The sequence below is a fragment of the Ovis aries genome, chromosome 3 (genome assembly GCF_016772045.2).
Source record: "Ovis aries strain OAR_USU_Benz2616 breed Rambouillet chromosome 3, ARS-UI_Ramb_v3.0, whole genome shotgun sequence".
Classification (NCBI taxonomy): Eukaryota; Metazoa; Chordata; class Mammalia; order Artiodactyla; family Bovidae; genus Ovis; species Ovis aries.
The window spans coordinates 194,085,619-194,143,206 of record NC_056056.1 but is presented as its reverse complement, the minus strand read 5'-3'; the positions used below and the strand labels follow the sequence as shown (position 1 = coordinate 194,143,206).

General features: G+C 40.4%; 1 protein-coding gene across 1 annotated transcript; it reads right to left on the bottom strand.

Moving 5' to 3' along the window:
* Positions 1–9,023: 9,023 nt before the first annotated feature.
* On the bottom strand, positions 9,024–27,354 carry LDHB (lactate dehydrogenase B). Its single transcript, XM_027967824.3, has 8 exons — positions 27,266–27,354; positions 24,365–24,499; positions 16,869–16,986; positions 15,250–15,423; positions 13,350–13,523; positions 12,343–12,460; positions 10,688–10,811; positions 9,024–9,395 (listed from the first exon to the last, which is right to left on the bottom strand). The coding sequence occupies exons 2-8, from the start codon at positions 24,491–24,493 to the stop codon at positions 9,228–9,230; spliced, it is 1,005 nt and encodes a 334-aa protein (XP_027823625.1). The 5' UTR covers positions 24,494–24,499; positions 27,266–27,354; the 3' UTR covers positions 9,024–9,227.
* Positions 27,355–57,588: the final 30,234 nt, after the last annotated feature.

Below are 57,588 nucleotides of genomic sequence, written 5' to 3'. Positions count from 1 at the left end.
CATTTGCCATCTATTTTCCTTCAATGTAAGAATATCTTAAATCTCTCCTCAGACACTTCCTTCTATCATTCTCAGCTTTCATGGGCTTTGGCTCCAGAAAAACAAAGTCATTAGTCAGTGTGAGCACAGCATCTTCTAGGCCATGGAGATAGGCCCAGGGATGTGCATTTGACTCAGTGAGAGTAGGATACAATGAGATATTTCCTGATGTTTCTAGGAAGGCAGTAGGTAGTTTCCAACTAGATCTCATTGGAGATTACATGAGACTGAACTTTTACCGCCACACAGAATCTCAAAATCAAAACACATATACTAAGGAGAGAAAAGTTAGAGGGTTGGAGAAAACCTTGAATATTCTGGTAACATTTTTTTGTTTCTGAATATAATCTTGCTTAATATCAGTTCCACTTCTACGCTTTTCAGTTGGGTGCGCCAATAAATCATCCCTCTTTTCTGTTTTGTTTTAGCTAGTTTGAAAGATCAGTAACTGATCGATCAGCTCCATAAACTAGTTTGGTCACATTTAGGTAAATCAGATTAGCACACGGGTCTCAGTGGCTTCAGAAATGCTTGAGCCAAGGTCATTTCCAATGTTAACATTATATGAGACAAAATTAGCTTTTTGGGTAAATTATCAATGTCAGTCCCAAACAGTCCATGAGTTTTACATTTTGGATACTGACCTGTGGAATCAGTTTAGGTCAGTTCAGTTGCTCAGTTGTGTCCGACTCTTTGCGACCCCATGGACTGCAGCACGCCAGGCCTCCCTGTCCATCACCAACTCTTGGAGTTTACTCAAACTCATGTCCATTGAGTCGTTGATGCTACCCAACCATCTCATCCTCTGTCGTCCCCTTCTCCTCCTGCCTTCAATCTTTCCCAGCACCTGAGTCTATATATTAACTAGTCAGGGGCTCACTGGTGATCTACTCTATTCTTAAGGAATCTTAGCAATTCCATTTTTGTTTCCCCAGAGAAACAACCAGCAAAGAGCTCCGACTGCACAAGTGAAGACTCAATTATTTTCCTTGATTTCATTGCACCTTGTTTTGCTATTTATCATTCATATCTATCTCCTCCATTAGATACAAGGTTATTTTCTGGACTTTCCTGATGGTCCAGTGATTGTGGGTCCACCTGCTGATGCAGAGGACATGGGTTTGACCTCTGCTCTGGGAAGATTCCCAGTGCCTCAGGGCAGCTGGGCCCCTGCACCGCAAATACTGATGGCTGCGAGGCCTAGAGCCCATGCTCCGCAACAAGAGAAGCCACAGCGATGAGAAGGCCAAGCACTGCAGCTAGAGAGTAGTCCCTGCTCGCTGCAAGTGGAGAAAGCCCACACACAGCAATGAAGACCCAGTGCTGCCAGAAATAAATAAATAGATTTTTTAAAAGTTATTTGCTAGCAGGTGCTTTGCCTTATGGTAATTTTCCCAATAAAGTCTTACAGAATATGTTACTAAATTAAATTTGGCTGCTGAGACACACACCCAAAATAACAGCAATAGGCGTTTGTTTCCTCAGGCAAAAGCAACTTGGAAGCAGGCAATCTGTAGCCAGAAGAGCAGCAGCTCCATGAACTCCAAAGACCCAGACTTCTTCCAGCTCGTGGCTCCTCCAAAGCAAGGGTTTTGCTTTTCTGCTCATGGTGCAGGACAGCTGATAAATTTGATTGCGATGTTTTCCTTCTTTTGGCATTAAACTATTTGTTCTTCTGTAGAATGGTAAGAATACATGGTCTTTTTTCCCTCCATGTCTTTATCTGGCTATGTTGAGGCCCTGGATCTCCCTCCACACAAAGACTCATTTCTGTCCCTGACGAAGTTTAAAAATTTTTAAACTGGTCTATGAAATGCAAGCTTGGGAACCATTGGCTTGCTGTAAATTTAGTATTCACAAATAAATTGGAACAATGAATTACAAATTAAAATAAACTTTCTCCTACATCTAGCTAGATATGATTATCATCCTGATTGTCATTTTTAAAAATTGAAGTATGGTTGATTTACAGCACTGTGTTGAGCTTCATATACCATAGTAATTCAGGTATGTATTTTTCAGTTTCTTTTCTTTTATAGGTTATTGCAAAATGTTGAGTATAGCATCCTGTTCTGTTCAGCAGATTGAGTCATTTAAAAATTGAATCATTTAAAAAATGTGACCTGAGAAGTATACTTAGTACTTGGGGTTTAGACTCCCTTTCTGTAAAAATTCTGCTATGTTTCAAGGTTGGTATCTTGAGCCAGGTACAGATACATATAACCTGTTAATTTCTTCAAATATATGTAAATTACAAGTGACATTTGATGTCCCTGCATAATAAAATGTTAATGTTGAAAGTCAAAACAAACAAAAAAAAAAAACAAAAACAAAAAAAGACATTGTCAGTTGGAGTTATGCCTAGGATGCAAGAATAGTGAACACATGCAAATCGATAAATATATTATACCAAATTTTAAAAAAAAGGAACATCCTTATAGTATGTTGGAACATTAAATGAACAATGATTTTGACATTATTTTATGTTAAAGATACAAAAATGTAACAGTAAGTGTTAATATTTATAACAATAGTAGCACAGGACAGATTAAGAAGCTGTGGTGCTTAGGCTGAACCTCAACTCTGCAACTGAGACAGTCAATTACTAGGCAGGTTGATAAGAAGCCCAGGAGTCCCCAAGGAGAGAGGAGTCTGGAATTCTCAAGGAGGAGGAAAGGACAGACTTTTTTTTTCTTCTACATTCCTTAGGATTATATAACAATAATGTATCACTCTTGAGGACAGTTTCTGGAAAAAACCTGGCTAATCCTGTTATCTTAAAATGTAAATTATGGGAGTGGGTTTAGCAAGGTCTTTACAACCTCCAGACATTCTTTTGATTCACTGTAATAAGTAATTAAGAGATCATTCTGTCGTTTTTGAGATTGCATCCAAGTACTGCATTTTGGAATCTTTTGTTGACCATGATGGCTACTCCATTTCTTCTAAGGGATTCCTGCCCACAGTAGCAGATATAATGGTCATCTGAGTTAAATTCACCCATTTCAGTCCATTTTAGTTCGCTGATTCCTAGAATGTTGACATTCAGTCTGGCCATCTCCTGTTTGACCACTTCCAATTTGCCTTGATTCATGGACCTGACATTCCAGGTTCCTATGCAATATTGCTTTATATAGCATCAGACCTAGCTTCTATCACCAGTCCCATTCACAGCTGGGTATTGTTTTTGCTTTGGCTCCATCCCTTCATTCTTTCTGGAGTTATTTCTCCACTGATCTCCAGTAGCATATTGGGCACCTACTGACCTGGGGAGTTCCTCTTTCAGTATCTTATCATTTTGCCTTTTCATACTGTTTATGGGGTTCTCAAGGCAAGAATACTGAAGTGGTTTGCCATTCCCTTGTCCAGGGGACCACATTCTGTCAAACCTCTCCACCATGACCCTTCCATCTTGGGTGGCCCCACATGGCATGGCTTAGTTTCATTAAGTGAGACAGGCTGTGGTCCATGTGATCAGATTGGCTAGTTTTCTGTGATTATGGTTTCAGTCTGTCTGCCCTCTGATGCCCTCTTGCAACATCAACCAGTAATGCTGAAGAAGCTGAACGGTTCTATGAAGACCTACAAGACCTTTTAGAAATAACATACCCCCAAAATGTCCTTTTCATTATAGAGGACTGGAATGCAAAAGTAGGAAGTCAAGAAACACCTGGAAAAACAGGCAAATTTGGCCTTGGAATATGGAATGAAGTCAGACAAAAGCTAATAGAGTTTTGCCAAGAGAACGCACTAGTCATAGCAAAACCCTCTTCCAACAACACAAGAGATAACTCTACACATGGATATCATCAGATGGTCAACACTGAAATCAGATTGATTATATTCTTTGCAGCCAAAGGTGGAGAAGCTCTATACAGTCAGCAAAAACAAGACTGGGAACTGACTGTGGCTCAGATCATGAAATCCTTATTGCCAAATTCAGACTTAAATTGAAGAAAGTGGGGAAAACCACTACACCATTCAGGTATGACCTAAATCAAATCCTTTATGATTATACAGTGGAAGTGAGAAATAGATTTAAGGGACTAGATCTGATAGACAGAGTGCCTGATGAACTATGGACAGAGGTTCGTGACATTGTATAGGAGACAGGGATCAAGACCATCCCCATGGAAAAGAAATGCAAACAAGCAAAATGGCTGTCTGAGGAGGCCTTTACAAATAGCTGTGAAAAGAAGAGAAGTGAAAAGCAAAGGAGAAAAGGAAAGATATAAGCATCTGAATGCAGAGTTCCAAAGAATAGCAAGGAGAGATAAGAGAGCCTTCCGCAGCAATCAATGCAAAAAAAAAAAAAAAGGAAAACAACAGAATGGGAAAGATTAGAGATCTCTTCAAGAAAATTAGAGATATCAAGGGAAAATTTCATGCAAAGATGGGCTTGATAAAGGACAGAAATGGTATGGACCTAACAGAAGCAGAAGATATCAAGAAGAGGTGGCAAGAATACACAGAAGAACTGTACAAAAAAGAGCTTCATGACCAAGATAATCATGATGGTGTGATCACTCACCTAGAGCCAGACATCCTGGAATGTGAAGTCAAGTGGCCCATAGGAAGCATCACTACAAACAAAGCTAGTGGAGGTGATGGATTTCCAGTTGAGCTGTTTCAAATCCTGGAAGATGATGAAAGTGCTGCACTCAATATGCCAGCAAATTTGGAAAACTCAGCAGTGGTCACAGGACTGGAAAAGGTCAGTTTTCATTCCAATCCCAAAGAAAGGCAAGGCCAAAGAATGCTCAAACTACCACACAATTGCACTCATCTCACACGCTAGGAAAGTAATGCTCAAAATTCTCCAAGCCAGGCTTCAGCAATATATGAATCGTGAACTTCCAGATGTTCAAGCTGGTTTTAGAAAAGGCAGAGGAACCAGAGATCAAATTGCCGACATCCGCTGGATCATGGAAAAAGCAAGAGTTCCAGAAAAACATCTGTTTCTGCTTTATTGACTATGCCAAACCCTTTAACTGTGTGGATCACAACAAACTGTGGAAAATTCTGAAAGAGATGGGAATCCCAGACCAGCTGACCTGCCTCTTGAGAACCCTATATGCAGGTGAGGAAGCAACAGTTAGAACTGGACATGGAACAACAGACTGGTTCCAAATAGGAAAAGGAGTACGTCAAGGCTGTATATTGTCACCCTGCTTATTTAACTTCTATGCAGAGTACATCATGAGAAACGCTGGGCTAGAAGAAGCACAGCTGGAATCAAGATTGCTGGGAGAAATATCAATAACCTCAGATACGCAGATGACACCACCCTTATGGCAGAAAGTGAAGAGGAGCTAAAAGCCTCTTGATGAAAGTGAAAGAGGAGAGTGAAAAAGTTGGCTTAAAGCTCAACATTCAGAAAACAAAGATCATGGCATCCGGTCCCATCACTTCATGGGGAATAGATGGGGGAAAAGTGGAAGGAGTGTCAGACTTTATTTTTTTGGGCTCCAAAATCACTGCAGATGGTGACTGCAGCCATGAAATTAAAAGACGCTTACTCCTTGGAAGGAAAGTTATGACAAACCTACATAGCATATTGAAAAGCAGAGACATTACTTTGCTGACTAAGGTCTGTCTAGTCAAGGCTATGGTTTTTCCAGTGGTCATGTATGGATGTGAGAGTTGGACTGTGAAGAAAGCTGAGCACTGAAGAATTGATGCTTTTGAACTGTGGTGTTGGAGAAAACTCTTGAGAGTTCCTTGGACTGCAGGGAGCTCCAATCAGTCCATTCTAAAGGAGATCAGTCCTGGGTATTCATTGGAAGGACTGATGCTGAAGCTGAAACTCCAATACTTTGGCCACCTGATACGAAGGGTTGACTCATGGAAAAGACCCTGATGCTGGGAGGGATTAGGGGCAGGAAGAGAAGGGGATGCCAGAGGATGAGATGGCTGGATGATATGACCGACTCGATGGACATGAGTTTGAGTAGACTCCAGGAGTTGGTGATGGACAGGGAGGCCTGGTGTGCTGCGATTCTTGGGGTTGCAAAGAGTTAGACACGACTGAGTGACTGAACTGAACTGAACCGAATAAGTAATTAAAAAGTATGTAACTCCATTGCTAACACTAGCTAGGGGGTACTCTTTCTGCCCTTTTCTGATGTTTGTGTCAGAAGCTTTCTTTATCCCTTTTATACTTTAATAAATCTCTATTACACCAAGCTCTGAGCAATCAAGCCTCGTCTCTGGCCCCGGCTTGAATTCTTCTCCTCTGGAGACTAAGAATCCTGGTGTCTTTCTTGGTTCAGCAACAACTTTAACGACTTAGCAGCTGTGTGACCCTCTGTGTGTCTGTTTCAGTTTTATCTATAAAAGGAGGATCAAATACTTTAGAGCAGTGGTTCTCAGCCGGGGGTGATTTTGCTCCCAGGAGAAATTTGACGTCTGCAGACATTTTGGGTTGACAAAACCGGGGAGAGGGGTGTGTAACTGGCATCAAGAGGGTAGATGCCACAGATGCTAGGAAACATCCTATCATGCACTGTGTGTTAGTTGCTCATTCGTGCCCAACTCTTTATAACCCATGGACTGCAGCCCACCATGCTCTCTGTCCACGGGATCTTCCAGGCAAGGATACTGGAGTGGTTTGCCCTTTCCTTTTCCAGAGGATATTCCTGACTCAGGGATGAGAAGGAACCAGGTCTCCTGCACTGCAGGCAGATTCTTTACCGAATGAGCTATCAGGGAAGACTTTCCCACAATACAGAATATTCCAGCCCCAAATTATAGTGCCAAGGTGCAGAAACACTACCTTATGGCTCAGTTCAGCTGCTCAGTCATGTCTGACTCTGTAACCTCATGGATTGCAGCACGCCATGCATCCCTGTCCATCACCAACTCCTAGAGGTTACTCAAACTCATGTCCAGCGAGTCAGTGATGTCATCCAACCATCTCATCCTCTGTCGTCCCCTTCTCCTCTTGCCTTCAATCTTTCCTAGCATCACGGTCTTTTCAAGTGAGTCAGTTCTTCACGTCAGGTGGCCAAAGTATTCGAGCTTCAGCTTCAGCATCAGTCCTTCCAATGAGTATTCAGAACTGATTTCCTTTAGGATGGACTGGCTGGATCTCCTTTCAGTCCAAGGGACTCTCAAGAGTCTTCTCCAACACCACAGTTCAAAAGCATCAATTCTTCTCAGCTCAGCTTTATGGTCCAATTCACATCTGTACATGACTGGAAAAGCCATAGCTTTGACTAGATGGACATTTGTTGGCAAACTAAGGTCTCTGCTTTTTAGTATGCTGCCTAGGTTTGTCATAGTTTTTCTTCCAAGGAGCAAGCATCTTTTAATTTCATGGCTGTAGTGACCATCCGTAGTGATTTTGCACCAAGAAGTCTGTCACTGTTCCTATTTGTCCCCCATCTATCTGCCATGAAGTGATGGGACCTGATGCCATAATCTTCAGTTTTCAAATGTAGAGTTTTAAGCCAGCTTAGGATGACTTAAATGAGTTATTAATATATATGTAAATCATATATATTGTATATATGTTATATATATGTAAACCACTGGCCGCCTAATGCCAAGAGCTGACTCATTTGAGAAGACCCTGATGCTGGGAAAGACTGAAGGCAGAAGGGGACTACAGAGGATGAGATGGTTGGATGGCATCGACTCAATGGACATGAGTTTGGGTGAACTCTGGGAGTTGGACAGGGAGGCCTGGCGTGCTGTTCATAGGGTTGCAAAGAGCTGGACATGACCAAGTGACTGAACTGAACTGAACTCACTTATAACAGTAAGCACTGAAATACTATTAGACTCCAGCATTGTGCTTTAAGTTTTACATTTTCTCATTTAATTCATATACCATACTGAAGAGGTACCATTATTACCACTACTTCATAGGTGAGAAAATTGAGGCTTAGGGGTGGTTAAGAAGGTAACTTGCCCCAATCTGCAGTTAATCAATGAAATCCAGGTTTACGTGATAACAAATTCCATGCTTTTAACACTACAAAAAGTGACCCCTAGATATTACATGTAGACTATTTTTTAAAGGAAGTCTGCATTAAGGCTCCCTCCTGACCCCTCTATTAAGCTGTCTCCCAGTAGCCTGGATGTGAATAATTTAGCCCACTTTCATTTTTCATTATCAAATTGAACCAACTGTAACAAAGTTAATCCCAATTTTAGAAAGCCGTTTTAGAGGCTTTTCCTTTGAGAAATAAAATGGACTTCTTTGTAAATGTCATTCACTGGTTCTTTCTTCAGTGGTAAACCTAAAATCAGGGTTGTGAAAATACTGGGTACATGTCACTTTACATTTGACCAGGCCCACAGAATGCATACCAAGACTGAACCGTAATGTAAATGATGGGCTTTGGGTGTCACAGCAATGTTAGTTCATTGACTGTAACAAATACACCACTCTGAGTGATGCTGATAAGAGGGGCAGCTACAAATATGTGTTCATATACATGTATTCATAAACAGATTTCCCATAAACACAAGGGCAAGTGTTAATGGGAAATCTCTGCATCAATTTTGCTGTGAAACCAAACTCTCAAAAAAAAAAAAAAAAAAATCCTTGAGACTTCCCTGGCAGTCCAATGGTTAAGAATTTGCCTTATAATATAGGGAATGAAGGTTCAATCCCTGGTGGGGGAACTAAGATCCACATGCTACGGGGCAGTTAAACCAGTGAGCCACAACTAGAGTCTGTGTGCTGCACCAAAAGATCCCGCATGACATAATAATGACCCTGCATGTCATGGTTAAGATCTGACACAGCCAAGTAAATTTAAAATAACTGAAACAAAAAAGTGGTAACATATTCTTAGGACAACAAAATCACAGCACATGTTGTGACAAAGAATTGCAGTGCTGTTTGATGAAAGAAGTACAGGATGAAATGTAGATGACAGAATTTCAGGAAAATTTATGATATGGGGGAAGAACTATTTAAAAAAAAGAAACAGATGGAAATCTTAGAAATTAAAGAATTCGAGAGACAGGAGCACACTACGCTAGGTGGTTTATTTTATTTGTTCAAGGACTCGTCTTGCAAGTATTAAAGCAAGCATGGGCTTTGATTCTGGGAGCCCAGATTCACAGACTTAAGAAGACAAAAGCGAACTGTGCTCCATGTACATGGACGCAAACTAAAGGCTCGTGGTTAATCAAATTGTAGTTTTAAGTTTCTACAGCCTTGCAGCCAGAAGTCACAGGTCCTTTAGGTCCTTCTGGATGCCCCAGAGGGTATCTGCACTTTTCTTGAGTTGGGCAACCTCTTCATCCTTCAGCTTCTGGTTGATAACACTGGTTAACCCTCGAGCATTCAGGATACATGGAAGGCTCAGGAAGACTTCATTCTCAATGCCATACATGCCCTGCCAGAACAAGAAAAGCACTAAGATTAAGAAATGAAACCATGGGTAAGAATGACCAACTGCAGGTCCTGGGGTTGAACAGGACAACTTGCAGGAAATTTGATAAGCATAAACTCCTTCTTTAGTTTTTATCACCAACAGGCCTATCTATCTTTAATATTTGTATTTCAAATTTGATTTTATATATAGAATATACAAACAGACACTTTGAAAAAACTAGAATTTTTAAGTACTCTATCAAACTTATTGACACCTCTCTGCTTATATGTCTTCAAATTGAATCATATTCAAATGTGGTTCTTATTGAGCTTTTTTTCATGAAATTTTAAGTATCCTGAAAATTCTTTAGTTAAGTAGAAGATTTTAGGTAGTAGTTGACCTACAAGGTCCAGGAAAGTAACTGCAAGTCACACAAAGGCAAGATTCTTGGAATACTCAAGAATTGCTTGGGGGTGGGGGGGGTGGGGGAATCACACAATTCCCCAAACACTGTACTGGTTTGTATTAAGTAATTTACTCACAGGATCAATTTAATTACACAATTATTTTAGTATGTTAATCAAGGGAGTTTTATATTTTCTTAAATTAGCTCTGAAAGTTTTTGTACATACACAAAAGTGGGGGCAATAAACAAATTTTTATATATGGACTCGGCAATTATCCAATTTTGCCATACTTGCTCTTAAATTTTTTTGCTATAGTATCAAAAAGCCAAACAACAATAACAAAAAAAAACACCTGAAAACATCTGATGCCATGATTTATCCCCTAATACTTCTGTATTTTCCTCTTGTTTCTTTCAGTCTACTGCATTTTCTCCCTTACTTTTTCACTCCTGCTGTTGACTTGCAGAAAATGAGTCAGTTATCTCAGTTTTATTTAAAAATAATCAATTCCTACTTAACTGTTCCATAACTTCTGAATTAAACTAAATTTGCTAAGGTATAAGTGCTACATACATCAAAGCCAAGCTATAGTTTATAATACACCAACTTGAAATGAAATTATTAAACTTATTCAAACGATCATCTAAGAATATGCTGAATAAGACTCAGAGTTAATATTTAATTTGGCACATTATACAAAGGGGAATTATAAAAACGCATCTGATGTCTCAGCTTCTATAAACTTTTGCTCTTTTGGCCTAAGCTTCTGATAGAAAGGAGTAAAGTTTCCATAAAATTCTGAGATGAAAAATAACTGTGGACTGAGACATTATATCATCCTTCTTAAAATTAATCTACTTATGGAATACTCAATGAGAAACCACCTAATATTTTGTAACAGTTTACCTTCACCATTGTTGACACTGGGTGAATCCTGGACAGATTTTTCAACATGGATTCAATAAGGTCGGCCACACTTAATCCAATAGCCCAGTTGGTATATCCTTTTAGCTTGATGACTTCATAGGCACTAAGAAAAAAAAAATCGTAAAGGACATAATTGACCAGATGCTTTGGTGGTTTGATTCCTGCTGTCTCTTAACTCTGTCATCCTGAGAACATTATTTAGACTACCTATCTCAGGGTCCACTTCTGTAAAATAAGGGTAACAATGGTATCTGCTTCGTAAGTTTGTTAAATGAGTTAATATATATGTAAAATATTTAAAACTTTAAAACTGCATGGTTGGTACTATGTAAATGCTTTGACAAATTTAAGTAGTTTATTGTATAAATAGCCATTTTAAAAATCACAGTGGTAGCATGTACATTTTGCAACCAATCTTATTTATAAACACAAATATTTCCAAAGATATTAATAAAATCAGGGAACAGTGAAAGTAAAAGAACCTTCATATTCACATTCAAAGGACAAATTTCACCTTGATTTTCAGGTCCCTTTGAGGCCACTAATCCCTGTCACCTAAAATACTATGACCAACTAACTTATGAGCAAAGTGACGTCAAAACCTTGTAGACTACTATCTGAGCACAAATTATATACCCTCTGAACCCACAAAGGCACTTGTACTTGAGAATTAGGTAGCAGGAGTAACTGAGTACTAAAAAAATGGGACTTAATGCAATCTATCACTAATTAAAAGACCTTGGGTGAATTACACTGGGTTTATCTTAATGAAATCCTAAGAACTCTTTCAACTTTTTAAAGATCCTTTTTCTCCATATACAGGTCAAATTCTTGGGGGGAAAAAAAGTCTTTAAAATTGAACTGAATGAAACGATTCCATATTTGAGAAAACAGTTACACTTAAAAACACCTTAAGACTTTGTAGAGGAGAAAACTGAGATTCAGCTTAAAAGTTAAATGGCTTCCCAATATTATACAGTGTCAAAAGACCCATAATTTCAATCTAATCCCACAGTCTTTACTCTGGCCCCAAATGATACTTTGTTTTATGACAAATATGAGGGCCATAGAGAGAATGGTTAGTCACAAAAGGCAGTTTTAAAAAACAGGGGAAAGGGGACATCCTCGGTTGAGTATGGAGAGACACTGAATCAATGTTCGAGCTACTGATTGCTAATAGCTTGAAAACTATTGACAATCAATCAGTAATATTATTTTAGCCAATTATGACACAACAGTGCCTAGGTTTACTTTTCTAAATAAGCCACCTTTGTCATCGGTGAATTCCATGTTTCACTCCTATTACAACAGAATTTCTCTGGAAAAATATTTGTTTTCCCTAGGGGCACTAGCATAGCAAGTTTGACCAGTGTAGTCAGTCTTGCCTTTTTAAGAAGATAATAGCTGCATATTTGCTAGGCTGAGTCTATCTAAAAGAAAAAAATAATTAACAAATGAAAAAAAAAGGGAAAAAACCACTCTCCCTCAAACAAAAAAAAGAGTAAATTTTTTTTTAAAAGAGGAAAACAGAATTTTGGAAAAAGTTTATCTGAATAGGCAGCCATAGAAAGTGTTCTCGATTTTGTCCAAGATGGTATTAATTGTCTTAAATCAAGCCCCCTCGCCCCGCTTACCTCTCCACCACCATCTTATGCACTTCCTTCCAATTTTCACTGTCACTGTCTGTCCCCATTTCTGGATTCAGGTCCTGGAGAGAAACGCCTGCCACATTCACTCCACTCCACACAGCCACTATTGGGGGTGGGGGAAGGATAAGCATTTATCTCTGACATTGTTTTTAAAAAAATCTTTCCTTCTCTTGGTTCAGATTTCACCCTTGATGCAAGCTATCCACTAACTGCTCCAATGACAATTCACTCCAATACACTTCCCCCCAGAGACTAACATTTGCCTTCAAATCTGACCTTTTACCTTTCAACCATTTTGATGCAAACAGAATTGCTGTGTCAGACTTACAGGCGTTATGAAATTCTTCCCTTTCTGTGGGTTTGTGAAATCGTGAGGGATTCTAGTTCGGAACTATCCTAAACTCTGGGTTTGAGGAATTCTGAACTTTCTGCCTGCTTATATTAAAAAAAAAATAAGTAATAATTTTAAGACCCAATTCTTACTGTACCAAAGTTCAGTCTACCAGAATTACACTACTAATTTTCCAAAGAAAAATGTACACCTTAACCTTTAGGGAGAAAATAGCCCCTTGCATATTGGGCAGAAGTGGATTTAATAAAACCAATATTATCATTATGTCTTAGATTCTTACAGTTTTATATAATAAGCCTATACAATGTATAATATTCAATGTTTAAGATGAAATGATAGAATTAGAATGTTTCAAACTATCACAGTAATAATCTTTAACCATTTTTAAACCATTATTATCTAAATAATATTTAACTAAGAATCATTAGTGGATACTAAACTTATGAGGCAAAAAACTGATAAGGAATCAGATATTTACCTAGCCAGTATCAAAGTATTCTCTCACAATTACTTATCTATAATGTGATGTATGTGAGAATATAAACCACAATTAAAAACAAACAAACAAGAAATTCAGAATGGCAAGAACAGTATCCTAAGTTCACAGCAAACACTGTCTGTGTTTTGTTTTGTTTTTTACCGCTTGAGTCGCCATGTTCCCCCAAAATCCATCCGTGGCAGCTGCTGGGATGAATGCCAAGTTTTTCAGCCATAAGGTAGCGAAATCTAGCAGAATCCAGGTTACATCCACTCCCAATCACACGGTGCTTGGGTAATCCACTTAGTTTCCAGGTAACATATGTGAGAATATCCACTAAAATTTTTTAAAAATAATATATGTAAGTACATCAAAACTGATGTTAACTACTATGTCAAGCAGTGGTGCCCTGGTTTTCTCCTCTCCCCTCTGCTCCATCCCCCAAATGAGATGTGGCCAGAAAAATGTGAATATTTGACTTTTCATAATTAGGGACCATTGGGGCTAGAAAGATAATAAACACTTTTAACGTGTATAGTCAAGAGATTGTAAAACATGGAAAATGCAATATTGTGGTTTTAATTTACATTATCATTGAAAACAAGAATATATGAGTCTTGCAGATTAATTTACTATATATGGAAAGAAAGAGAAAAAGGGCTGAATTCGATCATCACTTAAGTTTCTTCCAATTCTAACATTCCAGGATTGTAACAACTGTTTTCAGAAACCAAAAGCTATAGGTTACTAAACAACCAAGGCACGCTGCTCAAAGTTACCTTTGGGAACAAGACAGTACTCAGTAAACAATTATTATAATATAGGGCATTAGCACTTTCTAGTATTTAACAGAAAGAATTTAATGACAGAGTCTTGATTCTGGTGTGGCACAGAGGTAAAATCTGCCGGGCTAGAGAAGGTCAGAGCATTTATACAGGCTAAGCTGTAAAAAGCAGGAAAATGTGCACACCAGGAAGGCAAGCCTCCACCTCCACTCTCGTATACAGACACTGGAGGAGATATTTTAAGGTCATTTTGGCCTGGATATTATAACCTCTTCCTTGGCAACACTGACTCAGTAGGAGTGACTCCCTGGAGACTTAAGACTTTGAAGCTATACCTGGAAAAGTTGTATAACCAGTTCATAGTGTCTGCCTTAAGCACAGGAAATAGCGACTTCATATGTGCCTGCTGTCTGTCACTCATGCTCTGCATCTATTTGCCACTCTCTATTTATGAGAAATTTTAGATACAAGGTTGACTAGCAAACTCCAAGCCAAGATGGTCTTGCTGGCTCCCAACTCTCAATATCCCATAAATTGTAAGGATTTTCCTGGCTCTTACAATGTTACTCTACGTGAAGTATCAGAGATAATCAGCTTTATCATTTAGCAACATATTTATCTACTGTGCTTACCCATGAAAAGTAAGTTTGGTGGCAAATTGTAGGCACAAGAAGTGTGAAACAGTGAATTTTGACTCTTTGGGCTGAAAAATATAATTCTTTCTAATCAGAAATTTTAAGTTACAACATTTGATGTTAAACATGTATTTGTCCATCAACAGGCTATTTTCCATCTTTAAACCTAATTAATGGCTTTCTTTAACTCCTTAAAAAAAAATCAGTCAACTTAATTTTCAAGAATTTTAGAAATAAGAAGACTAAAGTGCATTTTCTGGAAAACAGAAGGTCAAATATGCTAAAATATTTCTTCCAAACTGGAGCCACATTCAAATGCTTCATTTTGTATCCCAGTATAATCTTGATAGAAAACTTTAAAACCTTTTAGACTTTCCAATAGACCCAGATAGAAAAAGGAGATGAAACTGCTTTATATAAAACTTTTCTCACATTCTTCAGCATGTGGCCTGGGAACATGCCAGGGGTTTTGCAAACATCACTCTCTGTGGCCAATTAACAGAAGACACGTGAATTGCTTAGGCCAAACACCAGAAAACACTTTTTATAAGTTAAAGAAAAAAAAGAAGGAAAAGGAAAAAAAAAAAAATCCCAAAGTACTTGAATTAAACAGAACTGAACCTTAAGGCATCACAATGATACCTGGGTTGGAAACCACAATGATGATGCAATCAGGACTGTACTTGACGATCTGAGGAATGATGAACTTGAAGACATTAACGTTCCTTTGCACCAAATTCAGGCGGCTCTCCCCCTCTTGCTGGCGAACTCCTGCAGTTACCACCACGATCTTGGAATTGGCAGTGACAGAGTAATCTTGAAGGAGAGGGGAGAAAAGGAATTCACATACAACTCTGCATCAAAACATGCTGTATGAGATGCTCTAGGAACCCAAACATACGTAAGCTCATGGAACGTACGTGAGAATTACGTTTTCTGTATAACGTGTTGAGTTGTAACACCAGTGTTCCACAGCTTCTTCCTTCTTGAGTGATGTGGAACCATTCTGACCACAACACTGGCTCAGAAAATGAACCCAGGAAACAAAGACAGCCCTAAATTATGTTTCTTGCTAACAGATTCAAAATTCTATTGGCTTTAGAGAATACTGGATTGTTAGTAATAATACAAAGTATAAACAGGGAGTGCAAAGTTCAACTGGCAGTCATCCAACAAAAAAGCAGCTGGAAGGTAACTGTAGACTTGTAATGTTAATTCAATCTATGAAGGCAAAGGAAGGCACTCAAGTGTTTGTTTTTGGCTAGAATTTAATTTCTAACACTCAGTATTTTAAAGAAGCTTATTGTTTTTAGCAATGAATTTCTCTAGAGAGTATTTTATTTTTTTCCCCAAGCAAGTGAATCCTTTCGCAAATTATAGATATTTTGATTTGATGTGGTCATTAGACTCAATATTTATGGATGACTTATACAATTAAACTATGTTGCTATGTGACTTTTGACAGTTACTAATAATTTATCAGCTTCCTCTTCCATAAAACAGAGGTAATAGGACCCATTTTTCACAGGGCTGCAGTGAAGATGAGACATGCAACAAGTTTCACTACCCAGAATGCTAATAATTCAATAAGTAACAGCTATTATAAGTGGTGGACTTGTCCTGTGGCTCAGATGGTAAAGAATCTGCCCGCAACACAGGAGACCTAGGTTCGATCCCTGGGTTGGGAAGATCCCCTGGAGAATGGAATGGCAACCCACTCCAGTATTCTTGCCTGGAAAATCCCGTGGACAGAGGAGCCTGGGGGTCTACAGAGGAGTCCACGCGGTTGCAAAGAGTTGGACATGACTGAGTGATTGACATACACACTATTAGCAGTAGTACTGTTAGAAATTATTTTGGAGGCTGGACATTACTATATCTGTAGGCACAGCCATATTACTGCATAAATGCATTAATCCAGAACGAAGATGGCTATAATATGAATTTATTTAGTTTCTTTGAGGCACTCAAATTATTTTGTACAAATATTCCTTCAGATTTAAAACATCCCTGTTCTCAGGTATCTGTAAGTAAGCATTTGGATCCAATTTCCTAAAATGTTATGCACTGTGTATGTGCAAGGCATCAGGAGGAGGTTTTACAGAGATAACAATTATGATTGTCCCTGAGGATGAACTGGACCTAGAAGGAAATAAGAAACTGCTGACATTAGATTCACCAGGATGGGAAAACCTGTTTTCTCTCAGGGAGTGAGAATATCAATTTATTATTTGTTCACTTCAGGCATGAAAGGAGCCTACCTTTGTCGGCCACAATTTTCGGTGTCTGAAGGAATAAGCTCCCATGCTGCAGGTCCATCATTTCTCCCTTGAGTTTATCTTCCAAAACATCCACAAGAGCAAGCTCATCAGTCAGAGACTATAAACATAAAAAGAGCTGTTAGGACCCCAAGCCACTCAAGGACACCTCAGTTCACAGTATTTAAGTCAAATACCCTTGAAATGGAAATGCCCAATGTCTAAAAACTTAGGGAAGAATTTTTACCATGGAATTAGGTGTGCTTTCAACAATCTGATGATGAAATGTTTTGAATAATGAACTATCAATATTTGATACCTTTTTTTTCTTTTAAAGAATTTCACCTCTAGTACTCAATGGACATTCAATGAGCTTGATATAATTGTTTTAAGAATCTGTAAACGTGTAAGTATTGTGGTTCAACAGCGGCCTCAGGGTGCTCAAGTCTTCACATTAAAGGGGGGTGATAGTAAAAAAAATAGAGACTCACAAAGAGCTAGAAACAGTCTTGGGCATTGTGCCCATCCTGAAGGTCACTCTTAGTTTGGAGGGATTTAGAGAGGGCAAATTTCATTTAAAACAAGAGGCTGAGTTCACTTCAGAGCAGGCTTTGAAGGCCTGCTTGAAGCTAGGAACCCTCAGGTTGGCTCTGACCAACTTGAACGTCCTGCTGGTGAAAGATAAGAGTCAGGGGCACAGGGGTCCAGGGCTAGTGAATTCTCCATACATTTTCAAGGCAAGCTTGGCCAGTCTCAATGTTTTCTTATTTTCTATTCCAACTGTCATCTTGTGCCATCATCCCAAGTAATCCCCTCGATCATCCTGTCTGCTTTTCAGCAAGTCCTTAATCTTTTCTTCTCAGGAAAAGGGAGCTGTTGATCTGTTGTTCAGTCGCTCAGCTGTGTCTGACTCTGTGACCCCAGGACTGAAGCATGTCAGGCTTTCCTGTCCTTCACCACCTCCCGCAGTTTCCCCAGATTCATGTGCATTAAGTCAGAGGTGCTATCTAACCACCTAATTCTCTACCACCGCCTTCTCCTTTTGCCTTCAATCTTTCCCAACATTAGTCTTTCCCATTGAATTGGCTCTTCACATCAGGAGATCTAGTTATGTTTAAATAACCTTTCAGCTTTTAACATTGGTTTTAAGACTCCATGCCTCCAAGGCAGAAGGCACAGGTTTGACCCCTGGTCGGGGAACTAAGACCCTGCACGTTGTGCAACATGGCTCAAAAACTTAAAAAATAAATACATCAGTTGTCTTGTGAAAACTCGTAATTACAAACTCTATATTTTTTTTCTAAATTATATTTTCGACCATGCCCTGTAGCACATGGGATCTTAGTTCCCCAACCAGGGGTCAAACCCAGGCCTCCTACAGTGGGAGCATGGAGTCTTAACCATTCGACCACCAGGGAAGTCCCTATAAACTCTTTAAAAAAGTAATTACCCTTCCCACTGACCTATCACCCAAATCCTGGCCTTTGCTTTTCAGGCTGTTAGCAAAATAATTAATCTAATATGTGAAGGATAGTTTGATAAGTTATGTAAAGGGGAAAAAGATGAATCAACTGAGGTTCAGGAAGTGCTTTGAAGGCTAAGATAGAATAATCCATGTGGAATTGGGAGGGGTCAGGAAGGCTCTAAGCAGCAGAGAGACAGAGGAAGAGAGGTGAGGGGGCCAATAAGAAAACTTGACCCAGTTAACTTGCCAGCAAAGCAGGTCCTGCTCCAGGTAGGAGCCGAAGAATAAAGACCGTCACCTGTTTCTAGAAAACCAGTGTCGGCTGGCCTGAAGCAGCGAGCTACAACAGGCTTGCTTGGGAGGGTTTCTCTGAGACTCAAACTTCCATGTGACTGAATGCATTCTTAGTTCCAAGCAGTTGACTCACTTGCCAACTTCAAAGGACCCTTTTATGAACTGGGGGTTGCTTTGTTGCTGCTCAGTCACAGAGTCATGTTCAACTCTTTCGTGACCCCATGGACTGCAGCACGCCAGGCTTCCCTGTCAAGTATTTTCTCCTTCCATGTATGTCAAATGCAGGTATTAATGTTTACCCCTTTTCACCTACACGTTTTCAACACTTAAAATGGTTTCATTCCTCTGCAAGATCACACAAAGCCCTCGCTTGTGTTTCTGGAGCCCTAAATTCATTCCAGAGAGCTTCATAACCTTTCCTTTCAGGTGCCAAGTACTGGGGATGTCACTCTTATTTTGGGGACATCACATGTGCACTGTTGAAGTCAAGGGGCACAACAATTTGGGGCTTAAGTGGAAAAGGATGTCATAGGATCTCAGATCCTCTGTTTTGTTTCAGTGGGTAGAGAATTGGCGGAGAAGTGCATAGTCAGCTGGCAAGGAAGGAAGAGATCCAACACTTGGAGAAAATAATTACAGCGCTGAATTTAGCTGCATTTATGCAACTTGAATATCCTCCCAGTGGGAGGCAGGCAAACGAAGATGTGTGACTAAGTACTGACACTTGGGCTTAAATAAATCTTTCTGTATTCACATAGTGTATACTAGCCAATGAATTTACCACATGTATATTCCACTTAAGCTACATATTTTAAAATGATCAATATATCAAGGCTTAGATTAACTGCAAAAGCACTAACTCATTGAGGAACAAGGTCAGTTAGAAGCCAGGAACAATATTTGTTGATAGCCTATTTAACATAAGACAAAAATCGTCTCTTTGGACTTTTCCTGGTGGTTTAGTGGTTAAGACTCTGTACTTCCACTATAGTGGACCCAGGTTCAAACCCTGGTCGAGAAACTAAGATCCTGAATGCTGGATGGGTTGGCCAAAAAAAAAAAAAAAAAAAAAAAAATTATCTCTTAATCTAAGCCCTGTGTGGATCAGACATAGCCACAACCTACCTCTTGGTCCCTGAGCTAGCCAACTGTTGTTTTTGCTGCTGTTTAGTTGCTAAGTCACATCCAACTCTGCTACCAGTGCCTTAATATTTGATGGCTACATTCTGCATTTTATATTCAAGTGCTTAGTCTGTCTGCATAACATTTTGTGGGAGGAAAAGGTATAACTTTTTCCAAATAGCTAAATGGACAAGCACCGCTTATTCAATAATTTGTTTTTCTTCTCTGGCATGTCACTTTGTATTAAATATTCTTTGGTTTTGTGTCTGGGTCTTGAGTCTGTTCCATTAGCCTGTCTATTATTGTACAAACACCAAATTCTAATTAAGCTTCACTTTTAGGCCAAGTCTTACACTGCAAAAACTACTTTGCAGTATGTCTGTAATTACATTGCTCTGTACGTTGTGTTTGTAGAAGAATGTGATTACAGCTGACTGACAGACACTCAAACCAAAAACAGCTGGTCAGAGGCTAAGGGCAGAATAATCACATGGACACTCTATATGCCCTTGACAACGTGATGGGGTCTTGGCAGCCAAGGCACAGACCTTATGATTAGTAGGGGCGACAGGAGAAAACATGAAAAGGGAAAAGCTCTGATCACAATTTGACCAGACATTGTGCCATTTCTTAGTAAGAGGAATATCCATTATTTAATACATGTTCACTACTCAATGTGCCAGGCATTATTCTACTAGTGAGGAATATGCTGCTGCTGCTGCTAAGTCGCTTCAGTCGTGTCCGACTCTGTGCGACCCCATAGACGGCAGCCCGCCAGGCTCCCCTGTCCCTGAGATTCTCCAGGCAAGAATACTGGAGTGGGTTGCCATTTCCTTCTCCAAAGCATCAAAGTGAAAAGTGAAAGGGAAGTTGCTCAGTCGTGACCCCATGGACTACAGCCCACCAGGCTCCTCCGTCCATGGGATTTTCCAGGCAAGAGTACTGGAGTCGGGTGCCATTGCCTTCTCCAAAGCATCAAAGTGAAAAGTGAAAGGGAAGTTGCTCAGTCGTGTCTGACTCTTAGCGACCCCATGGACTGCAGCCCACCAGGCTCCTCCGTCCATGGGATTTTCCAGGCAAGAGTACTGGAGTGGGGTGCCACTGCCTTCTCCGAGTGAGGAATATAGTAATGAACAAATCTGACAAGGTTCCTGCTCTCATGGAATGTACCAGGAAGAGGAGAGGAGTGAAGCCAACAATTTAAGATGGTTCTGATCATGGAAATGCTATAAACAGTGCAAAGCAGAGTGAAGTTAAAAGGAAATGGAAGGAAGCTTACTTGGCATTGGATGATCAAGGAAGACCAGTACGCAAAGGCCTGATATGAATGACAGGAGGGAGTTAACTCTGATGATCCAAGGCAGTCATTCCAGAGGAAGGGAAATCAAGTTCAAAAAGGGTTTAAGGGACTTCCCTGGTAGTTAAGAATCCGTCTCCCATGCAGGGGGTGCAGGTTCAATCCCTGGTCAGGGAACTAAGATCCCACAGGCCACACAGTCATGAAGCTCAGGTACTTCAACTACTGAGCCCGTGCAATCCAGAGCCTATGTGCCCCAACTAGAGAGCCTAGGCCACAAGAAAAGACCCTGCAGGCTGCAACTAAGCCCTGACACAGCCAAATAAATAAAATAATTCTAAGAATACTTTTTAAAAATGAAAGGGTTTAAGCCATAGGGTTCCCTGGCAGCTCAGACAGTAAATAATCTGCCTGCAGTGTAGCAGACCCAGGTTCGATCCCTGGGTTGGGAAGATCCCCTGGAGAAGGAAATGGCAACCCACTCCAGTTTTCTCGCCTGGAGAATTCCATGGACAGGGGAGCCTGGTGGGCTATAGTCCTTGGGGTTGCAAAGAGTTGGACACGACTGAGTGGCTAATACTGAAGCCATGATGATCTGAGTGCTTTGAAGAGGGGAGAAGGTAAGAGACGAAGTCAGAGGTGGCAGCAGCCACCACACCGCACTGGAAGGAATCCACAACATTCTGAATGGCACCCCCTGGAGGTGCGCACCCTGCCTTGCTCTGTGAGACAGGCAGAGAAAGATCCTCCCTGTATTTCATTTGTGTGTGCAGTTCTAAGCAGGGGAGCTATTTTTATAAAAGCTCACTATGGTTTCCATGTTGGCAATTAGGATGTGGAAAATGGGCAAGAGAAGCAGAAAACATCAGCATCTTTGTCACAGTTGGACTCTGGTGCCTCCATGGGCCCAGTCAAGGTACGGACCTTCTCAACCAGTCTGATGCCCTAGCTCATCCCCTTTCTGGGCCAAAGCATTATGTATCCTCTGAAAACCACACCAGGGATGTAAGATCTCTGCGATCTTAATCAAGATCACTTCATCTTTCTGAGTTTGTGTTTTTCCACCAGTAGTATAGAGATAACAACATTCCCTAGAAATTTTGTAGAGGAATAAAGTAACATATAGATACTTACCAAAATAGAATTGGCTAGTTCCCTTTTTCTCTCTCTCTCTTTGGGTATCTTTCTTATTAAAGGAGTGGGGCTTATAATCCTTACCAAATAGTAATAACAACTTTGACTCTAATCCTTCCCCATTACAAGAAAATTTAAACTATTTTAATTAGTAAAATGGTCTTTGAACAAGGCAGTCCTTCCTTCACAGAAGCTCAGCTGAAAGATTCCTACTGTGCTAGGGGCCTGGTTGGTTCTCAAGCACTTGAATTGGGCCAAAGTATTATATAACAGCAGAGTCTCAATTACATTATTTATCAAAGAGGACTTTAGATTTACAATTAAAACTATCAGAGAGGTTCTGAGAGAATCATGATATCTCAGATATATTGCTGATTTCCTAAAAAGTCCAAGCTTTGAGTTTAGCTTAAGGAATGGAAAATCCTTAATACTCTATAATGAGAAAGAACCTGGAAAAAAATATACTTATACATATATATATATGTATAACTGAATCAGTTTGCTGCACATTTGAAACTAGCACAACATTGTAAACCAACTATACTTCAAAAAAAAAAAAAAATTGTCTTTAATTGCCCCAATACTAGCATAAAAAGAAATGGCAGAGTTACTGTGGTTAAGAGTTCAGAGTCCGGGCTCAAATACTGTATCTGGAAACAGGATATGAACAGTTTCCATTTATTGAGATTACTGTTTAAATAAAGCATTTTAAACAAAACACTTAAAATATGTTACATATATAAATATTTTAAAAGAAAAGTAAGCTGGAATATTTTTCCCATTTTTATTGGTATGAATGGTAAACATTAAATTGTGATTATTTAATTTCCCTGTAATTTGGGGAGCAGCTATTCTCCTAAATTAGGGAAACCCAGTCAATTAAACTAGCCAGAAAAAATGCAAAAGAATAAAACTTTAATTGGCGCACACTACACATTTTAGCTGATTTCTCCGATGATTTTTTCCTCAGTGAAAAAATTCTGAAGATTCAGAATTTGTTCCTTTAGAATTTAAATTTTGTAGACAGAAATACGTTCGGCTAGGAGTTATTCCAGTGGCCTTTGTATACAATACAAAAAGACAGTGTGTTCTACCGAATGCCCAGCAGCAGTTTTTGAGGCAGGGGTTCCCCCTAAAAATCATTTAAGACAGCCTTCAGAAAGTATATGGATCAGTTCAATGAATAAAAAGAGAGGAGACAAACTAAAAGTCTATGGAGGTATGTGGGGAAATATAATCTAGAGGAATGGAAGGCGTTAGAAGCACGTTATTAGTATTAAAGCTTTGGATGTTGATAACTGAACTGATTATGTGAGAATATGTCCTATTCCGAGGAAAAGTACTCAGAGGGAAATGAAGGGCACATCTGCATTTATTCTCAAAGGGTTCAGAAAAAAAGCCCCATACGCACATGTGCACACATATGCATACATCCATACACACAAGTACATACTTGTGTGCACACACAAACAGAAATACATTAAGAATTGGTAAATCTGGGTGAAGTGAATGTGGAAGTTTTACTTTTTAAAAGGTATCCTTGCAAATTTTCTGTAAATTTGAAATTACTTTAAAATTAAACAACTGAGTGAAGGTTTGAGAGGAATAATATAGGATATTTCCATGACCTCAAAAAGCAACGGTGCCGATAACGAGTCAAGATAACATTACACACCTCCTGATGTGATGCATTGTGAAGCACAGGCCATCACCTGGTCATAATGTCACCCCCAAATATAACCTGAACTCAGTTACAAACATCAGACCAACATAAATCGAGGGGTATCCTACCAAACTGATGTCTCTACAAACTTACCAGTAACGTGAGAGATGAAGAAAGGCTAAGTTCCAGGTTAAGGAAGAATAAAGAGACATGACAAGTATATGAAAATATAATCTTGGACTAGGGGAGAAAAAGTATGATTCTGATAACTGGAGAACTATAATCTGGGTACTATATAGTAGATAACAGTGTTTAATCAGTATTACTGAGTACTGTTTAAGTCTATTGTATCAGATAAGAATGTCATTCTCTCAGGAAATATTTGCTAATGTGTTTACAGATAAAGTGTTACCAGGTCTACAACTTATTTTAAAATTTTCAGGAAAAAAAACACAAACACCTTTTAAAGATACAATCAAATTCTCAAAAGCCTAAAGAGATTGCATACACATGATGAAAAGTACCTTTCCCAGAATGCTGATGGCACACGCCATACCAACTTGTCCAACGCCCACTACAGTGATCTTATTGTTTGGGATCGCTCCCTCTTCTCCGGCAACTGGTGCAATCAGTTTTTCCTTAAGAGTTGCCATTGTGCCCTGAAAGAAAATCAAAATATGATACATGTATCCACCTGAGAAACAGGAAGGAGAACTTGTAATGTTACAGTTGCAAGTTTGAACTGAAACACATTTTAAAATGAGCTTAATGGTATTCTAGAACAGAGTTTAAGAAAAAATGTGACCCACTAACAAAAACTTAGACAAAAATCTCCATGAAGCCCATTCGAGTTTGGGTTCTTCTCTTCCGCCTATGACCATCTAGCAGTATTTAACAAAGCTGTAATAACAGCCTTGTGGCTATTCATTTACTGGATAAACAACATTTATATTTAGATTAGCTGATTGGCTTCCATGCTCCCTACAAAATATTTATTTAAGTTAGGGCCCAGTATTAACCCATGTTCAATAAGCTTGGTCTAAAAGAGCTACTTATGAATATAATTTCCACTACCAATGGTTATTATCACTCTTAGAAGATAGGGACCAACTGGTTTGTCTATTTTCTTCTACTGAGGTCTCACTTAAACTTTGTCAGTGTACTGGACATACAATGTGTGCTTCAATAAATACACTGACGACAAAATAGTGACAAATAATGTTTGCATAAAATCTGTAAAAATTATTACTCTGAACTCCTTTTAGTGTGCCTTGGAAGCTTACTGGAAGGTGGGCAGATACTCAATACATTTTTCCCCCAAGGGGACCACATAAGGAAAACACCAGCCTTTGAGTCAGTTTCTTTCTAGCCATTAAAGTAAAAAAAAATAAAAATAAAAAAAATAAAGTAAAAAAAAAAAAAAAAGAACTGTTAGGAAGCATTTATACAGGTAACACCAATTGTATCTGTGTCATCATGTTATCAGGTGAGTTTTCTAGATAAATAAAACAAATGGTGAAACTTATTGTATCAACCTGCGTTCTTATAAAGGATTCAGAGGATATTTTTTAAAAAGCCCTTTCTTCAAAATTAAGTATCATTTATAATTATAACCCATTAAAATGTCTATTATTTGTGTCTGCCTTTTACTTTTGCTGCAGACAGCCACGTGGCAGGGCAAGGTCCCTCTTTCAAATTGTAGGGCGGCTTCGCAGTCTCTTTTTTTGTTTCTCATCTGCAAAGGACTAAGTAACAAAACCTGGTTGAGTAATTGTATATATTAGGCAAGAGTCAGTAAGACTCCTAGTTGGAATAAAGTTACTTGAATTTGGAGACAATTGTTTTGTTCTGTAGCTATTTTCCCCCCCAAAACGATTCCCCCCCCACACACACACAATAATTGGGGTCTATACTGGGAGATTATTTTGCCTTTCCAAAGCACATTGGCAGTTTTCTCCTGGATGCTAGAGAAAAATGAAATATACAATGGTGCGCAAATGTTTCCACAAATAGATGACCTTGTAGTGAAATTTACACGTCCTGCATTTTGAGCAGTTGAGCAGAATCCGAAGAATGAATGCTGCCTCTCCTGCCGAACTAGATACAAACGAAGTTTCTCTTCATCATGGCATTTTCACTAATTGGTTTAAGATCTTCTAGGTATAGAGAGAGGATCCAGCAAAGCAGTGTAAAATAAAAATCCAGAAAGACTGCTCTAGAAATACAGATTGGTTGATCAGACAGACCTTTTAAACTATCTGGGGAATTTCAGAAATGACACTGTAGAGGCTTAAGCCAGTACAGATTTTCTTTCAGATCTTTCTACAGAAATGTGATTTAACTTTTTTTTTCTATAACAGGGGTTCTTTAATAGGGTTGTAAGACATGACAAGAAAATGTTTTATATCATACACAGGCCTGTCTCAAGATCAGTGGAGGCGTTTAAGGGCAAAGAATGAAAAACAGGGTAAAAATGATCGATATTTGGTATTTTTCATCCCCATGCTCCTGCCCCTTCTGTGGATATAAAGCACTAGAAAAGAACCCGCGCCTTAAGTTCAGAACAAAGCTCCGCTTTGCAGACTATCTCGATTCTAACCTTTTAAACAGCCAATTTTTGCCCTGCAATTCCTCCATTGAGAGCCGGCTCTCCCCTCCCCCGCTCCATCCCTCCAGCCCGCAGTGCCTGCCGGCCGCCCACGGGCCACCTCTTCCTCTTCGCGCCGCAGCGCTGAGCTCAGGTCACCAGGAGAGGCAGCCACCACGCATCTCCCCAGAGAAGGTCTCCAGCGGGGAAAAGTCTAGGCCTTTCTAAACTCTCAACACCCAAAGCCGGTAAATAAACAGCATCCGAAGCATCAAGGGAAAAAAAGGCCAGAAACGAGCCGGCCCATCGCTCTAGGAAGGGCTGGGGAGAGGCCAAGGGCAGAGCCAAGATCATCCTTCACTCTCATCCCCGAAAAGCCGGGCATTTCTCCAGGCCCGAGGTGGTGGGCGCCAACAACCACCCCAGCCCCAGCTTCACGGGTCGCCTGGCCCCTTCTCCCTCCCGCGGCTCCTCCGGCACGTGTTCGGGCGCCCGCCAGCAGGCACCGAGGGTGATGCGGCCGCCATGAACCCATCAAGGACACGTAGAACCGGGATGTAGCCGCAAGTGCAACGAATCCGTCCCCCAGGAGCGCACAGGCTGGCCGGGAGCTGCGATGAGCGGCCGACACAGCCGAGAGATCGGGCGCAGGCCCTCGGCTCCGTCGGGTCCCCCAGCCCCGGGGCAGGGCCCCCGCCCCAACCCGATCCGGATGCTCAGGGCTCCAGGCCCGCGAGCTCAGATGTCCTTCCTGGTCCTTCCCCCCCTGAGTCTTGCTGCACCAGCCCCACCAGGTCTTTTCGGAGAGCCAGGATGCAGGGTCCCAGCTGAAACCTACCAGGGGAGAGAAAGTTCTCCAGAGAGTGGTAAGGGCTGCACGAAGACAAAGTCAGCAGCGTGCGTCTCCTCCGGCGCAGGATCCGCAAGGAGGGAGGAAGAGCAGGAGGGACCCGCCCCTTGGCCGCCTCCGAGCTTCCTCTATTGTGATTGGAAACCCGAGCACCGCCCACCCCTCCCCTCGGCTCGCTCAATCCTCTTCAAGGACAAGGGCTAGGGTGCGCCCACGCCCTCCCTCGGCCTAATTGAGGAGGTCACCTTCTGGCCGCTAAGGCGGCCGCGATCACTGCTAGCCTCCGGGCTTAAAGACTCTTGCACAGAGAGGCTGCGTTATTTCTGAAACCTGGCCGTCTTCAACCCTTTGGACTCTCACGCTCTTGATTGGATAAATTTAGTCCCGGTGGAAGTAAATTTCTCTTTGGCATTCCAGGTCAACTTTAGAGGACCACTCTTCTAAGCTGAGATGCTGCTGGTGTGTGTGGTTCCTTTGGAATAATACTCCTGCTTCTGGATGTTTTTAAAAATAAAGCTACATTTTCATTTCTTCTCATCTCTGATATAAAGTTCTTTTGATGTAAGGGTTTTTCCCACCTGAACTCAGCAAATACGCAATAACTACCTACTGGTGGCTCAGCGGTAAAGAATTCTCCTGCTAATACAGGAGATGCAAGAGAAGCAGGTTTGATCTCTGGGTTGGAAAGGTGCCTTGCAGGAGGAAATGGAAATAGCAACCCACTCCAGTATTCTTCCCTGGAAAATTCCTTGGACAGAGAAACCTGGCAGGCTACAGTCCTCGGAGTCACAAGGAGACACAACTGAGCATGTGTGTGTGTGTGTGTGTGTGTGTGCACGCACACACACACACACACACACACACACACACTTGCCTGTGAAGTCAGTGAGGCCTAGTGCCTGCATTTTAAAGTTCTCTACCAATCTCTATAGTCTCAAGGGCATATAATTGGGCCACTAGTGAGTGAAATGCAGTTTCTCTTAGTCCCTGAGCGACTCCAAGGCTTCATGTGTTCATTCACTCTGTGTCTCCAACACCCAGCCCCGTGCCTGGCACCTCAGTACAGTGTTGGTGAATGAGTGAGTGAATGAATGATTAAGCAGGTGAAAGTTTCCTAGAGATTTGGATTCAGTTGTGTGTGTTTATTAACATGTTTTCAGGTACAGCTATCTCAGAAACCTCTTGCATTTGAAAGGGAGGTTTTTTTTTCTTTTTTTGCTAGTGTTATTTATTCATTTTTGGTAGATGGCCATTAATCCTATTCTTTAATTTCATCTCAGTGGCAAGTGTGGAAAGTACAAAGACGAGTGTAACACTGTGCTCACTGAGATGCTCCCAGTTCCAAGGAGATAGGTAGGCAAATTCTTCCAATTACAATTCAATGTGATAAGTGGTAATAGAGATTTGGCTAAAATACAATAAAAAAATGCAAAGAAAAGAGCCCTTAAGAAAGAGTGTGTCTAGAAAAAATGATAAACCTCAAACTCCAGGATTACAGAGGCCAGTTAGTGAGGACCTTGATGCCCATGAAGACACGGTTTACACTGAAACATGATGATCAGGGATAGAAAGGATTTGGTGAAGAAAGTGAAAGTGTTAGCTGCTTAGTCATGTCTGACTCTGCCACCCCATGGACTATATTCCTTCAGGCTTCTCTGTCCATGGGATTTTCCAGGCAAGAATATTGGAATGGAGTGCCATTTCCTAACCTTCTCCAAAAGATCTTCCCAATCCAGGGATCAAACCTGGGTCTCCAGTATTGCAGGCCGGTTCTTTACTTTCTGAGCCACTGTAACCTCAAAAGTAGTATTATGTTCATCTTGAATTCAAGTTTGAAGCAAGACCAGCGACTCACTCTGACAAGAAATCTAGAAGCCACCATAGATCCTTCTCATCTGTCTTCCAAAACCGTCAATCTACATCGCTATAGATTTCTAGGTATCTTCCTAGTTTTCCCCCTTCTTGCCAGCCCTGCTACTGCATTTCTTTGGGAAGGAGATGGAACAAGGAAAAATAAGAGGTGGTAGCTCTTCCTCTACCACATCTCCATCCCCTCCCTCCACAATCAGTTACTAATCTGATTGATCAAACTGAGTTCTCCATCTGTAGCTCTGAGTGCCAGGAGGGGACACACCACCTGCCTCGATTTTTGAGAATTGCATAACCAGACCAGTGATCTTTTTATGTATGTAGTGTGAAAGACAATTTTATATACAACGATTCATACAATAAGATCCTTTGGTATGGTTCAGGGCACACCACCCTCATAATATGGTACCTTGGCATCTTGAATGTCTTGAACTGAAGGGGTTGAGGAAACAGTAGGATCAAGAAGTTTTCTCTGACCTCCCCTCCCCCTATATCACCCTTCTTCCCTGAGAGCAGGTGACAAATCTCCCCTGTGATAGGTGCCCTTCCTTTACCAGGAGGAAGGGAAATGTGTATAAACAAACTTCTGTTAAGCTAACCTTTCGCTTTCTAACCACGTTTTCACTATCCGCTACTCCTAGCCCAAATACCTGTCTTGTCAAATTCTTCACAAATTTATTGTTCCTTGGTCCAAAAGTTATAAAACTTCTCTCCTCTGGTCAATTCTTTGGAGCTTTTTGTGAGGGTTCCCATGTATGTGTAAAAGTTTAATCAAATTTAATTAAATGCTTTTAACAAAATTCTAATGATTCAATAAATGCTTTTCTCTTGTTAACCTGTCTTTGTCAGTTTACTTTTCAGACCCAGCCAGGGAGCCTTAAGAGGGTGGAGGAAAAGTTATTTCTCCCATATGTGCGTGTATGCTAAGGGCTTCCCTGGTGGTAAGGAATCTGCCTGCAATGTGGGAGACCCAGGTTCGATACCTGGGTCAGGAAGATCCCCTGGAGGAGGAAATGGCAACCCACTCCAGTGTTCTTGCCTGGAGAATCCCATGGACCGAGGAGCCTGGTGGGCTACAGTCCACGGGGTCACAAAGAGTCAGACATGATTGAGCGACTAACTCTTACCCCTTTTGTGCATGTGCGCTAAGTTGCTTTAATTGTGTCCTGCTCTGCAACCCTAGGGACTGTAGCCTGCCAGGCTTCTCTGTCCATGGGATTCTCTGGATAAGAATACTGTAGTACGTTGCCATTTTTTTTCTCCAGGGGATCTTCCCAACCCAGGGATTGAACCTGAGTCCTTGCATCTCCTGCATAGGCAGGCGGATTCTTTACCACTGAGCCACCTAGGAAGCTCTGTCACCAGATTATCAACTGTTTCTAAAACCAAATTCATAGAATTTTAAAATGGAACAGAAACCTTAACATCATGTCATCCAAATGAATACCCAGAGTCTGAGTGACTGGCCTCAGGTTACTCTGTGAGTTAAGAATAGAACCAGAAAGAGCTTTGGTCTTGCCACTGTCTGTGTGCCTGCCTGTGGGAATACTTTCAATTCTTTTTTTTTTTTTTTCTGGTTTTGTTCTTCTGTGGTTATGAAACCAGATTAATCTTATTAGAATTATAAATTACTTGAGTTTTTTTCATCTTTTTGTATACAGATAACATAGTATTTGAAAGATACCTGTGTCTCTCATAGCTAGATACTTATTAAACTTGAAGTACAATATGAGCAAGGATTTAAGATTCAGACTTGATTCAGACCCTTTTACACACACACAAACACACACATACATTATCTGTGTGTGTGTGTGTGTATATATATATATATATATGTATATATATACACATACATAGAGAGACAGTCATTTTTTTTTAATTTCCCATCTCTTAGGCATGTTTCCAGTACTTAAACTTGAAGCTGAGTTTCTAGTGGGTGGGTTGTCACTCAAGTTGAAGCTGTACTAGCAGCATCTGTTTATAAAATGAAGAACTGATATTGCTGGTTATCTCTAACTACAAGAAACAGATGTGGCCAGGGAGAGAAATCAATGCCTGTGGGGAAAGAAGAGAAATGAAAGTTTCATTGTCTGACCATTTATTGGATAATTGTAACTTGGAGTGACTTTTCTGTGTACATATTAGCTTTTCCTTTCTAAAGAAAGGTAATGATATTCTAAGTTATACTAGTAGTCTTGAAATGACCTATTTTGGAACCTAGTTGGGTATGAACTGGTTAGTTCTAACCAGCATAAGGTCCCTTGGTGCATCTGAGTGTTAGGCGTTTAGAAGTAGTGTCGTTGGTGACAAGTTCCTGGACTCAACCAAAAATCAGGCACGCATTTTTACTTCCCTTGCCCTTGGAGGATGTTTTCTCTGGGTGTCTGAAAAACGTCAGTGATACCTTTCTGACTAACCATGTCCCACTCATGGAAAAATGTCTTTTTGACCTTCTGCTGGGGGAAGGGGATAAATCTCTGAAAGGCGCCTCTGGTGAGTCTTGCCTTGGTAAGGGTTCACTCCGGTTAACTTGGTACTGAGAAAAAAATACTCACACAGACTGAATTATACACCAGATAAGAGCTCACAACTTTTGCCTGAAGGTGAACTTTCAGGCCGGCCAGCTCCAGCACAGCCAATCAAAAAGCAGAACGTTCCTACAGCACAGCCAATCAGAAAGCAGAGCGTTCCTACTGCTTACAAGGAGATGCCCTTGAATTTGCCTGGGTGCTGCTTCTGCATGCCCTTAAGAGCATTGCCAAGGTCTTCATTGTGTGAAAGTCCTCCATCCATGTTTCCCATTCCTGGAATCACGGCCTCTTACTGTTTGTGCTGCCACGGGTTTTCCTGATAGCTTCTTTTCTTATTTTAGAGACCCTGAAGAAGATGAGTAGTTTTTCTGCATTCTGGCCATTTTTTGTTTTCGTTCACTCTCTAAGTCCTGTCCAACTCTTTGTGACCCAATGAACTGCAGCATGCCAGGCATCCTCTCCTCTACTATCTCCTGGAATTTGCTCAGACTCATATCCATTGAGTCAATGATACCATCCAACCATCTCATCCTCGGTTGACCCCTTCTCTTCCTGCCTTTAATCTTTCCCAGCATCAGAGTCTTTTCCAATGAGTCGGCTCTTCACATCAGGTGGCCAAAGTACTGGAGCTTCAGCTTCAGCATCAGTCCTTCCAATGAATATTCAAGGTTGATTTCCATTTGAATTGACAGGTTTGATCTCCTTGCTGTCCAAGGGAGTCTCAAGAGTCTTCAGCACCATAGTTCAAAAGCATTATTCTTTGGTGCTCAGCCTTCTTTATGGTCCAACCCTCACATCTATATATGACTACTGGAAAAAACACAGGTTTGACTGTATGGACTTTTGTTGGGAAAGTGATGTCTCTGCTTTTTAATACACTGTCTAGGTTTGTCATAGCTTTCCTTTCAAGGAGCAAGTTTTTGTTAATTTCATGGCTGCAGTCACTGTGTGCAGGATTTTAGAGCCCAAGAAAATAAAAGCTGTCACTGTTTCCACTTTTCCCCCATCAATTTGCCATGAAGTGATGGTACTGGATATCATTATCTTTTAGCAAATAAAAGATAAATAATTAAATGGAATGATAATGCTTGTACTAACAATGAAATAAATGGTCTCCTGCCCCTTCTTGTCATGCCCAGTCCAGATGCAACTGTGTCGTCTTCCTAAATTCTTGAATTCTTCTGAAGCCTACCTGCTCCTTCCCTTCTTTCTTTGTACTCATTAAAATATGAACAACGATATGCTTCTTTAAAGCACATCCATTTGTAAGGTGCAAAGTGTTATCAGGCTTCCCTGGTGGCTTAGAAGGTAAAAGAATCTGCCTGCAGGAGACCTGGGTTTGATTCCTAGGTTGGGAAGATCCCCTGGAGAAGGGAATGGCAACCCACTCCAGTATTCTTGCCTGTAGAATTTCATGGACAGAGGAGCCTAGTGGGCTACAGTCCATGGGGTCGCAAAGAATTGCATACAACTGAGTGACTAATACACATGCAGGAAGTGAGATATTTACCTGGGAAACCCTGGAGCCCCCGAATGTTTTCTTAGAGTTCTATAAATCAATATTCACCAAGGAGTTTGTTTTATATAATTAAAAAAACTTTCATTTATTGTAAAAGTACTATGTGCCAGACATGTGATACATCAAAGAAGCATGTAATACATGCAATTACACAGATTAACAACAATTTAATACTTATTTTGCTAGCAGTAACAAATTTAATCCTCATTTCAAGCTTGTATTGTACTCTTATTATCCTCATTCTATAGATGAGATAACTTGAGACACAGAGGGGTTAATATTCTGACCAAGATCAAACAGATAGAAAGAAAACTGTTTTAAAATTTGAAGATCATTCTTAAATTTATAAATCTACAGATTTATATGTACTTGTTTCTTATAAAATATATTACTTTAAATATTACAAGAAATCTGGAAGTTTACAAATATTCAGTCATTCAGAAATATCAAGTTCTTATTCACCTATCCCCATATTTTGAGGCATATGTTTTTTACTATGAGAGAAAAATCTTGCATAGATACCTCTTGTACATAGTCATTACGCAGATTTTTAGTTCCTTCCTCACAATCACTGAAAATGAAATTAGCACAGCTTATGAATGTACTGATTTCTAGAAGGCTTGTGCCCTTTTCTGCTTCCCAGCCCTTGTACATCTTAATGTTTTTTTTTTTTCCAGTTTGCTGTATGAAAATAGAATATGTTGTAAGGTTACATAATTTTGATTATTGTTTAAGATATATCTTTTGAATATTTGTGGAGGATGTGCTTTTGAGGGAGTTGTTTGTTTAACTTTCTGTATCTCTGCTCATCTACTGGAGCGGACATTTGCTTTTTTCCACTTAGCAACTATTTACCTTGTAAAACCAGCCTGGAGTTCTCTGTCCTGTTCTCACCCCATCCTCTCCTAGGATCCATTTCCTGCTCAAGAGAAGAGTCTGTCTGAAACTAGAACCAACCAAGAGAAATAAAAACTGGGGGAAGATGGGCAAGACAAAAAACCAGATGATAGCATTTGAACACCTCATCTGGAATTTTTCAGGTAAACAAATCACTGAGCAAAGAAAGGGTCCGTACTGACACTTTCTTTTGTTCTCTTTTTTGACCACACTGACCTTATATTTGTTTCAACACCAAAATATCAAAAGTATAGCTGATTTTTTAAACCTTCTTATTTTGAAATAATTTTAGACTCACAAAATGTTGCAGAATCACTTGGAAAGCTCCCACGTCTTCATCACTCAGCTTCCTCTGATTAACATCTGATTTAACCTTTGTACATTGTTAAAACCTTTGTACATTGTTAAGACACTGAGATTGGTACAGTTCTATAAATGAAATTACAAAAATTAAACTATTCATTCAGGTTTCACTAGATTTTATATGCATTTCACTGTTTTTAAAATATATACATTTCATTACATTGAACAATTTGTGCAATGTCCACAGATAATTTCTTCAACTAGAAAATAAACATAATACATACTCTATATATACTTTAAATATATCAAGCTCTACCAAGGTTTCTAGGCAATGTTGATAGACTTGAACAATGCCTTTCTCTTAGAGTAGAAATGTTGCCAAGAGTATGTGCTTCAGGCATTTTGGCATGGAATGTGCATTTAAGTTAGTTATTATGTGTTGTTGCTTATCTAGGGCAGGTTAAAATGCAACTTTCTGCAGTCCTCTTGTGTACCACAAAAGACTTTATCTCTACTGCTCATCCATCTGGCTATAATCGGTTCTCTTAATGGGTTTTTGAAAGCAGTTTTCCTGCAGCTGTGTTTACCTTTCACTCTAAAGCAAAAATAGGGTAAGAAATACGTTTCTCATCTGCATTTAAAATTTTAAAAGCCTTTAAAAAATATCTCATTTTGTTTTCTCTGATACTGGCTTATAGAGAAAAAAAAGAAAGAAAAATAAAAAACAAAACTGAAAAAACAAATTGCAGAAAAACAGGTACAGAGACTTGCCTGGCTGTCCAGTGATTAAGACTGCATGCTTCCAATGCAGAGGACAAGGGTTCAGTCCCTGGTTGGGGAATTAAGATCCCGCATGGTGTGCCCAACAAACAAACAAAAACATCTATTTAACAAAAACAGGTGCATTAAAAGCAACACCTAAAATCCAGAAACTTGACATTGCTCATTAAATGAAAAAAAAAAAAAAAAGTAGGGAGGGGAGGGGTGCTATTTGGGAGTATAGCATAAGGGAACTAGTATTTATTAAGACTTGTGTATGTTAGATACCACGCTGATTGCTTTCAATGGCCCAACATAATCTTGGCAATATCATCAATAGTGAACTGATGCTATTGACCTTGAGACAATCATCTAATAGTATTTAATGAAGAAGGGTGATGATCTAAGGAGGCAACAGAATCAGTAAAGTCAGAGGTGGAAGAAAACATCAAGCAGTTTATGGCTAATCGATAATATACTGTCAAGTCATCTTATTTCACTTGTCTTACTTTTTTATATAAATGGTGAGTAATACTAGAAAGACCTTCTAGAACTAACACTCAAAAAAGGTGTCCTTTTCATCAAAGGAGACTGGAATGCAAAAGTAGAAAGTCGAGATACCTGGACTAATAGGCAAATTTGGCTTGGAGTACAAAATAAAACAGGGCAAAGGCAAACAGAGTTTTTCCAAGAGAACTCACTGGTCATAGCAAACACTCTCTTCCAAAAGCACAAGAGACAACTCAACACATGGACATCTTTAGGTGGTCAATACTGAAATCAGTTTGATTATATTCTTTGCAGCCAAAGATGGAGAAGCTCTATACAGTCAGCAAAAACAAGACTGGGAGCTGACTGTGGCTCAGATCATGAACTCCTTATTGCCAAATTATACTTAAATTGAAGAAAGTAGGGAAAACCACTAGACCATTCAGGTATAACCTAAATAAAATCTCTTATGATTTATACAGTGAAAGTGACAAAGAGATTCAAGGGATTAGATCTGATAGAGTACCTGAGAACTACGGACGGAGGTTCGTGACATTGTACAGGAGGCACTAGACCATCCCCAAGAAAAAGAAATGCAAAAAGGCAAAATGGTTGTCTGAGGAGGCCTTACAAATAGCTGAGAAAAGAAGAGAAGCTAAAGGCAAAGGAAAGATATACCCATTTGAATGCAGAGTTCCAAAGAATGGCAAGGAGAGATAAGAAAGCCTTTCTCAGTGATCAGTGCAAAGAAATAAGAGGAAAACAACAGAATGGGAAAGACTAGCGATCTCTTCAAGAAAATTAGAGATACCAAGGGAACATTTCATGCAAAGATGGGCACAATAAAGGACAGAAATGGTATGGACCTAACAGAAGCAGAAGATATTAAGAAGAGATGGCAAGAATACACAGAACTATACAAAAAAGATCTTCATGACCCAGATGATCATGATGGTGTGATCACTCATCTAGAGCCAGACATCCTGGAATGCAAAGTCAAGTGGGCCTTAGGAAACATCATTATGAACAAAGCTAGTGGAGGTGATGGAATTCCAGATGAGGTATTTCAACTCTTAAAAGATGACGCTGTGCAAGTGCTACACTCAATATGCCAGCAAATTTGGAAAACTCAGCGGTGGCCATTCCAATCCCAAAGAAAGGCAATGCCAAAGAATGTTCAAACTACCACACAATTGCACTAATCTCACGTGCTAGCAAAGTAATGCTCAAAAGTCTCCAAGCCAGGCCTCAACTGTACATGAACTGAGAACTTCCAGATGTTCAAGCTGGTTTTAGAAAAGGCAGCAGAACCAGATCTCAAACTGCCAATATCCGTTGGATCATAGAAAAAGCAAGAGAGTTCCAGTAAAAACATCTGCTTCATTGACTATGTTAAAGCCTTTGACTATGTGAATCATAACAAATTGTGGAGAATTCTTAAAGAGATGGAAACACCAGACCACCTTACCTGCCTCCTGAGAAATCTACATCCAGGTCAAGAAGCAACAGTTAGAACTGGGCATGGAACAACAGACTGGTTCCAAATCAGGAAAGGAGTATGCCAAAGCTGTGTATTTTCACCCTGTTTATTTAACTTATTTAATTTATATACAGAGTACATCATGTGAAATGCCAGGCTGGAAGAAGCACAAGCTGGAATCAAGATTGCTGGGAGAAATAGCAATAACCTCAGATATGCAGATGACACCACCCTTATGGCAGAAAGCAAAAACTAAACAGTCTCTTGATGAAAGTGAAAAAGGAGAGGGAAAAAGTTGGCTTAAAACTCAACATTCAACAAGCTAAGATCATGGCATCTGGTCCCATCACTTCATGGCAAATAGATGGGGCAACAGTGGAAACAGTGTCAGACTTTATTTTTGTGGATTCCAAAATCACTGCAGATGGTGACTGCAGCCATGAAATTGAAAGATGCTTGCTCCTTAGAAGAAAAGCAATGACCAACCTAAATAGCATACTAAAAAGCAGAGGCATTACTTTACCAACAAAGGTCCATCTAGCCAAAGCTATGGTTTTCCCAATAGGCATGTATGGATGTGAAAGTTGGATTGTAAAGAAAGCTGAGCACCGAAGAATTGATGCTTTTGAACTGTGGTGTTGGAGAAGACTCTTGAGAGTCCCTTGGACTGCAAGGAGATCCAACTCATCAATCCTAAAGGAAACCAGTCCTGAATATTTGTTGGAAGGACTGATGTTGAAGTGGAAACTCCAGTACTTTGGCCACCTTATGTGAAGAACTGACTCATTGGAAAAGACCCTGATGCTGGGAAAGATTGAAGGCAGGAGGAGAAGGGGATGACAGAGGATGAGGTGATTGGAAGGCATCACTGACTCGATGGACATGAGTCTGAGCAAGCTCTGGGTGTTGGTGATGGACAGAGAAGCTTGGCATGCTGCAGTCCATGGGGTTACAAAGAGTCAGACACCACTGAAGGACTGAACTGAATATTAGAAAGGGTTAAAAATATATAAAAATGTACAAACTAGAAAGCAAAAGTCTTCAGTTTCCTCATCTTCTAATTCTTCTATTTAGAAATAATCAGTATTAACATTATTGTGCATCTTTTCTGTCTCTACTTCTTAAAATAAATAACAATTAAAATCTTGTTAATTACAAATAATCCTATTCCTTTTCATAAGTAAATTATTTTTCATTCATAATAATAGTTCTATTTTTAACTAATTATATTTTCTAGTTTCAAATATTGAAAATACTAGATCCTAGTTAGGAATGAATAACTTACCGAGATCAATATTTTTTCTCTTCCTTTTTTGGAATTTAATAAAAATTGTTAAAATTCATTGAGTGATTACTGTCTAACTGCCTTACCTAAATTAATGTATATAAACATGTTTCATTCCCATGAGACTCCTTTAATCCAGGTGCTATTACTACAGAGTGGTCAAATCAATTGACCACAAAGGTACTAAGCGGTGACGGTAAGAAAGAACCAAGCTCAGGAGGGCATGAAATTATCTATGTTTGTCTGTTTGATGTAGTTCTACAGGTCAGCCTTTTTGGTTCTCTCTCTGCCTCAATTTGTAGTTATTATAGCTGCCTTTTCAAGTTTTTTGAAATTTCTTCCATAGTTTCTAATCAACTTTCAAGTCCATGCCAGTATATTTAAAATTTTGGAAATGATATTTTCATCTTTGGAAATTCCATTTGGTTCTTTTCGTAGCCGCTCTCTTGTTTATATTCATATTTTCCTTTGTGTCTTTGAGTGTGTGCATGTCTGTGTAAAGTTTAACCATTTTTATCACTTCTGTTTTCTGTTTGGACTGGCTGAGTGTTTCCCTGCTTCTTCCCATAACTAGCAATTTTCCGTTGGATGCTGGACATTGTAATTGTGAATGCTACCATATTAAAGTCTCCAGACTTTGCCGTGTTCTATGGATACACAGATGAGTGTTGAAGTTTGGGGCTTCCCAGGTGGTGCTAGTGGTGAAGAATCTGCCTGCCAATGCAGGAGTCATAAGAGACCCAGGTTCTATCCCTGGGTTCAGAAGATCCCCTGGAGGAGGACACAGTAACCCTCCAGTATTCTTGCCTGGAGACTCCCATGGGCAGAGGAGCCTGGTGGGCTACAGTCCACGGGGTTGCACAGAGTCGGACATGACTGAGCAACTAACACACACACACACACACAGTTCTATGGTAGCTTTAGTCTGTGGTCGGATTACATGTCTTAACAAGGTGTTAGAATTTTAGGGTACGTACTGAGACCCTGGGCCTTCAGTAAGATTCCTACACAAAGGCTGATCAAAATTTGAATACCACCAAATCTCATTTGAGAGTCCCTTGGACAGCAAGAAGATAAAACCAATCAATCCTAAAGGAAATAAACACTGAATATTCACTGGAAGGACTTATGTGGAAGCTGAAGCTCCAATATTTTGGCCGCTTGATGTGAAGAACTGACTCATTGGAAAAGACCTTGATTCTGGGAAAGATTTAAGGTAAAAGGTGAAGGGGGCAGCAGAGAATGAGATGGTTAAATAGCATCACCAACTCAATGGACATGAGTTTGAGAAAACTCCAGGAGATAGTGAAGGACAGAGGAGCCTGGCGTGCTGCAGTTCATGGGGTTGCAAAGAGTTGGCATGACTGAGCGACTGAACAACACATCCCATTTGGGTTCTGGGAATCACCCAGTTACACTTCTTGGCAGTTGTTCTTCGCTGACCACGAGTCTTATGTGGGTCCCACATATTTCAGTCACCTTAAGCTTTTGAATCCCTGTTCATTGAATCCAGTGAGATGTTAGTGCTTTGTGTAGATTCTTGCCAACACTGTGATCAAAAAATGTTTCCAGGAAGAAAATCAGGTCAACAGTTGGCTCAATTTAAGGGTCATCTTTTTTCCTCTTTTAAAATCTGGATCATGGTCTTTTTATACCTCTTTTCCAATGTCTAAAAACTGTTGCTTTTCCTATTTTGTTTATCTTTTGGTTGTTTATATTTGCAAGTCCATCCAGCATCATTTACTCTACTGGAGCTCCAAAACCTTTTTATTTTTATTTTTTTTTAATAATCAAGCATTGAGGAAAATTCTCAATTTCCCACTATATCAGTATAAAAACAGGTAGATTCTTTTTTGTGGGGGGAGTGTTTTTTATTTTTTTAGTTTTGTTGCTTTAATTATTTTTTTAAATTTATCTTTTATTGAACGATAATTGCTTTACAGAATTTTGTTGTTTTCTGTAAAAAAAAAAAAAAGGTGTTTTAAATGGTTAAGATGCAAGCTTACATTCCTGGCACAATATAGTTAGAAGCATTTTGGAGGATTTTGAGTTTTCCTTTAAAACTGTACCACATTCATCATTTTGAAATTATAATACTGGGATTTTTAAAAAGTATTCCAAGTGACACACTTATAACCAATGTTTTTCAAACATCCCATATAGAAAAAATTCCACTTCAGTGGGCAAGGGATAGAGATCAAGAGTCTGTGTATTTAGTAAACATCCAAGTGACACTGGTACAGGTTTCCAAAACATACATTTTGTGGAAAACTCTTCTAAACATCTAAGGAGTCTCAATACTTACCTTTAATTTCCTAATCTCACCTCCTTTACTCCACTCCTGAAAGAAGGCATATATATGTGTGTATATATATATTTAAACAAGGCACAGATGTATATTTCAATGCCAAATGCTTTGATGAAGGTGATAGGCAAACAAAGGAGTCAATGAAGGTTGTGATCGATCACAAGTATACATACAGACTGTCTGGGTTTGAATCCAAGCTCTGCCACTGTTAGCTGTGTCAAAGTGCATGGGCAATGTAATTTCTCTGAACATTTCTCACCTGTAAAATGGGCACAAACATGGCATCGTTTTGTGGGTGAAGCCCAAATTAGATAAAATATGTGCGGCATATTCTCTAAAACTGCAACCAAGGGGAGAAGGGGATGACAGACGATGAGATGGCTGGATGGCATCACTGACTAATGGACATGGGTTTGAGTAAACTCTGGGAGTTGGTGATGGACAGGGAGGCCTGGCGTGCTGCATGGGGTCGCAAAGAGTTGGACACAGCTGAGCGACTGAACTGAACTGAACTGAAGACAGAACTAATAATTTCTGGTCTAAAATTCTGGGAAATTTTTCTTAACTCCAAAGGTGGGGGGAGTATCTCCCTTACTGCTCTCTTTGTACCTTGCACATATATCCGTGTGACCACATCACTGGTGCACCTGAGCCGGTGAAAGGCTTTCTGAACAGGTGTGATGTTCTACAGTTACTCACCAACATGCAGAGTCTGTTAATTTATCCGTGAGCTCGAACTTCTAGAAGCCCATCTTCCATCTCTGTATTTTCAGTGCTAAAACAATGAAGACATATCATAAAAAACCATTTAATGATTCATTTCTTTTAAGTGCTTGGATGAATGATTATATGAATATATGGGAGCTTCAGGCCCTCTTGCTGTTGCTGCTTTCCCCCCCCCTCTTCCTCGTCCTCCTTCATTTTCATCTTTGTCTTTGATGTGTTTTAGCACACTTCTGCTTTTGTGGTCCTAACCTCTTTCTAGGCTCAGGTTTAGAGCAGGCTGGGGAAAGAATGTTTACAAAGCTTTCAAAATCCTCCTGAGCTCAGGTGGATGCTTTAAGTGTATGAGGGCAACCTGAGACTGGTGTCTCTACTTTGGATGTTCCAGTAGCGTGAGGAGGAAAGGTTACCTTAGGGCGTCCTCTTAGAGTTCTAGTTGCAAAGATATAAACCTGTAAGAGGACAGAACAAGAATCTGTACTGTGTGTCGTTTCATTCCCTCATTCCTGGTGCACAGTAAGCATTCAGTAAATATTTGATGGATATAATTTGTTTTCATCTCTCTCTATGCTATCACTATGCTATTTTTAAATTTTATTTATTCTTAATTTGAGGATAACTGCTTTACAATTTTGCTTACAATTACACTTTTTCCATTAACTGTCTGGGTGGCCTTAAAAAAATGCTGTGTTTGCTCTAATATTTAGTTTCTTTATCTGAAAATTAGGAAAATGGGAGGACATAGCTCATAGGGTTATCAAGAAGGTTGACAGAAATAAATGGAGATGAAGTACAACCACTAGTTAGATATACTTATTCTATGTATATTTATGTTTCCATCTATTACAAGCATGCTGGATTATTTATGCTTCTTAAAGTTAGATGTGAATTTATGGTGGTAGAAGTCAGGCAGGATGGTTGTTAGGAAGAGTTTTGACTGCAAGATGCTGTTCACTGAAAAAAATGTGCAACCTAAAAGTTGAGATTTATTATTGTGTGGACACACTGAAGACTTAAACCCAGGAGACAGCCTCTCAAATAGCTCAGATAGACTGTTACAAAGAGGTAAGGAGCGAGCCAGACTTTATGCCAGGTAGTCAAACTTCAAAAGATTACTGTTAATTAAGGAAAATCAGACATCTTACGTTAATGAACTTAGTGCCTTTCTGTGTGTGGAAGATGCAAGAGTCTGGGCTCATTGAAATCCTTCCTTTGAAGCAGTTGAACCGTACAGGGCCAGTGTCCTGCTGTTTTCCTTCCTGAATCCCCTCGGGGTACACAGGATGGCTGGGCTGGCTGATGACTTAAAGGCCTCGTACCACATTCTTCACTTACTGATGTGGCAGGCAACATTCCTGTCCACAAGGCCTCTATGAGACTCCTGATTCTGAGAATGCTGTCTCCAGACCTAGATTTTCCTATGCAGTATGTTTACTTTGAGAATTATCATCTCTATGTCTGTGATTTATTTATTTCTGCAGGTGTATCATACTGCAACATTAATTTGCCCACAAAATAGTAAAGAAAGAAAAAAGGAAAATGTGAATATTATGCACATTTGATTCAGAGGGCCTTGCAAACGTAAATTCCTCTCTTTGGGAGAAGGCCCAATTCTAAGAGGAATGTATATTCTAAAAATATTTAGTATGAGAAATCGAACTGGTCACAGATGACTCTTTGGAAACATAAAAATGTCAGAATGGCTTTTTGTGTGTACTAAGTAAATGCTGATTTGAAAAACTGCAGGATAAACATATATGAAATATATAAATTAATATGGGAAAATTAGTTTCATAAGTCCTGAATGGAGATGCAAAAGAGAACAGAAAATCAGTCAAGAAAATGCCCAGACTATGTTCTTTTGAAGAGAACTTTTGAAGCAAGGGAGTGTTGACTGAAGAAAAATGCATGACCTAAAAGTTGTGAGTTATGCTTTATTGGGGGGACTTCCTGAAGATTCTAACTTGGTTGACAGCCTCTCAGATAGCTCTGAGGAACTGTTCTGAAGAGGTAAGAGAAGAACCAGGAAATACAGGAGTTTTTGCTGAAAAACAAAGCAAAAACATGCAGTTGAACCGCAGAAGACTACTGCTAATTGCAAAAGCCAGAAATCCCAAATTAATGATCTTTAGTATGCTTGCTGCTGTTTAGTGGCTCAGTCGTGCAAGACTCTTTTTAACCTCATGGACTGTAGGCCACCAGGCTTCTCAGTTCAGTTCAGTTCAGTCACTCAGTCGTGTCTGACTCTTTGCGACCCCTGTTTCTCAGTCTTTGGGATTTCCCAGGCAAGAATACACCAGGCAAGAATCCTTCTCCAGCGGATCTTTCCAATGCAGGGATCAAAACCACGCCTCCTACATTGGCAGGCAGATTCTTTACCACTGAGACACCAGGGAAGCCACTTATTATGTATGGGAAGATACAAAAGTCTGCGTTCATTGAAACGATTCCTTAGATATGTATCTTAAACATTTCGGTCCAGTATCCTGCTTTTCTCCAACCCAAACTCCCCTCAGGGCGCTGCAGCAACTGGTAGCTTGATGGTGGGCAACATTCTTTCTTTACTGATCTGGCAGGTGAAAAAACAATTTCTTTGGTTCTCAGTGGGTACCTGAATTGAGAAAGAATGAAGCAAGAGGAACTGCCCTAGTGTTCCAGTGGTTAAGAATCTGTCTTGGAATGCAGGGAATGCAGGCTTGATTCCCTGGAAGGGAAACTAAGATCCCACATGCCCAGCAACTAAGCCCAAGTACCTCAACCCCTGAGCCCTCCTGCCACAACTAGAGAGTACGCATTCCCCAAGAAAAAATCCCACATGCCACAGCTAAGACCCAAGGCAGCCAAATAAACATGAAAAAAAATGAATGACGCAAGAATCATCATTATTATTTTGGCTGGGCCATGCAGCAGGCATGACAAGGATTGAAAATAAACCCCTGCAGATGAAGCATGGAGTGTAAACCACTGGACCACCGGGGAAGTCCCAGCAATGAATTTTTTAAACAGGGAAAGTGTGTGCAAAGTATGGTGGTGGGAGCAACAGTGATGTGACGTCCACAGAAGGCAAACGGCTTGTTAGACTCGGTCGAGGGTAGAGTGTTGCCAAATGATGAGAAAAGACAAATGTGGGGAAGCTTTTAAAAGACCTTAACTGTTAGGAAAAAGTTATTCTTTCCAGGCAGAGTCCTTAGCAATGATTCCTGGGCCACGTCAGCATCTCCTGACCTTGTACTTCACACATGGCCCAGGCATTTAGACACCATATAGATTAACAGCCTTTTACATACCACTTTGTCGCATAACCAACAAAATTCCAGAGGAGGAATTGGTATTTGGAGCAATTTCAAGGACCTTACACAGAGTTCTCAGCATCAGGTTAACCAAATTTACTGTAATTTGTTAAAGCCAAAGTTCTACATCAGCAAGTTGAAGGGTGAACCTTTTATTAGATAATTTTACTAGAAGCAGTAAAACTTTAGCTCCTGAATTTTTCCAAGGACAGCAAAAAAGGTTACTGGAAAAGCAAATGCGGGCCAAAGTTTAAATAATCTTGTTTGACATTCAACCTCATAGCAGCAATAGCTGCCCTCCTTGTGGTTTTCAGTAAAGTTCTTAAATACTGCCACCTGGTGGAAGTTTGCTAGAACTGCTGTGGGAACACCCAACATGTTCTGTTTCAGTCTGACCTCCCTCATCGCTTATCTCTTGTTATCCCATGAAATCAATGACCAGAAGCTAAGGGAACAGTAAAACGCAGCAGTGGTGCTAACAATTTGTCTTTTTCTCTTTATTTATTTATTTTTATTTATTATTGCTTTTAATGAATGTAAAATTGTAAAGAGTTGCTAAGAGGTTGAGGTTTTTTAACTGAGGTGGATCTGGTTCAACCAGGACTCTGTCACTCGTTAATTTGGTGGTTTTAGGGGAATTGTTTAATCTTTCTAAACTTTGGATTTGTTGTTGTTCAGTCACTCAGTCGTGTTCAAGTCTTTGCAACCCTGTGGACTGCAGCACACCAGTCTTCCTTGTCCTTCACTGCCTCACAGAGTTTGCTCAAATTCATGTCCATTGAGTCAGTGATGCCATCCAACTATCTCATCCTCTGTTCTCCCCTTCTCTTCCTGCCTTCAATCTTTCCCAGCATCAGGGTCTTTTCCAGTGAGTCAGCTCTTCGCATCAGTTGGCCAAAGTATTGGAGTTTCAGCTTCAACATTAGTCCTTCCAATGAACACCCAGGACTGATCTCCTTTAGGATAGACTGGTTGGATCTCCTTGCAGTCCAAGGGACTCTCAAGAGTCTTCTCCAGCACCACAGTTCGAAAGAATCCGTTCTTCTGTGCTCAGCTTTTTTTTATTGTCCAGCTCTCACATCTATACATGACTACTGGAGAAACCATAGCTTTGACTACATAGACCTTTGTCGGCAAAGTAATGTCTCTGCTTTTTAATACTCTGTCTAGGTTTACTTATCTATGAATTGGAAAATTCTGAAGAGTAGAGCTAATACACTGAAAGGACAAGTAGCTGTCTGTATTAATGTGTGTGGAAAATCACACATAAATTAAGTAAGCAGAACAATTGATACAAAGTCTGCTACATTTGTAAAATAAGATTTTACACGTGCACACATACTTGTGGGAGAAGGCAACGGCACCCCACCCCAGTACTCTTGCTGGAAAATCCCATGGATTGAGAAGCCTGGTAGGCTGCAGTCCATGGGGTTGCTAAGAGTTGGAGACGACTGAGCGACTTCACTTTCACTTTTCACTTTCATGCATTGGAGAAGGAAATGGCAACCCACTCCAGTGTTCTTGCCTGGAGAATCCCAGGGACGGGGGAGCCTGGTGGGCTGCCGTCTGTGGGGTCGCACAGAGTCGGACACGACTGAAGCGACTTAGCAGCAGCAGCACACAGACTTGTACTCAGCGGGAGATGCTGACTGACCAATCAGAACAGGTGTTGACTTTTAACAGCCAATAGAGCGGGGCTTCCCATGTGGCTGCATTGGTAAAGAGCCTGCCTGCCAAAGCTGGAGACCTAAGAGGCTTGGATTCTACCTCTGGGTCAGGAAGATCCCCTGGAGGAAGAAATGGCAACCTATTCCAGTATTCTTACCTGGAGAATCCCATGGACAGAGGAGCCCGGTGGGCTACAGTCCGTTGGGTCACAAAGAGTCCAACACAACTGTAGCGACTTAGCATTGCGGTACCAGCCTTACCTGTCCAAAACCTGTCTGCGCTGCTTATTTCCCTCGGACACTCAAGCATCGGGTTTCAGTGCTTGCCCCAAAAGTGAGACAGAGGTGATACAGAGTGGGGAGGAGATCCACTTTCCTACTGTGTCCCTTTCTTTAAAGATTTTATTTATTTTTAGCTGTGTTGGTTCCTAGTTGCTGCCTGCAGGCTTTCCCGAGTTGTGGTGACGGAGCTACTCTTTATCATGGTACGTGGACTTCTCGCTGCTGTGGTTTCTCTTGTTGCAGAGCATGAGCTTCACGCATGAGCAGACAGACTTCTATCCACTGGGCCAGCAGGGAAGTTCTGTTTCCTGTTTTTTTAACCAAACACATATATTACTTATTCAAAAAAAATTAAAATAGTTATCTTATATAAGAAAAAATATACCAATGACTACATGGTTTTATAAAAGAATTAAAATGGTATTTTAAATCTCTTTTCTGTTTTAGTATTTTAATTACTCATTAATTTTACAACTAGGAGAAGTTTTATATACATTCTGGTAAAATATTCTTAATCTACTCATTTCATGGCACTTGTATATGGTGTCCTGTCTGTTAAGTGGGACCATTTTGTCTAAGTTCCTTTAATTTTGATGCCAGTTTTGCACATACTAAAGCTTTTCAGTTTTTAATCAGTCCACTTACTTTATATGTGTTAATTCTTTTTTTATGCATTAATTCTATGTATGAAATAAAGCAGACTTCATTCAGTTCATTCTTTGCTGCTGCCATTTGTCATAATATGAATTATTTTCTGTACTAGACAAAAGAGAAACAGGCAAGGCCAACCTTGACTTGCCTATCTTTGAACAAAAGTGCCTGCAGTAGTGATGGTGAAGTGGATGGGACACTTTTATTGAGCTATTTTGTCCTGTTTAGACAACTAAATGTTTGAGGATTTCGTTTTTTTCGTTGCTGTGCATCAGAAATTCTGCAGAGTAAAGAGTTCTGGCCTCTGGAGGTATTTGTCTCCTATCGTTTGTTCCATGTACTAATCTCTTATGGATTCTGTCAACTTTAAAATAGGGCTTACAGGGGTATAGAGGGAAATATTATTGGCAAAAGAAGCTGAGAAAAGTCAGCCTAGGAAAGCCCTTTGCTGGGCTTCTCACTAAAGATCAGTGGACAACTGAATTCCTGATAGACAAGGACATAATACTCCATCTGTCCTGAAACCCCAGGCCTGCTTTCCTCAGTGATACAATCCCTGGGTCTAGCTCAGGGCTTGGCAAACTTGTAACTGAGCAGAACCTCTTGGGGCCTTCCTGGGACAGGAAGTGAAGTGAAGTCGCTCAGTCGTGTCTGACTCTTTGCGACCCCAAGGGCTGTAGCCTACCAGGCTCCTCTGTCCATGGGATTTTCCAGGCAATAGTCCTGGAGTGGATTGCTATTTCCTTCTCCAGGGGATTTTCCCAACCCAGGGATTGAACCCTGGTTTCCCGCATTGTAGACAGATGCTTTACCGTCTGAGCCACCAGGACTTCCCCCATATTCTCTGTTTTAGCTCCTCTCTGAAGTATCTGGATAACAGTATTTGATACATATTTCATGAGTTGTTTTGCATATATGAAAACCCTTCCCACCAAATGGGAGATGTTAACTAACCTGCATAGCCCCAGGCCTCCTGGGGCCTAGGGACTGATCATGTTAAAACCCGTGACAGCACCCTGCTGCCTCACCATCAGTCAGAGAGTTGTGTGTAAGCTGATCACCCGCTCTGTGACCCCTCCCCTCACCCGCCCTTTAAAATGCTTTGTTGCTAGTAAAGAACCTGCCTGCCAATGCAGGAGTTGTAAGGGACACGGGTTTGATCCTTGGACTAGGGGATCCCTGGAGGAGGGGCAAGACACCCACTAGAGTGTTCTTGTCTGGAGAAACCCATGGAGAGAGGAGCCTGATGAATTAGAGTCCATGGGGTTGCACAGAGTCAGACACGACTGAAGCGGCTTAGCACGAGCTTAAGGGAGCTGGAAGCTTTTCAGGGCGTGAGCCACTTTGTCTCTTTGGAAGGCCTTGCAATAAACTTTTCTTAGCTTCAAACTCTATCGTTTCAGTTTGTTTGACCGCAGTGTGTATCAGGCAGGTGAATTTGTGTTAACAGCGTATGTTCAAAGAATGTGATTTGGGGAAGTAAATGAGACAAATGGCGTATGGTGTTAACAGCCTCCAGCGTCTTTAAAAGTAGCACCATGGTGGCTATCACTGGCCTTTGAATCTCAAATCTCTTCTCTCTGAGGTTTCTGTCCTAAGTCTAGCAGGGAAAATGATTTCCTCTCTAATCACTTTTTTGGGCAAGCTCTCCCCTCACCAAGCCAGGTACAAACTCCTTCCCAATCAGTCCCGGATCACATAGGGAGATATTCTTGGATTTTTGGAACTATTAGGTAGTTAGAATAGGAAAAAGGAGTCCAGAATGGCGGTGGCAAAAAGACTGGGAAGGGAAAAGCCTGTGAAAACAGAACAAAGGAAGGTCCAAGGACTGGAGTGAGGATCTCAGGTAAAACAAACAGCACTCCTGGATTTACATAGGGCAGGCCCAGGGGGAGGAAAAAAACGTATAAAAAGAGGAGACGAAGGGCCAGAGGTCTCCTCCACCCCTGCCCGCACGCTCGTGTTCTCTCTCTCTCTCTCTCTTTCTCTCTCTTCTCTTCGCATCTTTGGATCGGCATGCCCTCATGCCTAGAGTTTATATTTTCCTATTATTTTCTAAATAAAACTGAGCTGTAACACAGAGCTGTAACACTAATCTGTCCAAGAGCTGTAACACGGTCTGTCTGAGAGCTGTGACATGCTGAGGGCTTTAATGTCCGTCGCCTCAACTTTTTGTTGAGATGAGACAGAACCAAGGAGATTACACTCCCCTGACAGAATCATCCGTTCTTGCCAAGGGGTGTGGAGCTGCTGTGAAATTACATAACCATCTGCCTCCATCCACCTTTCTACTGCAACGTGCCCTTTGTCTTCTACTGTTTATGTCATGGCCAGATTTCTACAACCTTGAACACAGAAGTAGAATTTGTTTTGTGTCATTATAAAGAAATCCTTGGGGACAAACAACATCCCACATCTGCAGTCGCTTTCTTCTTCACCCCCATTTTCTTGTCCTGTTCTGATATAAGTGTTCTTGCTTCTTTGCCCTGAAGCATTTCACATACTGTTTCGTACCTGTTTTCTGAAGCCAGCCTCCTGCTTCAGTCTACCTTAGGTCAATTTCCTTACCCTAAAAACCAAGAGGGAAAACAGTGCCTTTGGAAGTCCTCAAAAATTGTATTGATAGCATTCTATTCCCTTCTCATTTCTGAATCAAATTAAATGAGAAAGCACTATTATTTCTCCCGCACACTTATAAACCTTGGCTTTAAAGGTGTCACATAGAATCAACAATCACTGTAATCCTCAAACCCCAGCCTTGTTAATACTGGTGTCTGGGTCATTTTGTTACAGCAGGCAGGTAGAGAAAATACAAGCAGAGAAATGAGGGCAGAGGCCAGGTGGCAGGAAATCACAGGTCTTCCACATAGGGGAGTTCCACAGGCAGATGAATGAAAGTAGGAACCTTCCCGACTAACAGGAAACCACATCTTTTGGGTGATAAGAGTCCTGCAAGCAGACAAAGAGAGGCGGGGAAAGATGGGACTTTCCTACCTTGCCATGCAACTTGTTGCTTATTATGCTGTCATTCTAATAAAATTAGCCTTGCAGATAAGGAACACCTATCATTCTCTGATGCCATGACACTTCTGATTTAAACCAAATAAGATCAAAAATCCCTCCTCCCCTTGGAAAGATGGAGCTGGAATAAAAATCAGGGAATACAACCCCCCAAGCTCCTCCTTCTCCAGTGAATGCTCTGCCCTTTCATTTGTGTGCCTCTCATAACTGGCTTGGGCTTCCCTGGTCATTCAGACTACAAAGAATATGCCTGCAATGCAGAAGACCTGGGATTGTCACAGAGAAGAAATTCACAATTATTTTGAATACCATCAAGTGTTCTGTCAATGTTCAAATTTTCCCATAGTCTCGATTTGTTTCGAGTTCACTTTCACTATCATTGGGTTCTAAATAAGGCTCGTGCACTGCAATTAGCTAGTCTGTGGTGTCATTTTACATGTTTCTGTAATTTCAGAAAAGTGATAGATTTAGTCTTGATGAAATTTAGGTTAACTTTTTGCAAGAAGAGTGGATAGTGACCTTTTAATAGGAGGCACCTATTGTCTAGTCGGTTCTCTTTTTGTGATTTTAGAAGTTCATGGCCATTGTCTAAATCTATTAACACATTAGAGCTTGCAAGAGTGATATGCATTGGAATGTCACTATGGTACAATTCCTTTTTTTATTAGCTGAAATATTAATATTTCTATGCAGAGAACTCTCTGGAGAAGGGCATGGCAACCCATTCCAGTATTCTTGCCTGGAGAATCCCATGAACAGAGGAGACTTGTGGGCTACAGTCCACGGGGTCATAAAGAGTCAGAAATGACTGAAGGGACTAGCACAGAGAGATCTCTAGCCCCATTACCCGCTGAATTACTCTGAAGTATAATTTATATAGGAAAAGCAGGATGAAGTTTGGTCCTTTGCTTTTATTTACTAGTTTTCAAAATGACCATGTTCCCTATCATTCTCCAAGGATGGTCAATGAGTTTGCCTGTTCTCTTGCTTGAATATTATCACAAATCGTGTGATATGGTTTGTGATCATATCACATGGTTTGTGATGATATTTTATACATTATAACATACACACATATTTTATGTGATTGCGCTTATTACTCTTCTTGGTGTTCTAATTGTCTAACTTTGGGATGATAGGAATCTTTCCAGGTTGAACCATGAGTCTTTTGAAAATAATCTGGGCAGTGTTCTTGCTTTTTGATCCTACAAGAATGTTTATCTTGTAAATTTCTTGCTCCAGATCTGGAATCAGTCAGTTCTCTAAGAAGCTCAGGTTCCACCTAATTGGGAAAAACAAAAATTTAGATATCACAGTCTGGACACTGAGGGTACTCTTAGTACTGACTGCAGTCCATGGGGTCACGAAGAGTCAGACACAACTTAGCGAATGAACACCACTGCCACAATCCATAGAGATGCATGGAACATGGAGAAAATTCCCTTTTTTAAACTCTGAAGAGTGCTCGATCGTGTAAAGATGTATTATTTAAATAATTAGCACCATTTTGATGAGCCTCTGAATTGTTTTTAGACTTTTCATAGAACAAATAATGTTGCAATAATTTTTTCTTTCCTTTTTTGTTTGTTCTCTTTGCTTTTTGTTTTTGCAATGAATAATCTTGAGCAAATGTATTTTTTATCTTGGCAGTGTATTGTTGGGATTGGTTTCTAGAAGTGGATTTGCTGGATTAACAAGGAAAGGATTGGTTTTTTTTTTCTAATCTTAATGCATGGTCCCTGAGGTGTGTAACTCTTATCATGATCATGGCAGAAATGGGGATCCTTAAGAGATCAGTGCCCATGGCAGTGGGGCAGTAGTTTAAGAAATGTTATCAACTTAGACTATATATATGTGATACGTATACATGATATATATATATATGTATAGAACTATATACAGTTTTTATAAAGCTGTCACCCTTTAAACCATAATTTAAAAAAAAAATTCTGTCATTTCCTAGAATGAGAGATGGTTGCACCTCTTCTTAAAAGCACTTTATTTTCCCAGGAATATTAGACTTTCCTCCCAGTGATTGTTATTTTATTTCTCTGACAAATCTAGAAAGCATAACTTTATTTCAAATCTAATTTCTGGAATTTACATAGCTTAACAGTTTTTGTGCTGGAATGCCTTTTGGTATTTCTATTTTAGGGGAAAAACACTAGAAAAAGCCAACATTTAGAGGAACTGAGTTAGATACTATGATTTACTAGAGATGAACAAGGGGGATGACAGTCTTTGGCAGGCCTTGAGGAGAAAACTAAAAAAGTTAGCATTTTCACATTTAGAACTTTCCATATGGCTGTTGCCAGGCTAGATTAATTCAGGAGTCTGGTACCCTCTGCTTTTCCAATATCCATCTCCCCAGACCTTACAAGATTTACAGCCTGTGCATGGAGCTTTGTCCTGTTACTCCAGTGTTACCATTTGAGTCATCAGACATTGTATAACAACTCTCCTCTTTTTCTGTTGTGAAAGAAAATGGCTGTATCACTGAAAACAGTTAATCAACCATCTGAAGGCAATAGCCAGCATGTAGAAGAGACAGAAATAAAAACTCGCCTTTAACACATGATGGGCATGTGACAGGCACAGCGCTGGTTAGACTTTTCCTAGACAATCGCATTGAATTTTCAAAAGCCTTATGAACATGTTCAAGTTACCAAATTTAGGGTCTGATGTCAAGCACCTTTTTCAGTCCCATCCAGATGGTCAGATGGTGGTAGAATGTAACATGACCTTAGAATCCACTCTCTGAATCAAAAGACCATATGACTTACCAATGTGCCCTCTCTGGAGCTGCTAAAAGAAAATGTCAGGTATTATTTCTAATTTCAAATCATTCAGATTCTGTTGAGATAAATGAATGCAATTTCAAATGCAAGTGATTTGAGAATATATATATATATATATATATATATATATATATATATATGGAGAAGGCAATGGCACCCCACTCAGTACTCTTGCCTGGAAAATCCAATGGATGGAGGATCTGGTGGGCTGCACTCCACGCAGTTGCTAAGAGTCAGACACGACTGAGCGACTTCACTTTCACTTTTCACTTTCATGCATTGGAGAAGGAAATGGCAAGCCACTGTAGTGTTCTTGCCTGGAGAATCCCAGGGACGGGGGAGCCTGGTGGGCTGCTGTCTAGAGGTCACACAGAGTAGGACATGACTGGTAACTTAGCATAGCATAGCATATATGTGCTATGTTAGTGGGCTTCCCTGGTGACTCAGTAGTGAAAAGAATCTGCCTGCCAAGCAGGAGACACATATTCGATCCTTGGGTAGGGAAGATCCCCTCAAGAAGGAAATAGCAAACCACTGCAGTATTCTTGCCTGGGAAATCCTATGGACAGAGAAGCCTGGTGGGCTAGAGTCCATGGAGTCACAAAGAGCCTGACACAACTTAGTGGATAAAAAACAATACACTGTATGCTGCTGCTGCTGCTGCTGAGTCGCTTCAGCCGTGTCCAGCTCTGTGCGACCCCAGAGACGGCAGCCCACCAGGCTCCCCAGTCCCTGGGATTCTCCAGGCAAGAACACTGGAGTGGGTTGCCATTTCCTTCTCCAGTACACTGTATGCAAATATATAATTGTATCGTTCATACCAAACTCTGTGTGTGTATGCATATTTGTGTATGTGTGTGTGTGGGATACACAGTTAGAGTTGATGGAATGATTATGAAAGAAGGAATAAGTTTAATCTTTAAACTAGACTGAACTTGCTTCCAAATCTGGTTTCTCTATTCTTTCTCTGCTCACTCTCTGTGTAGGTGTGGGTCAATTCTTAACTGCTCTTAGCCAATGTTTTGTTGATTCTTAAACAGGAATAACAATTCCTCAAGTTTTTCTGGAATTTGTGATAATAATATATGTATAAAATGTTTAAAAGAGTGTCTAACACATCACAAGAAACATCCCCAGTGATAATTGTAGCGATAAGAACCACGTGTAAATCATCTTTAAAGCATTTGCAAGGTAGTCCATTTTGAAGTTTGGCCAAGAGCCAGGTAGTTATCTAAGACAGAGTGGAAGGAAATAGAGGTGGAAAGAAAAGAAAGCATGAAGACTTGAAGGCAAAAACAAACAAGTTGTGCAAGTGTTCAGTGAAAGAAGGTTGGTTTCCTGAACAGAATTTGCATACTGTGTAGGAGGAGAAGATGTTGCTTAGTGTATGATAGAGGTTTGGCCTGAAAGGATGTTTCGCTGTCCTTGGCAGTCAAATCTCCCTGCCAAGGCGATATCAGATACTTTCAGTCTCCCCTGTTGAAACAATGGTATCCTGAATTTTATCTGATTTTATCATGTTGACAACTGCCCAGGAAACATACCATAAGAACCTGAGATATGCAAATAAATGACAAGGTGTCCCCCTTTGAAAGCCGCACTCCCTTAATAGAATATCTATCAACTTTAAGTTCTAGATGAAAACTTTTGGGGGCAGAGTTCCAGAGGAATGGGAAATGGGCGCAATGATTCTTAAATCTGTTCTGTGGTCTTTAGGTCCCAAAACACACACCTTTATGTTCCCGGATATCGAGAAAAAAAAGTGAGTTAGAACAGTTGACATTCCACCTGGTATGGGTCAAAGAAGTGACACAAAAGTATCTGGCAATTAAACATTTTTTTCACAGTCTGTACAACAATGCATTTCCCAAGTGAATGAGTCCTATTTTGATCTCTCCAATGTGTTGCTGTGTTTGAGCATCTCCTGTGGAGGTGCGGGTCAGCAGTGGACTGCCGCAGGGGCAGGGGCTCTGGGTGCAGCAGACTTGGGTATGGCATAAGCCCTCTTGAAGGAGGTCACCATTAACCCCACCATAGAGCTGCCAGAACTTACACAGGACCGGGAAACAGACTCTTGGAGGGCAAACAGAATCTTGTGTGCACCAAGACGCAAGAGAAAGGAGCAGTGACCCCACAAGAGACTGACCCAGACATGCCTGTGAGTGTCCAGGAGTCTCTGGCAGAGGCATAGGTTGGCGGTGGCCTGCTGCAGGGTTGGGGGCACTGAGGTTGCCATTATCTTCATTACCTCCACCATAGTTTGGCCCGAGGTAAATAGCAGGGACGGAACACAGCTCCAGCCATCAACAAAAAATTGGATTAAAGATTTACTAAGCATGGTCCCGCCCATCAGAACACCCATTTCCCCTCTCAGTCAGTATCTCCCATCAGGAAGCTTCCATAAGCCTCTTATCCTTCTCCATCAAAGGGCAGACAGACTGAAAACCACAATCTCAGAAAACTAACCAATTTAATCACAGAGACCACAGCCTTGTCTACCTCAATGAAACTATGGGTCATGCCGTATAGGGCCACCCAAGATGGATGGGTCACGGTGGAGAGGTCTGACAAAACGTGGTCCACTGGAGAAGGGAATGGCAAACCACTTCAGTATTCTTGCCTTGAGAACCCCATGAACACTATGAAAAGGCAAAAAGATAGGACAGTGAAAGATGGACTCCCCAGGTCTGTAGGTGCCCAATATTCTACTGGAGATCAGTGGAGAATTAACTACAGAAAAAATGAACAGACAGAGCCAAAGCAAAAACAACACCCAGCTGTGGATGTGACTTGTGATGGAAGCAAGGTTCGATGCAGTAAAGAGCAATATTGCATAGGAACCTGGAATGTTAGGTCCATGAATCAAGGCAAATTGGAAGTGACCGAACAGGAGATAGCAAGAGTGAACATTGACATTTTAGGAATCCGCGAACTAAAATGGACTGGAATGGGTGAATTTAACTCAGATGACCATTATATCTACTACTGTGAGCAAGAATCCCTTAGAAGATATGGAGTAGCCATCATAGTCAACAAAAGAGTCTGAAATGCAGTATTTGGATGCAATCTCAAAAACGACAGAGAGATCTCTGTTTCCAAGGCAAACCATTCAATATTACAGTAATCCAAGTCTATGCCCCGACCAGAAATGAAGAAGCTGAAGTTGAACGGTTGCATGAAGACCTACAAGACCTTCTAGAACTAACACCCAAGAAAGATGTCCTTTTCATTCTAGGGGACTGGAATGCAAAAGTAGGAAGTCAAGAAACACCTGGAGTGACAGGAAAATTCGGCCTTGGAGTACAGAATGAAGCAGGGTAAAGACTCATAGAGTTTTGCCAAAGAACGTACTGGTCATAGCAAACACCCTCTTCCAACAACTCAAGAGAAGACTCTACACATGGACATCACCAGATGGTCAACACTGAAGTCAGATTGATTATATTCTTTGCAGCCAAAGGTGAAGAAGCTCTATACAGTCAGCAAAACAAGACAAGGAGCTGACTGTGGCTGAGATCATGAACTCCTTATTGCCAAATTCAGAGTTAAATTAAAGAAAGTAGAGAAAACCACTAGACCATTCAGGTATGACCTAAATAAAATTCCTTACAATTTATACAGTAGAAGTGAGAAATAGATTTAAGGGACTAGATCTGATAGAGTGCCTGATGAACTATGGATGGAAGTTCATGAATTGTACATGAGACAGGAATCAAGAACATCCCCAAGGAAAAAGAAATGCAAAAAGACAAAACGGCTGTCTGAGGCGGCTTACAAAAGGCTGTGAAAAGAAGAGAAGCAAAAAGCAAAGGAGAAAAGGAAAGATATACCCATCTGAATGCAGAGTTTCAAAGAATGGCAAGGAGAGATAAGAAAGCCTTTCTCAGCGATCAGTGCAAAGAAATAGAGGAAAACAATACAATGGGAAAGACTAGAGATCTCCTCAAGAAAATTAGAGATACCAAGGGAACATTTCATGCAAAGATGGGCACAATAAAGGACAGAAATGGTATGGACCTAACAGAAGCAGAAGATATTCAGAAGAGGTGGCAATAATGCACAGAAGAACTAGAACTATACAAAAAAGATTTCCATGATATGTGAAAATACTCACGTTGGTGTGATCACTCACCCAGAGCCAGACATCCTGGAATGTGACGTCAAGTGGGCCTTAGAAAGCATCACTAAGAACAAAGCTAGTGGAGGTGATGGAATCCCAGTTGAGCTGTTTCAAATCCTGAAAGATGATGCTGTGACAATGCTGCACTCAATATGCCAGCAAGTTTGGAAAACTCAGCAGTGGCCACAGGACTGGAAAAGGTCAGTTTCCATTCCAATCCCAAAGAAAGGCAATGCCAAAGAATGCTCAAACTCAATTACACTCATCTCACACGCTAGTAAAGTAATGCTCAAAATTCTCCAAGCCTGGCTTCAACAGT

Bases quoted from the DNA above. Each gene is read 5' to 3' on its own strand.
- LDHB (XM_027967824.3), bottom strand. From the start codon at position 24,493: ATGGCAACTCTTAAGGAAAAACTGATTGCACCAGTTGCCGGAGAAGAG. The intron at 15,424-16,868 runs GTAGGCTCCTTT...CTCTCCTTCAAG, and splicing joins GAAAATTGTGGCCGACAAAG to ATTACTCTGTCACTGCCAAT. The intron at 13,524-15,249 runs GTATCATTGTGA...AAAAAATTTTAG, and splicing joins CATTGTGGTTTCCAACCCAG to TGGATATTCTCACATATGTT.